General features: G+C 45.3%; 2 protein-coding genes across 2 annotated transcripts in view; both read right to left on the bottom strand.

Moving 5' to 3' along the window:
• Nucleotides 1-20,947: 20,947 nt before the first annotated feature.
• trim47 (tripartite motif containing 47) lies at nucleotides 20,948-30,423 on the bottom strand (the record flags this gene model as incomplete). The annotated part of the gene is made up of 8 exons (XM_080549561.1): nucleotides 20,948-21,477; nucleotides 23,089-23,204; nucleotides 23,363-23,385; nucleotides 26,539-26,763; nucleotides 27,880-27,975; nucleotides 28,225-28,270; nucleotides 28,623-28,849; nucleotides 30,235-30,423. 8 exons carry the CDS (start codon nucleotides 30,421-30,423, stop codon nucleotides 20,948-20,950), a joined length of 1,452 nt encoding a protein of 483 aa, XP_080405687.1.
• Nucleotides 30,424-59,645: 29,222 nt separating this feature from the next.
• LOC308174483 (FRAS1-related extracellular matrix protein 2-like) overlaps nucleotides 59,646-69,357 on the bottom strand; it is a gene marked incomplete at both ends in the record, with an annotated part of 51,521 nt that continues 41,809 nt past the window's right edge. Inside the window, 9 exons of the mRNA XM_080549560.1 lie at nucleotides 59,646-60,194; nucleotides 61,107-61,253; nucleotides 62,020-62,207; nucleotides 63,473-63,599; nucleotides 63,796-63,930; nucleotides 64,269-64,396; nucleotides 64,612-64,737; nucleotides 65,862-66,054; nucleotides 69,013-69,344. Coding sequence (XP_080405686.1) covers nucleotides 59,646-60,194; nucleotides 61,107-61,253; nucleotides 62,020-62,207; nucleotides 63,473-63,599; nucleotides 63,796-63,930; nucleotides 64,269-64,396; nucleotides 64,612-64,737; nucleotides 65,862-66,054; nucleotides 69,013-69,344 — 1,925 coding nt within the window. The remainder of the gene's footprint in view (nucleotides 60,195-61,106; nucleotides 61,254-62,019; nucleotides 62,208-63,472; nucleotides 63,600-63,795; nucleotides 63,931-64,268; nucleotides 64,397-64,611; nucleotides 64,738-65,861; nucleotides 66,055-69,012; nucleotides 69,345-69,357) is intronic.

The raw sequence follows: 69,357 nt of genomic DNA, 5'->3' as shown, positions 1-69,357 counted from the left end.
CTCCCTGGCTCTTCTCAGCTTGTTCCGGGCTGGGGGTTGGGGGTTGGCGGGTAGGGGACTGGGCCTGTAGCTGGGGGCCTGGAGTTGGGGGGGGGTGGCCCGGAACAGGGGGTTTGGGGTCGCTGAGTTGGAACCTGGGGTTGGTGCTGGGGTGACGTGGTGGTTCCCGCCGGTCTCTGCTCCTGGGTCTGGAAGCCTGGGTAGGTGTCAGAGCTGGATATGACATGTGCCTGAAAAGATACAGGAGTGAGAGAAGGGAGGTGTGCATGGTTTGTGTAGTGTGCATTTTGGTGTCAGGCGGGTGATCAGTACTTCCCTGTGACCCAGTGGTGTTGGTCATCCTGGTGCTGGTGGTGTTGGCAGAGACGGCTGGTTCGGCTGTGGGTTGTGTGTGGTGATATTCTGGTGAGGGTAGGAAGTGGGTCAGTGCTGTGTACATGTGTAGGTGGTGGAAGGTGCAGTAAACTTCCCTGTTGGTGTTGTGCGCTGCTCCTCTCCTGGTCCTTGTGATGGTGATACTGCTGACCAGGGCTTGTGCTGGAACGGTGGTGAAGGTGATAGTGCAGGAACTGGTGGTGTAGTGAGGTAGGCCCGGGGTGGGGGGGGGTTGGTCGATGCGGCGCGGCATGGGGGGGGGTTTAGAGGATGACGTCCTTCCATCTCTCCACCCCCCACACCGCTCTTGCTTGATCCGGGTTATTTTTAAAGTCAACAATAGCATGGTCCCTGAGGCAGAGGGTGATTCTCCTCCTCAGGGTTGTCAGGTGGACGCTCTGTTTCTGATAGACCCTGATGTTCCTCGTCTCCCAGAGTACCTGCTTGACGGCGCTGATGATCCTCCACTCTTGTTGTAGTTGGGGGGTTGTGCACCCCCCGGGAGGACCATACAGGATGTTCTCGCCCGTCAAGCGGGGCAGGGTCAGCAGGCTGTTTAGGGAGACAGAGGGAACAAACAGGGCCCAGACCCGCCTGGCCACGGGGCACTCACAGAACAGGTGGTTAATGTGTTCTGTGTCCGTGCATCCGTGGGGGCATTTCTCAGTCGTTGCGATGTGCCGCCTATGCAAGAATTCCCTAGTGGGGAGACAACCATGAGCAGCCATCCAGGCAATGTCTTTTTGTTTATTGTTAGTACATTTATGATTAATGTTTTTCCATACCTGTTTGGAGTCCACGGCTGTGCTGGCCTTGGGGTGAGTAATGGTTTCCTTCGACCTTATGAAGGTCATAATGTCTTTGTATTTCCATGAGGCCAGCCCAGCCGCGGACAATCCTGTCTTGAAGGCAAAGTCCCTCCATATCTTGTAGACAGGAGGGGGGTCCCAGCTGTAGGGCACAGTGTGATTTATTGATGCGGTCACCCTGAGTGTCCGGAGGATGGGTGTGGCATAGTATATTTCAAAGAACCTGGCTTTCCTATCTTTGTTGTTGATGTTGTTGATGAGGTTGGAGAGTCCCTGTGCCCTAATGATGTTTAGGATGTCTGGGACCCCTTTCCCCCCATTCTCCACTGTTTTGTACAGGGTGGTGCGTTTTAGTTTTTCCATCTGGCTCCCCCAGACAAAGGTAAACATGATCCTTTCGATGGTTTTGGATACTGCTCTGTCTGGGGGAAACACCCTGCCCAGGTAAAGGAGAATGGGAAGAACAATAGCCTTCAGGACCAGGATCTTGCCTGTCATTGTGAGAGGCCGTGCACTCCACTCACAGATCTTCTTTTGGACCTGGCGGATGGTCTCCTTCCAGCTGCCGGAGGCTCCTCCATCTTTCTGGTAGGTGATCCCCAGCAGCTTAATGTTTTCCGTCTTTACAGGGAAGGAGGTTGCCAGGTTCTCCTGCCAGTGCTGCGACAGAAACAGCTCACACTTACCCCTATTGATCAGGGCGCCCGTGGCTGCACAGTAGTCCTCCACCACTTTCGTTGCTGTGGAAATGGAGCGACTATCCGTGCCGACGATGGTAATGTCGTCCATGTACGCCACCACCTTGAGCCTCTCCCCCCGGGCCCCTGGTAGAGGGTAGCCCATGATGTTGGGGGAGCTCCTGATCTTCCGTAGGAACGGCTCCAGGTAGATGACGTACAGTAGAGGGGCCAAGGGGCATCCCTGCCGTACTCCAGCTTTGATGGGGAAGGGGTCTGTCAACTGGTTGTTGATCCGAACTCTGCTCGTGATGTTGTTGTAGCAGAGTTCGGTCCAGTTGAGCAGGTGCTGGGGGCCAAAGTAAAAGGAGGATAATGGGAAGTTGAGGCTAATACAACATCTGGGCGGGTGTGGCTCAGGAGGTAGAGCCAGCGTCTAATGATTGTAAGGTCTGCGGTTCGATCTCCGGCTGGCCATGTGTCAAAGTGTCCGTGGGCAAGACAGTGAACCCCCAAATTGCTCCCGATGTGCGGGACGGTGCCTTGCACGGTAGCTTGCCGCCATTGGTGTGTGAATGTGTCTGTGAATATGTGTGTGAATGGCTGAATGAGAGGCCAATTTGTGAAGCGCTTTGGAATAAGGGGCAATATATAATATGATATAAGTGCAGTCATTTACATCAGCAAAGGTAATACGTGTTGACATAGAAACCCCATATGACAGGATGGAATCTGAATAAATAAATATCCCTGATCTAAATTGATTAACTGTACTATTTTAAGGACTGCAACAGGAGTAATCATCTGAAGCATAATTGAATGGAAATGCCAAGGGAGAAAGATGGTGTGTGTTTTGTGTTTTGTTATTTTACATGAAGCCTATACGTAGATATGTATATTTCAATGAAAAGCTTCTTATTGGGGGACGGTCTAGCATGTGTCACCAACAGGCGGCCCGCGGGCCGAATGCGGCCCGCCAAAGCTTACCATTGGGCCCGTGGAATATTTATGTTTTTAAAATATTAATGAATTCCGAAAATATGAGGACGGAAATACCGTTTAGAACATATAGGGCGCGTTCGTAAATTCGTCGATGCGCACACTGGATTCAACGTCGTCATGGAACCAAGTAATTTGATTGGACTAGAGGCAGTCACGTGGACGCTCTGACTCTCTCAGAGCGAATTTACGAACGCGGCCATAGCTGATTTGCATATTAGGGTCGCAAAGAATTTTGGGTCCAATTTATGTGAGTTTGGTGGGTCATACCGTGACTGGGTTGTACAGGGGAAAGTATGGGGTTGTTCCAAGTTCTAGGAGTCAGTAAATTTGGGCGGTGCCTGGGTCAAAAGTTGCATCCTTTTGGTCCGATGCAGCCGATCAATTAGCCGCTGACGTGTCAGTGACTGACTGGGTAGTGGCATTGTGCTGCTTCTCAGTCTCGTCTCTGCCAGGAGATGTCGGTCTGCCAATTCATAGCTTTCAGTCACGTGGTTTCTACCCTAGCAACCACCAACCTGACGGGCAAAAAGTATCATAGCAACATGGCGAGTGGACGCAAACGGTTAATAAAATACAAAGGTTCCATCTCACAAAACATAATGGAATGTCAAAACTTTGACGCTCAATATCTCTGAACTACCCTAAACGGAGATAGAACCTTATCATTCTAAACGGAGATAGAACCTTATCATTCTAAACGGAGATAGAACCTTCTCATTCTAAACGGAGATAGAACCTTATAATTCTAAACAGAGATAGAACCTTATCATTCTAAACGGAGATAGAACCTTATCATTCTAAACGGAGATAGAACCTTCTCATTCTAAACTCACGAGTTATCTTCAGTTGATGGATTTGACTTAGGGGGCATTCATTTGAAGTAACGTAATGAACATAACAACAACAGGTTAATGCAGCCAACCAGCCAGCCAAGCAAAGACCATGACTATGCCCAGTTTATGCATTATACACTCTAATATAATTGTTAGATTGCCAGGGTATTCGCTACAGGTTGTTGTATACATATACGTTTAATACGAAACTCGATCAACCGGGCGTTCGGGAGTTCTACCGCTGCTGGACGGAACTCCCGCTGACAGCGGGTCGAGGGGATATTTCTACCCGGGAATTCGCTCATTGCTGTGTCCACGGTGATAGGAGTGGAGGATCGACTCCATTCAAAAACTTTTCGATTCCCTGGTTTCTCCTCTTTCCGAACACGTTGGAATTTTTACCGTAACCCCCGGAGAATCAAAGTTATTAAGCCGCAAAGGGTGCCTCCTTGACCGGCTTTGACCGTGAATAACACCGGCTATGGAGGTGCTACAAACACAGTTTTAATTTCTCTAAATTCACCATCAGTATACGGTCATTTTGAGCCCTTACACACCGCGCTGACACCCCGAGAACATATACTTTTAATACGAAACTCGATCAACCGGGCGTTCGGGAGTTCTACCGCTAATTCGCTCCTTGCTGTGTCCACTGTGATAAGAGTGGAGGATCGACTCCATTCAACAACTTTTGGATTCCCTGGCTCCTCCTCTTTCCGGACACGTTGGAATTATTTTCCTAACCCACGGGAAATCAAAGTTATTAACCCGCAAAAAGTGGGTTTTGCCCGTGGGTTTTGCCCGCAAAAAGTGCCTTTTGCCCGTCAGGTGGGCGTTTCCACTATGCTGTGACGTCACATGAAAGCTATGAATAGAGAGAATTTACCAGACTGACCCCTGAAGTCAGACACACACTTGATAGCCCCGCCCATGCTTATGACTCCGTGGGGGGTCCGTCGGATTCTGGATCCAATTGATGTGAGTTTGGTGGGTCATACCGTGACTGGGTTGTACAGGGAGAAGTATGGGTAGATCCAAGTTCTAGTGGTCACCCAGCATGGGCAGTGCTATTGAGTGTGTGACTGAACATTTTTGGCAAACCACAATGAGATGACTAGAGGAAGTCTGAACTGCAGATTCTTCCTCTAGAACATCAGAATGATACGACCATTCTCCTTGCCAGAGAGGCAGCCCAACTCTTGACCATGGCACTGCCCATGCTTATGCATTACTTGTAATAAGAGCAGAGCTCCCCTATGGGGCGGAGCTCCACGATATAGAACGATAGTTATGGAGATATACTCCAGTTCTATGATAGGGCTTACACACCGGTAGTTCCGAACGCCGCTCGGGGTCCGTCGTATCGTAGTGCAATTGTTTAAGACGTGATTGGATAATAGTCCATAGTCAGTCACACCACCTGACGTGGGAGGTTCAAGGAAGAAAGGGGAGGCGACATTGACCGAGAGTGACAGAGATCTCCTGCATACCAAGTAGCCATGTGTTACTAGGTGCCGTCTATGGCTTAATCACTGGTACAAACAATAACAAACTTAGCGCCCTCACGGGACCAAATCTGGCTCCTACACATGTTATTGAACTGATTTTCCTGCTTGGAAATACAGCTTATTTGATCAAAAGTATACTTGTGCTTTGTCTTTTCCTAAATGCCATGTCTTTTCCTAAATGCCATTTATTTACATTTATCATTTCTATCTTTATTAAGGCCCTTATGACTATTGGGAGGCTGAAGGCTGACCACGGCTCCAGGCTGCCCTCAGGGGAAGGACCGATGGCTGGGATAAACGCAGAGGACACATTTCAGGAGTTGCTGGATCCTCCCATAGGTCTTGGTGATCCTCTCCTTATCCGGGCTGGTTGGAATGCCACCAGGTACTCTCAACCACAAGAGTTTCACAAGTGTGTACATCACCCTGTTGTGCTCTGCGCTGATGTTTTGCTGAGCAGGAGCGTGCCGCTTGGCCATCTTCACCCTCTGTATCACAGCAGCCTCAGCAAGGTCATCCCTTTTTGTGCGACAGTACAATGTGTTGCCCCAGTGGGTTCTGTACAGCTGGTTGAACTTCTGTGGTGTTTTGTCATGTTCATCCAGACTGTTCCACGCAGCGATGATCCTGTCCCGCTCATCCGACGTGACGCTCAACATGCCTGTTCTGAGGCTGATGTCCACCAGCAGGGAGCAGAACCGTTCCACCTTTTGGAACCCTGGGAGTGGGTTCTGACTGCAGGTGTCCTCCTGTTGTAAAATACAATAATGCCATGAGTAAGTCAAAATACATTAATCCAACACAAAAATACCAGATCAGGCATGTGACTGGCAAAGGATAAAAATGCAGGAAAAAAATAGAAAATGCAAAGACAGCTGAGTATATTTGCCTACATATTTGTCCCATATCCCCCCCCCACCTGGCTTTTTGATCGAGCAAGCTAAGATTGGGATGTAATAAATCAACTTTTTCTTTCTACAGGAAGGTAGGCTACTAGGATTCGCATGGACTCCTTTCTACAGGCAGGCAAGTATGACATGTACATACAGTATGAAGGGAGTTGTGGTTATATCCATTTTTCCAACAGGTAACTTGAAGTAAGTATAAGGTCAGAAAAGCAGAAAAATCCCATCCCTGCAGATGCAAGCAAATTGCATGCCATAGAACGTAATGTAGAACTTACATATAATGTAATGTAAATACTTACTAAGGCCGGAGGGTGCACAGCACTCGTCTCGTCTGCGGTGAGCACGATGTGAGGTAGGACGGCAGCCACCACGTCACCTGCCTCTGCATCACTTTCGTACTCCTCGTCCTCTGGGTCAGACTGACCAGGCTGCAGCACCTCCTCTTCTGCATCGGGACCGTCCTTATGAAGGTCGTCCAATGTGAAGGGTCCAGATTCCCCTGTGCTCTGGCTGAACAGGTATTCCAGCCCGAGCAACTCTTTGGACTTCACATTGGCAGCAGGTGCAGAGAAGTTTTCCTCCACTGTCTCCCCAAACAGCTGCTGGCAGCGGGCGTTCAGACGATCCGTCAGCGGTGCAGAGTACGACCGGTGATGGCGGCCCTTCCCACCGTACACTGAGTCTGACCTTCTGTCCGAGTTCCACCGTGCAATTCCGCTGATCAGGTAAACCTGATAGGGACGTGCTGCACAGTGGGGACCTGAAAATGACAATGAAATATATTGATAGTGTAAAAGCTGGAAATATTGGAAGTATTATAGAATGCGTAGTACTTTCTATATTCTCTATAGCATGTATATTTTAGTGTTAGTTTTATGTTGTCATACACATTAGCTTGATTTAATGTTGGACAATGTAATTCATCAATTTAATATGTTTGATTGTTGATGTCTGTTCCACTCTAGTCTGGGATTGGTTAGTAAGGCCTGGGGGAGTTTTGAGGGAGAGCGCACGGAGGGCGATGGCAGAGTAGGAGCGAGAGAGAGATGGCGGTTATGGTTCTCTGCCCTGGATTTCACTAAAGTTATGAGAATGAACCCAGTAGTTTCCTTCGTGATTATTTTACACCCACAAGTATTACAAAAGCATAGGTCTACTTTATATTGATAGCAAAGTGTATATACAATAATGTATATGTACGCCAATAACATGACCACAAGATGTCTCACTTTTAGATGTTGTCTCGGATCACTGCACTTGCTTTTAAGATAACTTCCCCCTGCTGTAATGTATAGATATTTTTGATACTTGTGTATTGCACTCATGTTTTATATTGTATATATCGTGTTTTGTATCATATATACTGTGTTGTGTTCTGTGTACAGACTTGCCTCTGTTGTGCCAATTGGCCATATCATCGTTGTAAATCAGAATTGGTTCTCAACTGACCCATCTAAATAAATAAATAAATAAATAAACCTTTAAATAAAGGTTAAATAAAAAAAATAAAAAAAATGTCTTCAGAATCAGCTTGAGTATATAGTAATATACTGTATAGGTTGTTGTAAAGGTAAATATATTTACTAAACTGTACCTGGAATCATGTACGGTAGAAATGTATGGAATCCCTCCAGGCTGGTGCTGCCTCGTACGCCTTTGTAGTAGGGTACATCTACACCATTGGTGGTGGTAGTGTGAGACACCCTGTACATGACCATGCCTGGGGGGTCCTGGAGACATTCCAGATGCCGCTGCTGTGTTGCCCACATCAGGTCTATGGCTTCTGTGAATAAAACATAAATACAACATTTATGAGATGGACGGTAAATGTGTAGTAACAGCACATGATATATAACTTCCAAAATTGAAATAGTATTCATGCATTTTTTTACCCGGTGACTTGAACAAGCTGACTCCACTCTCGTCGAGCCCAGCAGGACCTTTCAGCTCTTGGACGGCAGCGTGGACGAGGTTGAAGGTCTCCTGAGCTCCCAGGGTAACTCTCCGCACATGGTGCTTGAGCTGCTCTTTGGAGATGTAGAGTCGGATCACCGGCTGGTCCGAGAGAGACGCCAGAGCCGCAGGGTTCTTTGCCCTCGCTGCCTTGATCAGCAGGTCCAGATCTGCCCGGTTGTAGGCCAGCACTGCACCTGCCAGGGCGGACTTGAACGCATGATATTTGCTGTGGCTCTCTGTGCGAAGAGCTGCATCAAATCGATGGTTCCAGTGATAGATGTCCAGACGCACCACCATGCCTCTATCCACCCAGGACCGGAACAAGTTCTCCAGAGCTGTCGGGCCATGCTCACGGCAACACCCACGATCCACGTACAGGATCGTCGGCACGGGCTGATTGGCCTCCTCGAAGCGGTCCATCACCCCCTGACACATAGGCTTGAGCATCACAGCGGACTCTTCGCAGGTAAGGACAAAGGTGACCAGCTGAGAGTGCTCATTTCCTATGCTGGTGAACCACTCGGCCGTGGCTTTGCCCTCACCAGACAGCTTCTTCACCACCTGGAAAATGTTCACAACATATGAATACATGTTTCATACAAAATAAATGTTTAAAAAAACAAACACACTTTTTGTTGTACTAGCCTTCTTGGTAGAGTCCATCTTAAGCACAGTGCCAAAGGTGGAAAGAATCTGTCTCCTGTAGTCCTCTACGTGTTCAGCTTCTTCCAACAGGAAGGCGTGGCGCAGCAGACGAGCAGAGGGCAGCTCTCTCGGCGGAGGTGGAGCCTGGAAAGTGTGGCCTAACGCCGGGACTATACGGCCGGGTTGCACCAGAGTGGTCAGGAGTGTGGTGTACAGATCCTTCCTGTGGAGGTACTCCTCATGGTGATTTTCCTGGATCTGTCGCCACAACTTCACCATGGTGTTTCCCTCCGTACGGTCTCGCAGAAGACGCACCACATTCCTGTCCACACCGCGCCTGTAATGTTATAATCAAAATATTATAATCGATACACAAACATTAGCTGGTGCTACTGCATTAGGGCATGTTAACAGGGGCGGATGTAGGATTTGACATGGTCCCGGGCTAAGCCCAGAGGATTCAGGGTTTGTGCCCGCAGATCTTTTAGGTTCTGACTACTTACCTGCTGGTCAGGATAGCTGGAAACATGGCTTGGTGAGCCCCACTGAGTTGGGACAGGATGGCGTTATCCCACGCCAGCCAACGACCCATCGGGCCACCTTCACCCCTCCTTGCTGCCTTGAGACATGGTCCACAGCACAGGACCTCAGTCACCATGTGGTACCAGCCAGACACATCACAGATGTGACGTACCTGTGATATCAAAACAAATTTAGTATGTTGTTTAAATTAAGTTCAACAGACAGCAGTGTATTAGTGTATATAATGGTGTACATATGTATTTTATTCACATAATAGGAATATTACCCTGCTGTGGTAGCCGGACTTGTAGAGGTACCCCTTCTGCCCTTCTTTGCCCGCACATGCGTCACCGCGAGGACACGTCAGTGAGCACTTCCACACACCAACAGGCCGCCACGTGAAGAGGCGACTCCGGAAGAACAGGTGCGGGTTCGGCACACCACCTGCAACAAAGCCTGGAGCTTCCGGAGGGTAGAACCACATCCTGTCAGACTTCTGCACCCGTCGCCTCTTCAACAGTCCGGTGTGGTCCTTGTACACCTGGATAGGCGTAAACAGCCCCCTATCGGCGTCCTCTTTCACCCACGAGAGGTCAGCCGGCGGGATCCCACCAGGACTTTGCCACGCCCGCACCCAGCCCTCAAGCTCAACCTGAAACATGTCAAAACATATAGCGAGTAGAAACATAAGTTCATTTAGTTGTGAATATCTTCTCATTCGATGTTAAGTTTGTGAATATTACTTACAGGGGAGTCGCTCAGAGATGAGGTGGGCAGCGACTTCTCCGATGGCGCAGTGAAGGGCCGAGGAAGTGCCGAGGACGAATATGACTTGGCCAAGGATGTGGTGGAGGGCGTCGAGGTCACGGTGGAGGGAGTCGAGGTCACGGTGGAGGGAGTCGAGGTCACGGTGATCACGGTGGAGGGAGTCGAGGTCACGGTGGTCACGGTGGAGGGAGTCGAGGTCACGGTGGAGGGAGTCAAGGACCGCTGTGACCTGGCTGAGGTCGTGGAAGGCATACTTGGAAAGCCAGCAAACAGCTGTGAGAATGGCAGAGGGGATGGCACAGTGGACGGAGAAGTGGACGGCACAGGGGACTCCTTCGGCCTGACCAGTCCTTTCCAATGACAAAAAAAGTTTAGTTTAAAACCATATTCATCAATTGTGAGATGAACATGATGTATCCTAGTGTCTGCATTTACCTTCATCAGGCAGGGAGTCCAGGGACACGGCCAGTATGGCATCGTCATCCAGCCATGTGGGATCTGACTGGGAGGAGCTGAGTTGCTAGAGATAACAAAAACATTGTAAACGTCTGGACTTATTCTACTAACTTATCTGACATACAGCACATTATCACTCATGTCACTGAAATACTGTTGTGTGTGCTTCAACGGACAACTTACTTGGTCCTTCTTCTCATAAATATATCTCCTAAACCTCTTCACCGGGACTGTACGGATGTGCGTTGGAGGGGTATGTAGCCACCTCTGTACAGAGCTGTACGCTTGACAGATGGTGGCTGCCTTCTCCTGGCGAAAATCCCCTGGCCTAGCCTTCTGGGCTGGGTACTGCCGGTACAGCTCCCACATCTCCAGGAAGGTGGTGTTCTGGAACCCTGTCTGGCCGTAGATGCACCTATCAATGTGGGCCTCGAGGGTATTGGCCACCTGTGGAAAGGTCTCTGCATAGTCTGCTAGATAGTCCTTTATCCACCTTAAATTGATGTCTGCCTTCCTGGCCGGGTTTGCCTCCTCTTCCCTGTGCTTGTCAAGAACACTGTAATTGGAGTTGAATAATGCATGAGCTCTGACATTAATTATTGCTTTGTTGTTGTTGTTGTTGTTGTTGCCTTTTATCAAATGTGTTGATGGATGATGAACAAGCATGTATCTACAGGTCATGTTCTATTGGCATCTCATTAGACTGATAGTAAAACATTAATTAATACTCTAAATCAAATATGTACTTACTACTTGATGTAGCCCACATCATTCTGGACAAGCCAGTGGAATGTGGAGTGGTGATACTGGCCAAATGGCACCACCAACTTCCCCAGACACTGTTGCCGTGTGCGTGCAAGAATCCCATCAGCCCGGAGAAGTCGCTCAGCATGGGAAAGGGCTGTGGCCTGCATCAGCAGCTGCTGGGGAGGTGTTGGGAAGCTCTTCCTCCGGTCCCTGTAGAGCCGGGACTCGCCTGAAGATGCAAAGATGGCCTGTTGGCGGCTCTTAGGAGCATCAGGGTTCACCACCCGGATCACTGGCGTTGCCATACTGTCAGACCTGCAAAATTAAAACTAGTGAACAAGGTGACAAGATCTGAAATTCAAAACTGGATTCCCCTTCCCCTGTGATTTTAATACACAAATGAAGCCTTGGGAGTGTTTTCAAATTAGAATTTCAGTGTGTGAATAGCTTCAGACTCAGCACTATACAGCGCTGTTGAAGCATTTTAATCAGAATTTTTATCAGAATTGTAATAATGGATTAATTATTGGGGGAAAATATTTATAAACAATACTGGGATTTCAACAAATGACTCCCTTACTACAGGCTGTGTCTGGAGGACACAAAGGTCCACACCAAGCTGTGGTCTAAACAATGGTCTATCACCTTTACTGAAGTTGGTGACCTGAGTGTGAAAATGGGGCAGTCACCTTTGATGTCACTCTGGCCTAAAGTCAGGGGGCAGGTCACAGATCAAAGGAGCCATTTTATAACACAGTCACTAGCCCTACAATCAGGAGACATTCCTTCATAGCATACATACAGTCCATGTGTGTGTTTTAAGTTAAATATACTACACAGCCAAGATCTGGTTTATTTTATTTCAGTGTAGTAAGATCTGGTTTATTCTATTTCAGTGTAGTCAGATCTGGTTTAGTTTATTTCAGTGTAGTCAGATCTGGTTTATTTTATTTCAGTGTAGTCAGATCTGGTTTAGTTTATTTCAGTGTAGTACCTGTACTAGTACTGTATACTAACACCTCTAGCTCCACTTTATCCTGTGTGGGGGGGGATATACACACACAAACACACAGAGCAATGTCTCAGAGAACACACACAGAGAAACCCCAAATTTCGTTGTTTGGTACCTGTACTATATCAATGACAATAAAGACCATTCATTCATTCAATGGACTAATGTCTAATGCACTAATGAATGAATGAATAAAGGATTAATTGATTGGAGAGGCAGAGGGATAGGATAGGGCTTTCACACCGGCAAAGAACCATGCCGAATACACGGTGCTGTAAGCTTTTCGTTCCTCCACGTTACGGAGGAGAGGCGCGTGCAGAGGCCGATGAGAGTGTACTCTTTTCGGATAGACATTTATGCATGCTCTCGGGGTTCGAAACATGACTTCCCGAGGTGCCAGCGGGGTGGTTGATGGCTCAAAATGACCGTATAGCGATGCTGGAGTGAGCCTGGAGTGAGTCTTGTGTTTACCACCTTCCTAACCGGTGTTATTAACGGACAAAGACGGTGCCCGGTGCACACTCTTTGCGGGTTAATAACGTCGCCTTACCGTGGCTTACGGTAAAAATTCAAACGTGTCCCGAGAGGGGAGAGGACAGGGAATCTAGAACCATTTGAATAGTGTCGATACGACACTTCTATCACGAACGGCACACACAAACCTCACATTGATGACTTAAGCTTAGATTCTGTTATATCTTCCTGATGGAAGTATTCTGCAGAGTGCTCCGCAAGAACTAGCTAACTAACGCACTAACTAGCTGCTATACACATCACACAAGCATGCTTCGTGAAGGACATTGCTTCATTTACACAGAAATACTTTGACTTATTAAAATATTTGTTTTTGCTTACTCACTCGTTTTGAAGAACGTCTGCTCGCTCTGTGCAGAATTTGAACTTTGAATACCTGACGAGTGATTGCTCTGGCTCCGCCCATCAAAAAAAGGCGGAACTGTCAAAAGGCGGAACTTCAAACCGGTATCTGATTGGGGAGTCTATAGTCGGCTCTGCCATCTGATTGGCGTAGTGACTATGGACTTTGCAATCACAAGGCGTAGTGACTGTGGACTGACTATGGACTTTGCACCACGGTAGACTCGGACGAGTTCCTCAAATGTGGGAATCTCGATTGCATAATTTCTGGTAGTAGGGGACTGCCTCCGCGCTCTCCCCTGATAACTTGTTCAAAACAAATCATTCATCTGAGCAGTCATACGTCATCATCTCCCAGTCATCAGAATGACCACGCCCCCTTATGCGTGGTAGAAGTGATCGCAGTTTGACTGGCGGTCATTGGAAGTGTGTGGTCTCTGCTACTTTAATCCGATCAAATAAGAAAACACTATTGCTTTTTAGATATTAGGATCTCAAATCCGATGGCCAGTCAGGCAAACAAAGTTCTACACTCAATATTCTCAACAATGTCCACACTAAGATCTTTTAATTGTCCATACAGCAAACCTATTTTCTCCAACAATAGTGAATACATGTCTATCTTATGCTTATTTTTGATTTCATTCATTAATAAGGTTAGGGTCAGTTTGAGGTTTTTCCCTAGTTTGGCTGTCAATGGGATGCTGGTCAGAAGGTGCCTTTGGTATCACCCTCATGAAATGCTATCATTGGCAGACAGTTTAGTAAAGGCCGGTTTCACAGACAAGGCTTAAGCCTGGTCCTGGACAATTTTTGGGGAGATGCTTTTTAGTCTAGGATTAGTTTTAATCCTTGTCTGTGAAACCGGCCCAATAACGATAATACATGACCCATTTAAGCCACAGCTGTTAAAGTCCCCCGAAAAAAAATTCAGAATAAAAGTATGATTTTTTTACATTTCAGAATAAAAGTCAGAAAAAAATTATTTCAGAATAAAAGTCCCCCCCAAAATATTTCAGAATAAAAGTCCCCCTTCAAAATACTTCTGAATAGTTATGACAGTGACCGCACCGTGGTTTTGAAGCTTATGCAGTAGAGTCGGGTCCCCACCTCCGACTTGACCAACTCATATGAACTACATGAGCAAGGGTGACACCATGATCAAGCAGGTGGTTCACCAATGGCGAGGCTCAGCCGTTGCACATTCGGCTGTTCTGACCTGTTCGAGAATTCCTTTAAAGTGGGAATCTCGCTTGCATAATTTTTGGTAGTGGGGGATTGCGTTCGTGCTCTCCCCTGATAACTTGTTCAAAACAAATCATTCATCTGTGCAGTCATACGTCATCATCTCCCAGTCATCAGAATGACCACGCCCCCTTATGCGTGGTAGAAGTGATCGCAGTTTGACTGGCGGTCATTGGAAGTGTGTGGTCTCTGCTACTTTAATCCGATCAAATAAGAAAACACTATTGCTTTTTAGATATTAGGATCTCAAATCCGATGGCCAGTCAGGCAAACAAAGTTCTACACTCAATATTCTCAACAATGTCCACACTAAGATCTTTTAGTTTTTTTCTATTTTCTCCAACAATATACATGTCTATCTTATGCTTATTTTTGATTTCATTCATTAATAAGGTTAGGGTCAGTTTGAGGTTTTTCCCTAGTTTAGCTGTCAATGGGATGCTGGTCAGAAGGTGCCTTTGGTATCACCCTCATGAAATGCCGACACGATTCTATTTTTATTTCTCCTGACACGTTGAGCACTGTGCTTTTTTTGTTGGTGAACTACCGTAATAAGCCTCAAAAAGTGCAACTTCTCTGCTTTCAGAAACTGTTTGAATTTTTTAGATTGGGCATATAGTTCATGAATTACGGTAGTTTGAAGGAACGCTGTAGAATCCGCTGTAGACAGCTCCGGTTTCGGAGCAAGACGCGAATCTATCGGCAATCTATCAAATACATGCTCACATCAAGTCATCCGTTCACTGCTCTCCATCAAAAATGGCACATCCATCAATAATATTACACAATAACAACTGCTCTGATTAGATTGCTTCAACGGGGGGAAAGCGAGACGAACTCGCGAGTATCATGCTTCCATTGAACGGAAAGTCCTATCTAGGCTGACTGATGCGGGGCTCATACAATCGCCGCATTTGTTATGGATATGAGTGCTCCGGTGTCTTGCTGGTAGTCAAATATATTTATTTATATATACAGCATATGTGCCTGTTACCTGCCGCTTTCAGTTCTAGTAGTTTAGATCTCGCAACCAGGGAAACGCCGACATGTGTTAAAGGGAGCAAGACGTGAATCTACCAGCATTTGACTGCCGCTGGACTGAGGAACAGGACATCGCCATAATAGCGATTTTTTTGTTATGCTTGTTGTAAATGAAAGTTCTGTGATGCATTGAAATGACATTACACTAAGATAATACGATGGTTAGCATAATTATTCTAATCTTTATTAATAAGTTATTACAGAAACAGTAAGTGACATTTTCCGAGAGCGAAATCTGTTGTGGTATTTAAAGATGGCGGTTAGAGAAGAAATCTATGAACATGGGATGACGATTTCCATTGACCAATCAACGGTGTGCAGCGTCACACACGCAGCCTGGCAAAAACGTACCTTTCCCCAACTTTCGCTACCCATCCCGAACAAGAACTATTTTACCGTGCCGTGCCGTGCTGACCCGAGCCGACAAATGGAAAAGCGCCAAAGAACAGGGCCAGCCTGGGCTGACCCGGGCTGGCCCTGTAGTGGAAAAGCGCCAAATGAGTATAGAACAGCCCCGCTCCCCCTGTGTTCGATGGTGGCATTGCAGCCTGGTGTCTCACGGTCCTCTCAAACACACACGAACGGCATTAAGCGCGTAATTTTATATTACTTGACTAAAATACGTGGCCTTCCAGTCTCCCATCATACAGTGCGGTATAAATCAGTCATTTCTATAATATAGAGAATTATTATTTGAATGCATGTCTGATATCACAAGCGGCAGGCACATTTCTTTACCTCAAATAATTGTACAACGAAGATGGTTTAACTTTAGACACATACAGAACATTTTATTATCTTACATACAAATAATCATGCCGTTCGTGTGTGTTTGAGAGGACCGTGAGACACCAGGCTGCAATGCCGCCATCGAACACAGGGGGAGCGGGGTGTTCTAGACTCATTGACGGTGTTTTTATTTGGTTCCTAGAAATTCAACACCAATACCCACACATCCACATGTCCACTCCCATTGGGCTGAACACTGAGTTGTGATAGAATGGGAGAGAGAGAAAGAGACAACTTGCTTCCTTTATTCTACCATTCATTGGTTTGTGAAGCATTTTTACATTCTGTACAAACTCTCATTAAATTAAATGTTTTAATAAATACATTTTGCCCAGTCACCATGCTGTGATAACAAACATGTTTCCGCTGAGTAGTCAATCATGATTTATTTTGAAGACTTTATCAGGGGAGAGTGCAAACGCAGTCCCCCACTAACATAATTTATGCAATCGAGATTCCCACATTTGGGGAATTTGCAGGTAAGAGAGAAAGAGTTGAATTTTAAACATAGTCCCCCCCATTTCAGGGCACCAAAAGTAATGAGACATGACAGGTGTTTTGGGTGCTTCATGTGTTCGTTACATCCTTTTTGCAGGCATAAGAGAGCTGTCAATTGATTCTAGATTGCTTAGATATTGTTGTGTATTAATCATAAATAACTGAAATTTCATAAAATAAACATTAAAGGAATAGATCTGGGTGATAAAACATGTAACTTTACTAATGGATGTTATCAGCATGGACTTAGTCAAGCCGTTTGCCAACACCATTGAAGGGGAGGTGTCATCATACAAGGTAGCCAGCAGCATTCCACTGGCATGGTGGAAAAGGAATGACATGATAAGCAGTGTCACTGTGACTGAGAACAGCAGAAGCTTATGGGGAATCATCACTAAATTGTGCCACGTGGTTGAAATGAGATTGGATCAAATAAATGCTGGAGGTGTGGTCCTCACATGGAAATGTACTCATACCTTGACAACAACCAATCAGTGATCTGAGGCCCTGTGACAACCAATACGCCTCCTCTGAAACTGTATATAATTCTGATGTATGAATGTATCAATTTAGCAGCTTTACTGCAGAACCAACTCCAGGTTTTTGTTATGATAAATAAAAACCTGTATCCACCTGACACCCTGGTCTCCTGAGAATGAATGTCTACCACATCAATAGTAATTTAGTAATGGTGTTGAATGGTGTTGAATCCATCTATCCGACCAACCAATCTTTACCTTTATCTGCTACCATATCAACCTATCTCACTTTCTTTCAACTACCCAGTAAATCTATCTATCTATTGTGCAAGCCATTGTTAAACTTTTCCCACTAAGTTATTCTGGATGTTGTAGTATATTTACTTTAAAGAATTTGGTTGAAATAGATCACGAGTAAAACTTATGAGTTTAGACCAGGGGTCTTCAACCTTTTTCAGCCCAAGGACCCCTTGGACGAAAGACAACCAGAACAGGGACCCCCACATGTAATAAACATTTTTAAGTGTGTTCCTCTCCTGTAGCGGCGCATAAAGAAGCGAAGAGGCGAGTTTGTAGGGCACTCTTCTTAATAACATTTACAGCCTTTACAACAGTGTCCATAACATCGGCAAACTCAGCACTCATTTTCTTTAGCGGCGAGGGATTCTCTGTGCAGCATGCAGTGAGTCCACATCACTTTGGGGGCGACTTTTCTGACAAGCACCATCAGTCCAGCACCATCAGTCCACTCTTTTGCCCAGTCATAGCGCGCGCACCGTCGGTACACACCGCGACACACTTTGCCCAACTTAAGTCATTTTCACCGAAAAAGTCATCAATCACTTTGAAAATTTCAGCACTTGTTGTGCGTTCAGGAAGCTTCTTACAAAACAAGAACTCTTCACACATTTCGTCTTGGTCAACAAAGCGCACAAATGCCAAGAGCTGTGCGTCTTTGGACATGTCCACTGATTCATCCAATTGGAGTGCAAATGCCTCCGCCGTTTGTAATTTCTCAATTAACTGCACCCTCACATTCGATGCCATTTCACCAATTCGCCGAGCAATTGTTGTGTCTGACAAAGGGATAGTCTTCAACTTTTCTGCATATCCATCATTCCCAAACATGGTCTTGCACATATTAGTGGCCGGCCGCAGGCAATATCAAATCTTCTGCAATTGTGTATGTTTTTTTTACACTGGGCAACGCGAAGAGCAACTTGATATGAGGCTTTCAAAGCAAGCTCACCGACTTTCGCAGATTTTCTTATCATTGTCTGTTGGCCTTGGAGAGAGTGCAGACGAGCCTGAAAGTAGTCCAGTGCTCTATCTTGTAAGTGGCCATGATTCGTCTCCAAGTGTCGTTGCAGCTTTGATGGCTTCATGCTTTCGTTTGAGAGCGTCGCCGCACAAACAACACACACCGGCAATTCCACTCCTTCGGTTTCTTTGAAAGTAAATCCAAACTTTAGGTACACTTCTGAATATTTTCGGGACTTTTCTCTTTTGCGTTTATCTGCCCCTGGGGCAGGCGCTGCTGGGGCCGAGGTGGAAGGAGTAGCCGTTGGATCTCGAGCTCGAGGTCTCATTACTGTTACAAATGTATCCATCCTGCTTCACTAATTAATAGTAGTAATTAACATTAAGTATGACCTTGCTATAACGGCTAACGTTCGATTCTGCTCCATGGGAATAATTTATTTTGTAAATAGTTTTTTGTCAAAAGTAGCTTATTATTGCCTATTGATGCTTGTAGTTTACTCAATATAACTTTTGTTATATTTGTTAATTGTCACAAATTATTTTGGTGAAAATTGTAAATTATTCTGAAAAAAATTGGCGGACCCCCTGCAGTACCTCTGCGGACCCCCGGTTGAAGACCACTGGTTTAGACTATTTTATTCAATCAGTCATTCAGGTCAAAGGGCAGGGGGCCGGTCACAGAAAGGGAGGCCATCTTGAAATGAACATGTGAGGACAATGCTTTGACCATGTGCTTCTAAGACAAAGGAATAAAACCCCTCTAGGAATGCCATTCACTCTTTTTGGAAACCATCAATTGTGAATACAACATTTATAGATAATACTGTAAGTACACTTAAAATATAAGTGTAGTACTTTGTGATGTGAAGTACATCTAAGGAGGTCCATCTGAAAAAACAGTGAACCAGTTAACAGTTGGTTATGAAAAATCATCAATGGTAGTATTCTATACAAATAAAGTGCTGGCGTAGGCATTATTCTTGTACATTATCAAACTCTTATTGATACTATTTGCTGTCTCTCTTAATAGATGGAAGTGTTGCAGTGTATGCATGAGCCATTTGACTGATTTTCTCCATTGTTTTCTACAGGAATAGTTCTGTGAGACCCTTTTTATCATTTTGTTTCTTTGGAAATAAGCTTTCTTCTCACCAAATGCGACAGAATCCATTAAGACAAGAGGTCTTCCTTCCTCAGGTTGTGTCAATATAGTCATCCATACAGCTGACATACTATGTAGTCTTGTAAACAACAGTCTTTACTGGGGCACAGAATGAATGAATGAATTAATGAACACATGGCATATATTATTTGGCATTCAGACTGTTTGGAATGTGTTATTTTTGGCATACGTTTGCATATCCACCCACATACATACCCTGCAGGGCAAGTAGGAAAAAACCTTAACGTTGAACCCTGGCTGTAGGATCTGCTTACCTCTCCAAATGCTACTGATGCTGATGCAAAAACAACAAATATTTCCAGTTACATTTTATTGTCGAAATGCAAAGAGTACAAGGATGTTGCATATTGATATTGCATTTGTAATAGAGCATGAATTAGCACAAACAAGAACAAGAACACAATAAAAACTGTGTCAATCTCTCCAGTAGACTACTATAGGCTTCATATAAAACAACCAATAATGATTAGTTAAAAGGAAATAAAATGCAACATTCAAAAGGCACACCATTAAGAAATATACTTATATTCATAAAGTAAATTGATAGAAGAATGTTTTATACATTTGAAAAGGAGTATTTGTGACCTTGAACATAAAGCCTATGGAACACTTTGGCCGGGTTAACCACTGGAACACGTCATCCAACGGCGGTCAAGACGACCTTGAGGAGTATTTGTGACCTTGAACATAAAGCCTATGGAACACTTTGGCCGGGTTAACCACTGGAACACGTCATCCAACGGCGGTCAAGACGACCTTGCTAACATGGACCCAAGAGGAACCAGAGAACTGTGACCTCATACAATGGGTGTGCGCATCTACGAATTGGTAACATTGTTAGGATATCTAAGTGAGGTGAAGATTAGTTGATCTGTGCTGCTTCACCTGGTCAACTCAGATACCTGTGAACAGATACATGTATGTAACAAAATATGTGACAATGCCAAAACAACAAGATGTGACATCTAAAATGGAAAAAAAGCGATGTGGGTCGAACTTCAGTGAGGTTTCATTTCAAATCTAGTAGAGGGTCTCTACTATTACAGCCTGGCCACATTGGATGTTTTCTGTTGAAAACGTTCCAGAATCTCCAAGTTTGACCAAAACACTTTCGCCACACTGCAATCCACCCAACTCCAGAACACCCCCAGGGCTCTACCAGAAAGCCAACAGCTCATACTCCTAGAGAGGAGTGCGTCTGGAACGCCTGGTTAATAAATCTCACAACATCGGTCAATCTGGAGAAACTAATTCCGGAAAACTCTAGTCTGTCTCAAGGATTTGGCTTTATTCTTCTAACACCAGTCCCACGTACACAGTCACACACTCTCCAAGCACCCCCCCCCCCCCCCCCCTCAGTAGTAATGACACATCTGCAGTCGGCCTCCGGGGTCGTTCCTCCCTGGGCTAAAGAAAGGGGAGACGGGCTCGTGGAAGTAGGCGTCGAACACGTACATCCTCGTCATGGTGACGGCGTCGTAGAAAGACACCCGGCCGTAATCGTAGTCCAGGTACACCCCGACCCGGGGAGAATTCCAGCAGTTGGCCACGGGGATCCTGGCGTCCTCCTCGTTGGCGTACAGCCGGCCCTGCAGACACAGGCTCCAGTAGCCCGACGAGGGGCTCAGATTCACAAAGCCCTTCCTGTTGCTGTACTCTGAGGTGACTCCCAGGTACCACACCCCCTTGTCCCTCACGTCCACCTCCCAGTAATGCTGGCCGCACGAGAACTTGGCTGTGGCCAGAACCCCGCAGAAGCGGGTGAAGCGCTGGGGGTGGTCCGGTTCCTGGTTCCGGGTCCGGCCCTCCTCCACTTGGGTGTTGAATTCAGAGATGGCCAGGTTGGGGTGGGCTGTGTCTGGGTCCAGAGTCAGGTTCTGGGGCACTAGGGAGAGAGAGAGAGAGAGAGAGAGAGAGAGAGGGGGAGAGGTTTGTTAAAGGAGTAGGTCTAACTCACCAACTCACTGTTTGTGAGTGTGTGTGTGTGTGTGTCATAGTAAACTCAGTTTGTAAGTGTGTGAGTCATAGTAAACTCACTGTTTGTGAGTGTAATAGTAAACTCACTGTTTGTGAATGTGTGTGTGTGTGTGTGTGTGTCATAGTAAACTCACTGTTTGTGAGTGTGTCTGTCATAGTAAAGTCACTGTTTGTGAGTGTCATAGTAAACTCACTGTTTGTGAGTGTGTAGGCCAATGCACACGGCATGCGATTTTGTCGCACGACAACATTCGATTCTCAATTCTTTGAATTATTTCAATTGGTGTGAATGGAGAATCGAATGTTGTCGTGCGATAATATCGCATGCCGTGTGCATTGTCTCATTCAAAACAATGGAATCGAATTCGGCGGTGCGCCAAAATCGGGGCCGTGTGCATTGGCCTTGTGTGTGTGCGTCATAGTAAAGTCACTGTTTGTGAGTGTAATAGTAAACTCACTGTTTGAGAGTGTGTGTGTGTGTGTGTGTCATAGTAAACTCACTGTTTGTAAGTGTGTTTGTGTGTGAGTGTGTGTCACAGTAAACTCACTGTTTGTGAGTGTGTTTGTGTGTGAGTGTGTGTCATAGTAAACTCACTGTTTGTGAGTGTGTTTGTGTGTGAGTGTGTGTCACAGTAAACTCACTGTTTGTGTGTGAGTGTGTGTCACAGTAAACTCACTGTTTGTGTGTGAGTGTGTTTGTGTGTGAGTGTGTTTGTGTGTGAGTGTGTGTCACAGTAAACTCACTGTTTGTGTGTGAGTGTGTGTCATAGTAAACTCACTGTTTGTGTGTGTGTTTGTGTGTGAGTGTGTCATAGTAAACTCACTGTTTGTGAGTGTGTTTGTGTCATAGTAAACTCACTGTTTGTGAGTGTGTGTGTGTGTGTGTGTGTGTGTGTGTGTGTGTGTGTGAGTGTGTGTGTCATAGTAAACTCACTGTTTGTGTGTGTGTGTGTGTGTGTCATAGTAAACTCACTGTTTGTGTGTGTGTTTGTGTGTGAGTGTGTGTCACAGTAAACTCACTGTTTGTGAGTGTGTTTGTGTGTGAGTGTGTGTCATAGTAAACTCACTGTTTGTGAGTGTGTTTGTGTCAGTAAACTCACTGTTTGTGAGTGTGTGTGTGTGTGTGTGTGTGCGTGTGTGTGTGTGTGTGTGTGAGTGTGTGTGTCATAGTAAACTCACTGTTTGTGTGTGTGTGTGTGTCATAGTAAACTCACTGTTTGTGTGTGAGTGTGTGTCATAGTAAACTCACTGTTTGTGAGTGTGTTTGTGTGTGAGTGTGTGTCATAGTAAACTCACTGTTTGTGAGTGTGTTTGTGTGTGAGTGTGTGTCATAGTAAACTCACTGTTTGTGTGTGAGTGTGTGTCATAGTAAACTCACTGTTTGTGAGTGTGTTTGTGTGTGAGTGTGTGTCATAGTAAACTCACTGTTTGTGAGTGTGTTTGTGTGTGAGTGTGTGTCATAGTAAACTCACTGTTTGTGAGTGTGTTTGTGTGTGAGTGTGTGTCATAGTAAACTCACCGATGCGCAGATGGTGCATCATCTTCTTCCACATGATGAGCTGGAAGGGGCCTGAGAAGTCAGTCCAGTCAGGAGGGCATTTACACACCTCAAGGAGAGGGTTGACCTGGAGAGGACTGGAGGGGAGGGAGGGATGGCACCATCAGTACAGCCCACATACTTAAATGTGTACTTATTTATTTTAAAAAACAGTATGTGAATGAATTCCTCAAGTAGTTTTGCATTCTAATTCATTCCTGGAGGCGCAAGAACATGACAGAACAAAATAACTTACTTGGTGTATGTCTGAGTGACGCTCTGTGGGGAGAAAAAAAACAGAGCTGTGAATATGTGAACCCTTTTAAAAATGTTTTACAAAGAATTGGATCATTTATGTAGTTTGATATGAGACCAAGAATGACCGTGTATATTAATCCTTATGTGACGAATTACGTTCAAAATGTGTGTGTGATAGGGTTGGGCGGTATACAATTGTTCACACCTTTATGCTGTCCTCACATTTTCACAGGGCATTACCACCTTGAATAAAACAATAACATCACGGTGGGGCTGGTGTGAGCAGTCTTTGCTCCATATATTTAAACTACCGTATTTTCCGCACTATAAGGCGCACCGGATTATAAGGCGCACCTTCAATGAATGGCCTATTTTATTTTATTTTTTTTAAATTTGTTTTTCAGATTTTATCCCCTTTTCACCCAATTTGGTAGCCAATTTAACCCAACTTAGCATCCAATTATCCCCTGCCTATTGCGAAGGATCCGCCGCCCGACCCCGTGGCCGGCAGTCCCAGAGGAGGCCGCCAGGCAGACTAGGCTGACTGGCTCCTCGAGCCCAGTACCGTTACTCCAGCACCAGACGGGGGCGGTGTTGCGCGACGGATCCTAGTCCAGAAATACTCCTATACCCCCCCTCGGAAGCGGCCGGCCAATATGCCGCTTCCCGTGTGCCTCGGCCATATCTGGATCTGGCGAGCCGGGATACGAACCCCGGCCCCGGTGGGCAGCATGCACTAGCGGCCAGTGCTTAGACCGCTACACCACCGCGGGGCTGAATGGCCTATTTTAGAACTGTTTTCATATACAGGGCGCACCGGATTATAAGGCGCACCGGATTATAAGGCGCATAGAATAGATACTGCAGTCAAACGTTTGACTGGGGTTGCGTTACGCCCAAGCTCCACCTACTGCGTTGCGTCACCTCTCCATCGGTGTTGTGTCAACTTCCCGTTGTCCAAGCTCCACCTGAGCGTTGTCACCATCAACGTTCTACCTGCTCCACTGTCAAAAATATATATTTTTCCACCTCAAGTATCAGCCGTTCGTCATCCATTTTTGCAACAAGCGTCAAGGACCTGCGGTGATTCACAGCTGACTCGCGTGAATAGCAATTCGCAATAGCTGCAACCACGAGATATAGAGTAGTTAGCTACAAGCATTTTGAATGGTCTAATCTACCGGCCCTCCTACCCCGAAACGCTGCCGTGTATGTAGCAGCAGCAGTGCCATTTCTTTTCAGGACCAAGTCATTACCGCTAACAATTTGTATTTCATTTGTTTCCCCCTCTAACCTTAGGTGGAAGAGCTCAGATGCAACATCCCAACAGTGACATGGCTGAAGGCGAAATATGTTGGAATTGTAAAAAATATTCTATGTGACTAGGGGTACAACGGTTCTCGGTTTTTTTACGGACGGTACGGTTTGCGTTCCACGGCTCAATTCACTAGTGAACCGTGACGGTTTTCGGTTTATGATGCGATTTGGCTGCGTTCGTAAATTAGCTCTGAGAGCGCCGCAACAGTTTGAGGAAGCCCCGGATTCCTACAAGTCTGCGGTGTGGGGTCATTTCGCTTTTCCCGTTGAATACGACAATAAGGGGGGGGGAAACAGTGGACAGAAATATTACTGTCTGCAAGCTCTGCTTAAAGCGTGTGCCATATGCAAATGGTTGCACCTCTAACATGTACCAGCATATTCGCCGCTACCGCTACCACTCAACGATAACACTGACTGGGAGCAGGAAAGCCAGTCAGGTAGCGTCAGTGAGCAGACAGCAGTCTCTCTCTGATGCGTTCGGACAGACGTACACTACCACTTCAGAGAAACACAAACAAATAACCAATGCAGTGGGGATGTTCATTGCAAAGGATTTGCAGCCCTTTTCGGTGGTTGGAGATTTGGGTTTTCGAAATCTGATAAAAACTCTCGAGCCCCGTTACAGTGTCCCCTCCCGTACATCATTCAAGACGATTTGGCAAAAACACAGAGCTTTGCACTGACTACGGAGGGTTGGACCTCCCGGGCAACGGAGAGTTACCTCACTGTCACGGTCGACTACATGTCACCGGATTGGGAGATGAAGAGCGCAGTACTGCAAACTCGTCCACTATACGAAAGCCATACCAGCGCGCACCTGGCAGAGGAACTAACAAATGCAGTGACTGAGTGGAAGTTGGAGAGGCCAAACATAACAATTCCCGTAACAACAGACAACGCAGCAAATATCGTAAATGCGATCCATGAAGCTGGTGGACTGGGGCCACAGATCGGCTGCTTTGCGCACGTCGTAAATCTCGCCGCCAAGAAGGCAGTGGCAATAACCCCGGTGTCCCGCCTCCTGGGTAAGATCAGACATGCAGTCACTTTCTTCCACAAAAGCACCACAGCCCACCATATTCTGACAATTAAACAAGATATGTTAGACTTACCAAAACACAAATTAATCCACGATGTCGCAACTCGTTGGAATACAACACATGACATGTTGGAACGCTACGTGGAAAGTGTTACTTTTGTAGTGTGAATTTGTTTTCCTCCTGTTTGTATACGGGCTACCAGCTGTCAAGGCTAACGTGCACTTTTACTTTCGAAAGTGTTTATTTATTTTTGGACATTTGAAAGTGTTTTTTGTTTATATACAATTATATATACATTATATACATAACATATACATGTGTATGTTAAAGTTCCATATTATGTATAAGCAAAATAAAGTAAAGTAACAGTTTGTAAATAAATAGTAGCGTTTGTTTCTGAACCGAACCGTACCGAAAACCGTGACCCAAAATACCGAACCGTACCGAACCGTGGGCCAACTGAACCGTTGCACCCCCTATATGTGACCCTCACGTTTCGCCTAGTAGAAACATATAAATTCAACACAACAGAGACTACAGAACACCAGACGCTTGGGAAAGGGAAAAGGGAGGACTAGGACCTGTGGCCTCCAAGGTCAAATTCCCTTCCGAGTTGACGTATTTGCTAAGCTGCTCGCCTGAAACATCATTTCGTTGTAACATTGAATAACGTACCCTCTCCGAAAGACCTCAACCTTCAGCTCTCTTTATTTCATCTCATTGCAAACCTGAAAACGATCGTGTTGCTACGGAAGAAACGACACAACTATCTAACACATTATTGTAGCTATTTCCTTGTGCGTGTGGTACTGACCTCAAAGCTGGTCGTCCCGCTGATGTGGTTCTGTATCTCAGCAATGACCTTGTCCACAGCTGTGGCCTCCGTCTCCACGGCCTTGATGTGCTCATCGATGACGGCCATGGTGGCCACCTCCTCAGCATCCAGACTCTCCAGTAGCTCGTCCTTCTCGTCCAGCAGGAACTGGATCAGAACTCCCACGTCCTCCTCGATCTTCTCCTTCAGCCTCTGCTTTTTCATCTGCGGAAAACACGACAGGATAGGACAATATGGTTGTGAGACTGGATGTGTTGTTTTATTACTACTGTACCTGTTCCAACTTATCACACAACATCTTCAAACGACTGGATATGTTAGGAGATATTGTCCTCGTCAGGTGACCGGAGATGGAACTGATGACTCGGAGAGAAGGTTGAATCGTAATCGTTGATTTCTGCAGATCTGCGTTCCGTTCTGTACAGGTGTTTACAAGGCAGCGTGCTTCATGAGGTGGCTGCGACACAAGAGGCCGAGCCTGTCTGCGGCAGTTGGAGGCCGTGCGAAGTATTGGGGTAGTGGTGGTCCAGTGGATAGTGAGTTGGACTTGTGATCGGAAGGTTGTGAGTTCAAATCCCGCCTGAAGCCACACCACTACTAGTGTGCCCTTGAGTAAGGCACTTAGCCCTCAGTTACTCCAGGGGGAATGTCCCTGTAATTCGTAATTGTAAGTCGCTTTGGATTAAAAGCGTCTGCTAAATGGCAAAATGTATTAATTAGTATTGAATGAAGTTGTCTCCCTTTATACTAGTTCACAGAGAGCGAATTAGATCCGTCTGTCGTAACTTACAATATTGACATTGGTTCCATATTTTAATTCTTCTTCTTCTTCTTCTTATGTTGCCTGTTTGCACCAACTACCACAGCAAATTCCTTGTATGTGAAAACCTACTTGGCGAATAAAGTCATTCTGATTCTGATTGTCTATTCACCAAATGGAGGGCGCACCAATCGTGTACGTTCTAACTTTGCTGACCATTACTCTTGACCAAATGTCACTAGGCTTCTCCTATATCCTAGACTCATAGTCTGGCTCTGTTACTTGACCTAATCTATATATGGTATGTGCCAGCTCCTAATTCCTGTACTGTAGCAATGACAATAAAGTCCATTCATTCATAACGGTGTAACATGTCTTGTTTACTCCTTGGTGACTAAAAGTGGGCACACTTAAAAGTATGTTATCTGTCCTGAATATGTATTAATTAGGATTACAACACTTCCTGATAGACACCCAAAAATGCTGCATATCAGAATACAAATACAAACAACACATATGCTAATAAAGGCTAACTGCTCTGGTCCATTCCCATTGTGTACCTTGGTGTCATCTTTGGTCTGCTCGTCCATAGCTTTCAGCCTGGTGCACACACACTTTTGCCACTCCATAGCTTTCAGCCTCAGCTTCAGCTCCAACTGAAAACAACACATATATTTGAGCATTAATAGAACACACATGGATCCCGAAAGCCCCTGGTTAGACAGATCTGTCTGACCTAATGCCTGCTGTGGGACAGCACTGACCAAAGCCCCTGTGTTCAAACAGTCAAGGAAAGCAACCCCTATACCATATCCCCCCAAAAATCCCACTCAGATCTAAAAGCAAAGTAACAGCTCACATTTTCAGACGAGGAACATGACAACAATGAAACAAAAATAACTCACCTTCATGTCCTCCAGGAACTCTGGCACTGGTGCTACATCGTGGTGTCTGAGAGAACAGGACAAAGGTGACCGATTGTTTCCATTAGGGATTTAAGAGATGTACTAGCCTATACCGCAGAGTATCAGTCCTGCACAGCAAATCCAGCATGCGACTTACCTAATCAAGATCACAAATGACGCAATTCAACACTACCCACATTGTTATGAAACGCCTAGGTAACTTCCAATGAACTTTAGAAGTGTTAAAAACAAGTCGATCACAACAACATTATGGAAGCGTTTCTCTGCAAATCAAACTTTAGACTCAGAGCAATACATTTTTCAGCTCCACTGCAAGGACAGAAAAACAGTAGCTCTGTGCAATTGTCTCCAAGGGTCAAGCAAACACAGAGACATACCTGTGTGCTCTGGACTCTCTGCATACCACACAGATGGCTTTGTGGTCTGTATGGCAGTACAGTTTCAGCTCTTCCCCGTGGCGGTCACATTTGCCATCCATTTTGACAGGCTTTGGTGCTGCCACAGGCTGCTTCGGAGGCTTCAGAGTCAGACAATCCATCCCAATCAGTTTATCCACCAGGTTTTTCACCAGGTAGTTCTTGGTGAAACTCACCTTGCTGAAATTCTGTGAAGAATCAGTCAGTCAGTTAGACACCATTTTAACTCATCATCCAACTAGATTCACACACATTATTACAATAACGATGCTATAGCAAACCATTCGGATGCATCATGCATGTCGTGTTCACTTCGTGAGCTTAGAATGATAAGGTTCTATCTCCGTTTAGAATGATAAGGTTCTATCTCCGTTTAGAATGAGAAGGTTCTATCTCCGTTTAGAATGATAAGGTTCTATCTCCGTTTAGAATGATAAGGTTCTATCTCCGTTTAGAATGAGAAGGTTCTATCTCCGTTTAGAATGAGAAGGTTCTATCTCCGTTTAGAATGATAAGGTTCTATCTCCGTTTAGAATGATAAGGTTCTATCTCCGTTTAGAATGATAAGGTTCTATCTCCGTTTAGGGCAGTTCAGAGATATTGAGCGTCAAAGTTTTTACATTCCATTATGTTTTGTGAGATGGAACCTTTGTATTTTATGAATTACTAACTCAAAAATGTCAACATTAACACCACACAGGCATTAATAAACACCTAATGGATCAGATTATGTAAAAAACTCAATTTTGACCAAAAATGGAGATAGAACCTTATAATTCTAATGTCACGACTTGACGAGCAATGGTGGCTTCACATGGGGCATACCTACTAACTGTACACCTCCCAAATCACACGTTTCTGCAGCACTTCACGCTTGCTAACTAAATGAACAATTTCATTACATTAGCAAGTAAAATGCAGCACTGCCTAGTAACACCTGCGATCTGGCCAAATGGTTTTAACATTCATGGAGACAAACTGTTGTTTAGACTATCTAGCTATTGCTACTATATCGTGACGATAGAATTATAAGGTTCTATCTCCATTTTTGTCAAAATTGAGTTTTTTTTACATACCCTGATCCATTAGGTGCTTATTAATGCCTGTGTGGTGTTATTTTTTAATATGTTGACATTTTTGAGTTAGTAATTAATCAAATACAAAGGTTCCATCTCACAGAACATAATGGAATGTAAAAACTTTGGCGCTCAATATCTCTGAACTGCCCTAAACGGAGATAGAACCTTATCATTCTAAACGGAGATAGAACCTTATCATTCTAAACGGAGATAGAACCTTATCATTCTAAACGGAGATAGAACCTTATCATTCTAAACGGAGATAGAACCTTATCATTCTAAACGGAGATAGAACATTATCATTCTAAGCTCACGACTTCACACGCTTGCTAACTAAATGAACAATTTCATTAGCAAGTAAAATGCAGCACTGCCTAGTTAACACCTGCGATCTGGCCAAATGGTTTTAACATTCATGGAGTTAATTAATTGTTTTGACTATCTAGCTAATGTAGCTATTGCTACTATCCACCATCCAATACACAACAACACACCATGCGGCACTCGGGGCACTGATAACCGATGTCCTCTCTTCCGTTCTCCTCCCAGTGCATAAGAATGCAAAAGCGGCAGAAATTGTGTCCACATTTTAGAATGACAGGGTCGTCAAAAAAGTCGAGGCAGATCGCACAGATCAACTCCTTCTGCAACTCTCCACAGCCCAGGGAACCACCAGCCGCCATTATTTTTCAAAGACTGACGTTTTCAGTGAAGCCAGAGGATTTGATCGTGGTCCAAAAATGGTACATCACATTTCCGGGTGATAGATTTGATGCGCGCAGTTGGATATACTTGACTAAACCTTAAAAATAAAAGCGCTCACTTCCGGTTCACTTCCGGTTCAAGCCTAACATATTTGTCACATCTGGATTTATTCAAACGGCCAGTAGGCTATGAGCGTTATGTATGTAGGCCTAGTGTGAACATTTCAAACCTGCAAACTGCGACACTTTAAATGAATGTGCAATAACACTATGTGCAATATGACAACCCTCGGGTACATAAGGTTCAGAGATAGGAAATGTTAGGATATTTATAGCATAGCATAGAGTACAGCACAGTGTTTTATTTGTATAGTATAGTATAGTGGATAGTGTATATAGCCTTTATTTATGTAAACCAGCTCTTTTCCCTTCTTGTTTTTAGTTTTTTTTTCCTAGCACCAGGGGAGCCCCCCCCTCCCAAATTTCGTTGTATGGTACCTGTACTATATCAATGACAATAAAGACAATAAATTCATTCATTCATTCATTCAAGTGTATTGTATAGTTTCTAGCGTTTGATTCGTCTTTCTCCACATACCTATTGGTCTTTTCTTATGGGAGGAATAAAATCAGCCTATCATATGCCATGGCCCATGACATATTTTGGGTTTCAAATCAACAAAGAGTAACATTTTCTTGCAGGGTGTGAAGTCACCTGTAAATGTGAGGCTTCAAAGAGTTTGGGAAAGTAGTTGCACTGCTGCAGCTCTAGTTTTCCAAACACCCCTGTCTGAAAGAGACTGGATCCGAGACTGGCTGGTACGGATGGAGGTTTCTCAAAGAAACGGCGTGTATGTAGCCTACTGTCTTTAAGCAATTCATTCATGTATTTAGCCTACTGTCTTTAAGCAATTCATTCATGTATTTAGCCTACTGTCTTTAAGCAATTCATTCATGTATTTAGCCTACTGTCTTTAAGCAATTCATTCGAAAGCAAACAGGCGCGCAATACTGGGCCCAGTGCGCACATCCCTTGTCCGCTCTTTTTACGCACTGACATTTTTCACCCAAACTTGCACTTGCGTCGTATGCAATTCTTAAGTAGACATTCTTAGTTTATAAAGACATGAAAATAAAATAGCTAACGGATGTTATTGGATACTATAGCCTATTCAATATCGGGACGTAACGTCTCTCTACAATATATTATTTTCCATTTCGCAAGCCACAGTAGGGACGGCGTTTTTAAAGCCCATTATGTCTGAATGTGTGGGAACAACATCATTTGTATAAGACATAGGCTACTTTTAAAAGCAATTTTGCGAAGACTTCTTTTACTGTAGCTAAATGTGTCGCATATAAGTTATGAAGTGGTTACTAAGAGTTACGAAGAATCCGAATCTGTTACGGCTGGGCCGTCACACACGCCCTCTCCCGCCCCCACAGCTCGAGCACCCGCCCCCACAACTCGAGCACAGCGTGCTCTCCGCCGCAGGTGAAGCTCGTTCCCGGTGATTGGAGGGTTATCCAGCCACAGTCAAACCAACACACCTGTCTCCACTCCCAATTAACCCTCTGGCTACATCTACCCTGGACTCCCTTCATTCATCGTCAGTTCTTCCCTAAGAATGACCTGGCAAGTATCCTCTGTGATTAGTTATGAACTTTGCTCTTGTGCCTATTCTTGTGATTCGTTGATATCTGATGTACTGGCCTACTGTGGAGACTTACCCTGCTTTCCTGTTCCTCCACAGCCTATGCCAACCACTACCACCATCCCGCCAGGTTGAAACCCCCAGCCCGCCAGGCTGAAACCTCCGGACTCATCATCTGTGTTTCCACCCACCTGCACTGTAAATAAATACCCTACGGGGCTAACACTGTATTCTGCCTCCGGTGTCGTGTCCTTGAGCTCCCTCGCCCCCGTGTCATAACAGAAGAACTGACCATGCAATTGGGCTCAGACGACACGAAGGACCGGGCACCATCTCCCACCCCTGGATCCGGTCCGACGGCTATCCAGATCCTCGCTGAACACACTCACCTCCTCCAGGCGGCCGCTACAGCGTGCCAGGCCCTGAACACTCGCATGACAACCCAGGAGGCTAACCAGGAGCACCGCGCCACCCAGATGCAGCACCTCATCACTACGACCCAAGCGCTTACAGCACAGGTGGCCGCGCTCGCAGCCTTTGCCCCCCCCCCTGCTCTCCCTGACCCTGCCCAGCTACCGGCACCACCTACTGGACAGCCACGGGAGCCCCACCTAGCCAGCCCCCGCCCCTTCGACGGAGCCTTCGCCCAGTTCTGTTGGGAATTTGTATTAAAATCACTAGAAGTGATAAATCATGTACTATGTGCTCATTTAAATAATATGTGAATGCGGTCAGTTGAGAACAATAGGAAGGTCACGCAAAGCCAAAAGAGAGGTTCTGTTTTTGAGCGACAAGAAGAAGACAAGCTCCTGACTAAAAGAACGTTTTATGATTCAAACTGCCTATAAATTACTTATTTTTACCTATGTGCTAACAACCATTGTATACCTGCTGTTATGATATTCTATTTTTCTGTACTGATTTTATACTTTCATAACTAATGATTAATGATAAGTCTATTCTTCTATACTATACTTTAACTTGTAAATCGAATCCTAACTCATATTACTGTGCAACTTCAAATGTTTTCACAAGCTACTGATAAGAACTCAACTCACAGCTCTGCTCACAAAGTATGATATCACCATGGGAACGAGACGCTAGCAGGACACTCAAGCTGATAACATACATACACTCTCGCACCCACATACCAGAAGAATTGAAGGCCAACGCTAACGAGAAGACCTTCTGCAGCTGCAACGGATTTGTGCTGACACTTGGAAAACTACCAGATAGAGGGGGGGGCATCACCCAGCCCAAAATGTTTGATGAATGGTATAAAGACTATGTACCAGGGCTAAACGGGGGTCTGGTCTGGTGGAGCTCTTGCAGTTAACTTGTTGACGGCTAGCTGAGACGGGCCTGCAGAGGTGAAACTAGATGAGACCACTTTTCCATGGAAATGAACTAATTATTGCTTGCTGATGTGCTTGAATAAATATTATCTTAATGAACAGTTCAGTAGTGGTGCCTAATATTTGATTGGATCATATCATCTTAAGAAGTGATATCAAGGACGTCTCGTTGAGATTAAACGAACTCGCTTGTAAAGTGACGACTCAATTAAATCGATACTGGAGAAGTTGATCACCTTACAAAATTGGTGACCCCGACGTGATCTTCAACGGGATGCAAGGAGGAGTGGGCGAGGCTGGGTTCGGACTAAGCACTTCCACGGTACCAACACAAAAGAGGTGAGCAGAGCCATTTAATGAAATCTGCTTAGGTAGACAATAGTATTCTAGCTGGAAGTGCTGGGTCCTGGAATCGTCAAACCCATTCTGATCTGTGTCTTTGAAGATCCGTCAAAAGTAAGGATAATCATTAATTAAATTGACATTCTATACATTATTGAACACCACTGTCTGATATTTAAGCACATCTTGTATTAACGTGTAATAAGACCCGCCGAGGTCTAAAAGAAGGGACAGTAGCTAAGTCCTGGAAATAAAGAGGGGTAACCAGTCCCCAGGATAGACCCGCCGAGGTCTAAGGTAAGGAAAGACACGACAGTCCTGGATATTAAGAGGTAACCAGCCCCCAGTTTAGACCCGACGAGGTCTAATGAAAGGACGGTGTCCCGAAGGTTGAAATACCTTGCAAACCAAGTGAGAAGTGAGGTCATTGCGAGTAGGGTAGCGTCTACGGCAGGACTGCAGTCCGGTAGAGGTCCTAGTATTAGCGTGCCTCCTCTCACAGCGGGCGCTAAAACAATTGTGACGTTAGGATTGTAAGGTTCTATCATCGTTTTAGTCAAAATTGAGTTTTTTGCATAATCTGATCCATTGAGTGGTTTATTAATGTGTGGTGGTATTTTTAAATTGTTGACATCTTGAGTGGGTAATTCATAAAATACAAAGGTTCCATCTCACAAAACATAATGGAATGCAAAAACGTTGACGCTCAATATCTCTGAACTACCCTAAGCGGAGATATAACCTTATAATTCTAAACTCACGCAATATGTTACGTAATATTGTGTGTAAATAATAGTGTTAGAATTGTTATTATTACTATTAAAAGGGATAGTTGAGTGAAGCGCCCTGGAGCAACTGGTCTAGGCTGAGTGCTCCCTGGCTTGGTATCACTCAAATATCACTTGCAAACTTTATAAAATATGTTATGCCTCGTTCAAGGTGTTTAAAGAAGTGTTGTGCTGCGGGTGTGACCCACCATTGAAGCGCAGACAGCAGGAAAAAAAGCTCACTAGGAGTGTCTGTCTATACGTGGTGATTTATGTCTCGTCTGTGATGTGTGTAACAAACACAACCCGTTAAAACAGTACTTAAATGTACACATATCCGATGCCTCCCTGTCCATTCCGAGAGAGTAGGCATGTATTGACTTCACGGACATGGGAGTGATTGATAGATTTTCAAGGTGGCCTGAAGCATATCCGTGTAAACGGGAGGATGCCGCATCTGTAATAAAGTGCCTCTTAAAGGAATTCATACCACGGTTTAGTTTCCCTACAATAATACACTTTGATAATGGGTCACATATAAAATAAAATAAAAGTCCATATGGCTGCAATTGAGACAGCAATGGGGATTAAGCATCGATTTGGTTCAGTCTACCACCCCCAGTAGTCACAGGGTTAGGGTTAGGTTGAGAGGGATAACCAATCTATTAAAAGAAAGCTTGCCGACATGATACAGAGACAGAGGGAGGGGGCTTGAACCCCCTCTCCATGAAAATGAATATGTCAAAACTCTAACTAAATCTCAATCGAGTTTTCTCTTCACAGGAACTGAATGCTGCGGAGAGAGCAGACAACGGCAAAACAGACTCCTATTTTAGACCCAGGCGACGTGGTGGACAAGACCGTGGGAGGTATATTGACCACCTCACACGCTGTCAGAGTCGAAGGTAAACCGGGTACAGGGTGGCCTCTCTTGTCACACTGTACCAAAGCAGACCCACCACATGTATAACATTTTCAAATTCCTGGCGACACTGTCAGCATGCACTAAGCCTCAAATAATGTGGAAAGTAACACAACAAGTGGACTATTAATCCATGATATTAGCGATCACCTGCCTGTCTTTTCATTTTATGAATGTAATTATAGAAAGAAGAGGGAGTTAAAGGAAATGACATACAAGACAGTAGAACTGAGGAATCCATATCTGCTTTTAGAAATGAGTTATTAAAATGGAATTAGAAGAGTATATATGAAGAATCAGATGTGGACAAAGCGTATGGGTTATTCCTAGAAACATTTAAAGTTCTATATGACAAAAACTGCCCACTAAAACAATGTAGCAATAAGAATAAATATTCTGAAAATCTGTGGATGTCCAGGGGCATTCAAAATGCATACAAGAAAAAGTATACTCTATAAAGTGTATGTATAAAGCATAGAACAAAGGAGGCAGGGGTTACATATAATAAATACAAAAAACAAACTAATTAGTATTATGAGAATATGTAAGAAAGATTATTATACCAGATTATTAGATGAGAATAAAAAATAATGTTAAAGAAACAAAGTAGAACATTTTACAGACAATGACGGGAAAATTAGCCTTATAAATTAGGTGGTGGATGGATTTAAAAAAAAAAAAAAAAAAAAAAAACATATATATATATATACAGTATATATATGTTGTTGATATGGGGCCAAAACTAGTTAAAGAAATAAACGGCACTGGAAAGAGATTTGCTGAGGAGGACTGTGGAGAGAGAATCACTGACTCAATATCGATGGGAACTATAGGAAAACATAAAAATACTTTACTGATATACTATTGAGTGGTAAACAAATGTATGAACAAAACTTCAACAGATAAACACCTCTTCACCAATTACAGACCGGTATCCTTATTATAACAGTTAGAGTTAGGGTTAGGGTTAGAGAAACTATATGATGAAAGACTGGCCAATTTCATTGAAAAACATCAACTACTAATGGATAGTCAGTATGGTTTTAGAACAGCTAGATCTACTGCCATGGCATTAATGGAGCTAGTAGAAGCAAATAATAACTTGTACAGAGAGAAAGAAATATGCATTGGGCATATTCATTGACCTTAAAAAAGCATTCGACACAATAGATCATGAGATTCTACTTAAAATAAAAAAAAAGGACAGGTATGGTGTCAGAGGGGTCGCACTTGAATGGCTTAAAAGCTATATTAGTAATAGACAGCAATTTGTTCAAATAGGCCAGAACAAATCAAGGTGCTTAAATATTACCTGTGGTGCCCACAGGGGTCGAATTGGTTGTCTTGGCAGATGACAGAAATATGTTATGTTATGGGGAAGATCTGCAGCAGCTTTTAAAGGTGGCAAAGAAGGAATTGTACAAATTAAAATGCTGGGTTGAGACAAACAAGCTATCATTAAATCTGAATAAAGCCAAATTCATGCAATTTGGAAATTGCAATATAAATACAGAGCTCCATCTGGAAATTGAAAATGTCAAAATCAATAGAGTATATGAAATCAAGTTTTTGGGTGTTTTAAATAGACCACAAACTCTGCTGGAAACCACATATAAAATATCTGTGCTCAAAGATTGCGAAAAGTTTGGGAGTTCTGGGTAAAATTAAATACATCTTAAATCAGAAATCACTATACACTCTATATTGTATACTCATTGTACCCTATCTGTCATATTGTGTTGAAGTTTGGGGAAATACAAACCAACCTAGAAAAGATATGCACATTGCAAAAAAGAGCTATAAGAATTGTACTTCATGCTGGGTATAGAGGTCATACCAATTATTAATAAAATAAAATAAAAGTCAAACTCTGAAATGTTGAGAATTGGTTAAATTCAGAGCTGCACGATTCATGTTTAAAGTAACACAAAATAAGGTCCCTGGCAACTTACAAAAATTGTTTTGTTCATGAGCAGAGATGGGGGGTTGTAGTCTAGGAGGGAAATTGAATGAAGAACAGCCTGTTGTCTGTGCAGCGCTCAGGGGCAGGTGCATCTCAGTTTGTGGGGTGTCCATTTTGAATGGCCTTGATGTAACAATGAAAACAAGTAATACTATTGAGTGGTTTGGAGGGATATAGGTTGGAGGAGCTTGAGAATGACGTGAACTGGTATTTTTGTGGACATTTGGTTCCTGGTTAGCTATAGTGGATAGCCATATTATTATAGATATTGATAGATAATCTATTGCGTAAAGGTATGATATTGTGGGGAAGGGGCAGGACCAGGTGGCTTTTGTTTCTTTCTGTCTTTTATCGAACAGGGCAATTGCCGACTGTTGCTTCCATGTCGAGGAAGATATATTTTATTTCAATTTATATCTTATTTTATTTGTATTTGTATTTATTTTTGGGGGTTTGTTTTTGTTGTTGAAGATTTGTGTGTTTTTGTGGTTGAAATGTTCGAGATAAATGGAGAAGCAAATCAAATTAAAATGTTTGGTACAACTGGGTTATAGCCACAATTATTTATACAATTTATTAATTAATTATTAAATTAACTGGGTTAACTACACAATATCCACCATTTATAAGGTAACATGTTTAGTCTGCTTGAAACAACCGTACGGTACACTGTTTCTCCCCCTACAAGCCTGATAATTGTTCAAATTCTCCAGTAGAGATGGGACGAGGGGGAGAACATGCTGCCCCGGTATAAATAGAACTAAAGGCCCCATGATATATGAGGGACATCACCCTTTACACTTAGAAAAAGCCTACGACTGCCTTAACAGGACGGGAAAGGGGGGCGACGTGGGACGCCTTAATGCTACGCACTTCTGCAATATGTTCATGAGTGCATGGTCAAGACAGGGAAACATTTGTGAACAGGACTTTACTTGCGCATATTGGCGGGGGGGTTCAAGGATACCAAACAAGGGCTGTGTTTAGGCCTCTGTTTTTATACTTGTTAATCATCTTATTTTTTGTGATTTTTTTAGTCCTTTTGGTGTGCTGCACATTTTCATTTCCTTTTCGGCGGTGTTCCATGGGTAGGCTCCTTTAAATGTTATACATCTATGTTTTGCATTTGTTTTGATCTTTGTTTTCATAAATATACATATTCCTCTGAGTTCGTAATTAGTCTGTCTAACTTGGAACAGCCTCTGGATAAAGTCTGGAAGCATCTTATATATATTTTTTTTACTTTGTAGAATTACTTGTGCCATTTTGAAGTCCACCAATTCTTTAAATTTGAGATCATAGGGGTTTATGAATAATTTGTTAGTTGGGTCTTGATAGGCAGCTCTGTTTATTTACGGTAATAGCATTCTACTTACTATTTTACTCCCAATTTCATTGGTAAAAATGTTATCTATTAAAGGAGCACTGTTAATTGTTATTCTAGTCGGTTTTAAGATTGTAGGAAATACACATATACTGTACATTGTGTCCATGATGTCTGTAACATTTTTTTTTGTGTTCATTTGGGTTCAACAAATCTATATTTAAGTCCCCTCATACAAAGACCGTCTTTCTGTCATTTAGTTTATCATACATATCAACCATCATATCTTTGAATGTGTCAAGACAGGATCCTGGAGTTCTATATACAAAGTGTATTATTATGGTCTTAGAGTTCTCCTTATTTTATTTCTACAGTGACACAATCCATAATGTTTTCTATTGTTATTGACATATGTTTTACTATTTTACAGTCACAGTCATTTTTTACATACAAGGCAACTCCTCCTCCTTTCTTGTTTGTTCTGTTGGAGGTAAATAGTTCATAGTCCTCAAGTTCCACATCGGCTTCTTTTTCTTTACTGAGCCATGTCTCCGATACAGCAATGATGCTGAACTTGGTGAACTGTCTCAAATAGTCCTTAGTTTTCTTAAAGTTTCTATAAAGACTTCTACTGTTGAAGTGTATTGTTGATAAAATACCATCCAATATTATATTACTTTTGAATTGTTCCTCTGTGTAATAGTCACAGTTGCAGACGGTTATTATTGTTGTAGAAGTGGTTCGATGTTATTATTGTTGTAGAAGTGGTCGATGTTGTTCTCAATGTCATACATTTTGTGCTCTGTAAAGTCAAAAGTTTTCAAAGTTCAACTCTTCATAGTTTTTAGGTGCAGGTGGATTATAATCCACACAGTCCAGTGATCCCATTTCTCGAAACTCATAATCATTTATATCGTTTAGTGGAAATGAATAATCCTTGTCTGTTCAAGTATTTCCACTCAGATTTGAGTCAATTGTCTGTTCAGGTATTTCACAGTCATTATTTGTTCTCTCACCATAATCCCTTTGGAGGTTTCAGGAGATCCATTGGGCCTAATCATCACTTTACAGTTTCTTGTCCAAATGCCTTGCAATTTGTTTTGCTTCCTTAGAATGCGTGACTGCCAGGCAATTTGAGTAAACCTGTAGCAGACATGTTTGGAAAGGTGGGGGCTCACCCCATAGATATCTGCTTTTAGATTAGAGGCACCGCTGAAGGGACGCTCGAAAGCCGACACAGACGAAGAAAAAGGAAATTATGCTGCAGATGCAGCCGCTAAATCAGGAGGGGGTGGCTGTGATGCAGGAGGTAGTAGAGCCGCCATCTAATGATCGCAAGGTTGGCAGATCGGCGGTTCGAGCCCCGGCAGGCCACATGTCAGAGTGTCCTTGGGCAAGACACTGAACCCCGAATTGCTCCCAGGGCCGGCGCCTTGTATGGCAGCTTGCCACCATTGGTGTGTGAATGTGTGTGTTGGTGAATGAGAAGCCATTGAAGCGCTTTTGGATAAAGGCGGTATGTAAGCGCAATCCATTGATATGTCCCCAGAGAACATCAGCTGGTCTCAATCCAGCTAGACAAACCTAAATGCTCTGTACAGACTATAGATGACATACAGGGGGCCGCCTCCCCCCAAGAAAGGTCAGTGTGGGTAACAAGGGGGGTGACGCAAAGCTGGTTGTGGAGAGAGCATTACGGAAGAATAGTGGCCCGTGCAGGTCTAATGAATGTTACTGGTGCTGAGGCACATGGTAATGAGAAATTTGGAAGATGGTGATGAGGATGTTGGTGATGAGGATGTTTACAAGAGGTGTATGCAAACGCTTGAGTTAGCACTGTTATTGGTGACTGTTTTGTTAAATTAAAAAATCTGCCTATGTCTATGCTCTCTGCCCTCCTCATCTCTGCCACAGTGCTGATCCTGTTTGGCTGCTGCATTGTCCCTTGCATTAGAGGCCTGGCACAGCGACTGATTACTACGGCCCTAACCAAGGTTGATGCTGGAACACAGATGCACTTACAAATGCTTATTGCTGAGCAGCAGCAGTCACTGTTGGAGGGTGAGGAGATTATGGATCATGATACAGGAGTTGAAGATATGTTGTAATTATGGAGTTTTGTGAAGGAATGGTGTAAATAAAGGCATTTGCGGTCTACGACCCATCTCACCTTTCTGGCTACAAATTCTCTGTAATGGTCATAATTTTGTTTTAATGACCAAAGGGGGGATTTGTTGGGAATTTGTATTAAAATCACTAGAAGTGATAAATCATGTACTATGTGCTCATTTAAATAATATGTGAATGCGGTCAGTTGAGAACAATAGGAAGGTCACGCAAAGCCAAAAGAGAGGTTCTGTTTTTGAGCGACAAGAAGAAGACAAGCTCCTGACTAAAAGAACGTTTTATGATTCAAACTGCCTATAAATTACTTATTTTTACCTATGTGCTAACAACCATTGTATACCTGCTGTTATGATATTCTATTTTTCTGTACTGATTTTATACTTTCATAACTAATGATTAATGATAAGTCTATTCTTCTATACTATACTTTAACTTGTAAATCGAATCCTAACTCATATTACTGTGCAACTTCAAATGTTTTCACAAGCTACTGATAAGAACTCAACTCACAGCTCTGCTCACAAAGTATGATATCACCATGGGAACGAGACGCTAGCAGGACACTCAAGCTGATAACATACATACACTCTCGCACCCACATACCAGAAGAATTGAAGGCCAACGCTAACGAGAAGACCTTCTGCAGCTGCAACGGATTTGTGCTGACACTTGGAAAACTACCAGATAGAGGGGGGGGCATCACCCAGCCCAAAATGTTTGATGAATGGTATAAAGACTATGTACCAGGGCTAAACGGGGGTCTGGTCTGGTGGAGCTCTTGCAGTTAACTTGTTGACGGCTAGCTGAGACGGGCCTGCAGAGGTGAAACTAGATGAGACCACTTTTCCATGGAAATGAACTAATTATTGCTTGCTGATGTGCTTGAATAAATATTATCTTAATGAACAGTTCAGTAGTGGTGCCTAATATTTGATTGGATCATATCATCTTAAGAAGTGATATCAAGGACGTCTCGTTGAGATTAAACGAACTCGCTTGTAAAGTGACGACTCAATTAAATCGATACTGGAGAAGTTGATCACCTTACAGTTCCGAGGCTTCATCCTCCAGTGCGAGTTGGTGTTCTCGCATCAGCCCAGCCAGTTCTGGTCGCCGGCAGCCCGGGTGGCGTTCATCACCAACCTCACCACCGGCGACGCCCTGAATTGGGTCCAGGCCACCCTCTGCGCCCGCCCTGACCTGTTCGGTGACTACGCTACCTTCCTCACGGAGTTCAAGAGGGTTTTCGACCACCCCACTGCAGGACAGGAGGTCGGGGCGCGACTGATGTCACTCCACCAGGGGAACCGGACCGCGGCGGCCTACTCTACCGAGTTTCGCACCCTGGCAGCCGGAAGCGGATGGAATGACAGGGCACTGCGATCTGCTTTCCGCCAGGGGCTGAGTGAGTCCATCAAGGACGAGCTCGTCCGGGACAGACCCGCCGCCCTGGACGAACTAGTGGCCCTAGCCATCGACGTTGACGAGCGCTCCCGGGAGCGTCGGAGAGAGAGAGGGCGCTACCAGACCAGCCCGCCACGCCCCCAGGACCCTATCGTCACAGCCAACCCCTCCTCCGCACGGGAGTCGACCTACACCCCATGCACTGGCGAGGAGCCGATGCAGCTTGGTCGAGCCCGCCTCACCACGGCGGAGAAGGAGAGGAGAAGGGCCCAGGGCCTGTGCCTCTATTGTGGAGAGAAGGGACACCTCCGTGACACCTGCCCGTCCCTATCAAAAGGGCAGGCTCACCCGAAGGGGGAATCCGGGTGAGCCGTGTCTCTCAATCCCCACCTACCACCAGCCCAGCCAGGTTCTCTGTCACCCTCTCCTGGCAGGGGCAGAACCTCACGGTCGAGGCCATTATTGACTCGGGAGCAGACGAGAACTTTATGGACGCCCAGCTGGCCCGCTCAGCTGCCGTTCCCCTCGTTGCCCTCGAGACCCCCCTCTCCGTCTCAGCCCTAGACGGACACAGCCTGGGGCCTCTCACCCACCGCTCTACACCCCTCTCCTTGACCGTCTCTGGGAACCATGTGGAGGAGATCCGGTTTTACATCCTCAAGACCCCCCAGTCCCCGCTCATCCTGGGACGACCGTGGCTCGAGCTCCACATTCCCCATGTCAGCTATGGTGAGGGACGTATCCTGAGCTGGAGTACCGCATGCTACGCCCGGTGCCTCCGTGCCGCCCATACCCCCACATCGCCTCTGCGACCGCCTCCGGCTCCCCCTGACCTCTCCTCCATCCCAGAGGTCTACCACGACCTCGGAGAGGCCTTCAGCAAGGAGCGTGCTCGCACCCTGCCGCCTCACCGGCCCTACGACTGTGCCGTCGAGCTCCGCCCTGGCAACAAACTTCCGGTCAGTCGCCTCTACAACCTTGCCCCCCCGGAGAAGGCAGCCATGGACACCTACATCTCCGACTGTCTGGCTGAGGGGCTCATCCGTCCATCACACTCCCCGGTGGCAGCGGGGTTTTTCTTCGTTAAGAAGAAGGATGGAACCCTCAGGCCATGCATTGACTACCGTGAGCTCAATGCCATCACCGTCCGGAACACCTATCCTCTCCCCCTCATGAGCTCCAACTTTGAGCCCCTCCTTGGGGCCACCATCTTCACTAAGCTGGACCTCCGGAACGCCTACCATCTGGTCCGGATTCGTGAGGGTGACGAGTGGAAGACGGCGTTCAAGACCCCCCGTGGCCACTATGAGTACCTTGTCATGCCCTTTGGTCTCACTAACGCCCCCTCCGTCTTTCAGGCCCTCATGAACGACGTCCTCAGGGACATGCTGGACATCTTTGTCGTCCTCTACCTGGATGACATCCTAGTATTCTCCAGGAACCCTGAGGAGCATGTCCAACATGTCCGCCTAGTCCTCCAGCGCCTACTGGAGAATCGCCTTTTTATTAAGGCTGAGAAGTGCTCGTTCCACACTCACTCTGTGGAATTCCTGGGGCTCATCGTGGAGGGTGGGTTGACTCGCCCTGACCCCAAGAAGACTCGGGCCGTCGTCGAGTGGGGCCAACCTACCACCCGGAAACAGCTGCAGTCATTCCTCGGCTTTGCCAACTTCTACCGGCGATTCATCCGGGACTTCAGCCGGGTAGCCGCCCCCCTCACTGCCCTCACCTCCCCCCTGCGCCAGTTCACGTGGACACCAGCAGCCAGCGCTGCCTTCAGTGACCTGAAGAGGCTCTTCACCTCGGCGCCGGTCCTAATCAACCCAGACCCCTCTAGGCCCTTCATTGTGGAAGTGGACGCCTCAGACACGGGCGTCGGTGGCGTGCTCTCTCAACGATCGGAGGACCAGACCGTGCACCCCTGCGCCTTCTACTCCCGCCGTTATACCTCCGCCGAGGCCAACTACGACATCGGGAACCGCGAGCTGCTGGCGGTGGTGGAGGCGTTCCACGAGTGGCGGCACTGGCTGGAGGGCGCAGAGCACCCCTTGACCGTCTGGTCGGACCACAAGAACCTAACCTACATCAAGTCGGCCAGGCGGTTGAACTCCCGTCAGGCACGCTGGGCCCTGTTCCTCGGGCGGTTTAACTTCCACCTCACGTTCCGTCCGGGCTCCCTGAACGCCAAGGCTGACTCCCTTTCTCGGCTCCATGCCGCAGAGGAGGAACCCACCACTCCTGACACCATCGTTCCATCCTCCCGGGTCGTTGGAGTGGTCACCCTGGAGATCGAGGCGGTGGTCAGAGCTGCACAGCGCACCCAGCCAGATCCCCGACCGGGGTCCCCCGGCCGTCTCTTCGTCCCGGACGCCGTCAGGACCAAGGTGATGCAGTGGGGCCACGCCAGCCGCTTCGCCTGCCATCCTGGGGCCCTACGCACACTGTCCTTCCTGCGCCGGCGGTTCTGGTGGTCCACCATGGCCGCGAACGTCAGGGAGTTCGTCTCGGCCTGCCCTACCTGCGCTCGCAGCAAGGCATCCCACCGGCCGCCTTCAGGACTGCTGCGGCCTCTACCCGTGCCCGGTCGACCGTGGTCCCACCTCGCCATGGACTTCGTGACCGGCCTTCCCCCGTCCCTAGGCAACACGGTCATCCTCACCATCGTGGACCGCTTCTCCAAGTCCGTGCGGTTGGTAGCTCTGGCAAAGCTACCGACCTCGGCGGAGACGGCGGAGCTACTCACCACCCACGTCTTCCGGCTTTACGGGCTTCCCCAGGATGTGGTTTCCGACCGTGGCCCCCAGTTCACATCCAAGGTGTGGCAGGCCTTCTGTTCTGGGATTGGGGCCACGACCAGCCTCTCCTCCGGCTACCATCCCCAGACCAATGGGCAGGCGGAGAGAGCCAACCAGAGCCTGGAGTCGGCACTCCGCTGCATGTCCTCCCTCCATCCATCCTCCTGGAGCAAGGACCTACCCTGGGTGGAGTACTCCCTGAACGCCATGGTGAATGAAGCCACCGGCCGGTCCCCCTTCGAGTGCTCCTTGGGGTACCAGCCACCCCTGCTTTCTACCCAGGAGGGCGAAGCGTCGGTACCATCGGTCCAGGCACACCTCCTTCGCTGTCGTCGGGTCTGGACCTCCGTACGCTCGGCCTTGCTTCGGGCCACCGCCCGAACTACCCGAAGCGCCAACCGTCGTCGCACTCCAGCTCCGGTGTACCAGGTGGGCCAGAGGGTCTGGCTCTCCACGGCGGATCTCCCCCTCAATGTCCCCTCCCGGAAGTTGGCGTCGAGGTACATCGGCCCCTACGCCATCGACCGGGTCATCAACCCCGCTGCCATCCGGCTGGTCCTCCCTCACTCCCTCCGTCGGATCCACCCGGTGTTCCACGTCTCCCGGGTTAAGCCCCATGTCGCCAGCGACCTGATGCCACCAGCCCCTGCACCGCCCCCTCCTCAGTTGGTGGATGGCCACCCCCAGTGGGCGGTAAGGAGGCTCCTCAGGGCTCGTCGCTGTGGCCGGGGTTTCCAGTACCTGGTGGACTGGGAAGGATATGGCCCAGAGGAACGGAGCTGGATTCCCCGGTCCCAGATCATGTCCCCAGTCCTCCTCAGGGACTTCTATCGGGCCCACCCGGAGGCTCCGGGCCGGTCGCCAGGAGGCTCCCCCTCGGGGGGGGGTCCTGTTACGGCTGGGCCGTCACACACGCCCTCTCCCGCCCCCACAGCTCGAGCACCCGCCCCCACAACTCGAGCACAGCGTGCTCTCCGCCGCAGGTGAAGCTCGTTCCCGGTGATTGGAGGGTTATCCAGCCACAGTCAAACCAACACACCTGTCTCCACTCCCAATTAACCCTCTGGCTACATCTACCCTGGACTCCCTTCATTCATCGTCAGTTCTTCCCTAAGAATGACCTGGCAAGTATCCTCTGTGATTAGTTATGAACTTTGCTCTTGTGCCTATTCTTGTGATTCGTTGATATCTGATGTACTGGCCTACCGTGGAGACTTACCCTGCTTTCCTGTTCCTCCACAGCCCATGCCAACCACTACCGCCATCCCGCCAGGTTGAAACCCCCAGCCCGCCAGGCTGAAACCTCCGGACTCATCATCTGTGTTTCCACCCACCTGCACTGTAAATAAATACCCTACGGGGCTAACACTGTATTCTGCCTCCGGTGTCGTGTCCTTGAGCTCCCTCGCCCCCGTGTCATAACAGAATCCATCTCTTTGATACAGCATCACAATGACAGCATCATCATACAGACGCATTCTTATAACTTCTGGAGAACTCCATCATTTAGTTCTTCTTTGCTTGCGATCAAGACAGTCACACAGTGATAACCTTATATTTTGGAATATTAATTACGGACGAAAATGGACTACCATTACTTTCCAGGTGAGAAAACAAAATTATAATTGAAATTGTAGTTTTAAAATGCAGTCTTGTATTGAAAATGTAAACCTTGGTGCATGGGGATATCATTGAAATATAGGTGAAATTGGCTCAAATCACCATATACAGTTTTTCTTGTTACCAAGCAATTCAAGAAACAAATACTGTTATATATCTAATTAATTGGTGTAGGATTTATTATTAATGGCTTTTGAAAGACTTTATGTAGTTTTTAAGAGTTCTGAGAGGGGGAAAGGATATGTTTGTTGTCAAATATCTTTGTCTTGAGAGACAAAAATCAGTTGTTTCGATTATGTTTCTTTCAGACTTTTCGATGGGAGAGGAGTACGGACACCTGCTTCCTTCTGGTGAGCACCTCAAACCAGCGTCAGTAGTTGACATCAGCCTGGTTGACATCAGCCTGCTCACACCAGCAGCAGTCCGTGAGCTACTGGGTGAGAAATACTTGTATGCTCCAGCAGCCTGCAACAGCTCTCTGCTCAGGTTGGATGAAGGATGCTCCCCATCCTCAGCCCCCATTCTGGCCACCAGCCTCCAATCCGGAGCCTCAGATGTGGCAGGCCTTGACAGCATGGTGTGGGAGCCCATGTTTAAAATGAACTCAGCTACTCTTCAACTCCTGCTGGAGATAGAACAGGAACAAGAGCAGAGCGGTTCTGTTACCAGCCTGGTCCACCCTGGTGAGGACCTCAATCCTATCATTTAAATTGTAGTTTTAAAATGCAGTCTTGTATTGAAAATGTAAACCTTGGTGCATGGGGATATCATTGAAATATAGGTGAAATTGGCTCAAATCACATACTGTTTTTCTTGTTACCAAGCAATTCAAGAAACAAATACTGTTATACATCTAATTCATTGGTGTAATGTTTATTATTAATGGCTTTTAAAATACTTTATGTCGTTTTTAAGATTTCTGAGAGGGGGAAAGGATATGTTTGTTGTCAAATATCTTTGTCTTCAGAGACAAAAATCTGTTGTATTTACCCTATGTTTCGATTATGTTTCTTTCAGACTTTTCAGAAGAGAGGGTGAATCAACTCCTCCTAGCGATGGGAGAGGAGTATGAACACCTGCTTCCTTCTGGTGAGCACCTCAAACCAGCGTCAGTAGTTGACATCAGCCTGGTTGACATCAGCCTGCTCACACCAGCAGCAGTCAGTGGAACCAGCCTGCTCCCCCAGGCCAAATCCATGTCCCAGTCCTTCCGTGAGCTACTGGGTGAGAAATACTTATATGCTCCAGCAGCCTGCAACAGCTCTCTGATCAGGTTGGATGAAGGATGCTCCCCATCCTCAGCCCCCATTCTGGGCACCAGCCTCCAATCCGGAGCCTCAGATGTGGCAGGCCTTGACAGCATGGTGTGGGAGCCCATGTTTAAAATGAACTCAGCTACTCTTCAACTCCTGCTGGAGATAGAACAGGAACAAGAGCAGAGCGGTTCTGTTACCAGCCTGTTCCAGGACCCTGGTGAGGACCTCAAGCCTTCTGCAGTGGTTGACGCCAGCCTGCTTCTGTCTAGTGAGGAGGGCATGCCTTCTGTAGCCAGCCTGCTTCTGTCTGGTGAGGAGGTCAAGCCTTCTGTAGCCAGCCTGCTTCTGTCTGGTGAGGAGATCATGCCTTCTGTAGCCAGCCTGCTTCTGTCTGGGGAGGAGGTCATGCCTTCTGAAGCCAGCCTTCTTCAGCCTGGCCCAGACCTGAAGCCAGCAGTGACTGACACCAGCCTGGTCAACTCAAACCAGGACCTCAAGCCTGACAAACCTGTAAGCAGTGCTCCTACTGTTCCTCACTGGTTCACTGTTGTACTGTTATTCTCATTATAGATCTTTATTATCTTTATTAATACGTTATCCATTTATTTTACAACCAGTCACTGGAATGTCCAATTCATAGCTGTTCTGTAAAGGTTTTTTCTGCATTGTCTTTCTAAGGTCATGGCCACCCTAAAGCCTACAATGATAGACAATAGCCTTCTCCAGGCAAGTGAGGATATCAAGTCCAATGCATTCCTCAGCCTGCTTCAGCCTAACCAGGACATCGAGCCTGCTGTAGTGATTGACAGCCTGGTCAAGTCTACTAAGGTGAAAGGGAAGAAGAAAGGATGTGGATGGTTCTGTGTTACAAGGGGGGTCAGCGAAGAGGTCGAAGAGCGTCAGTGCTCCAGCCCTGGACTAATTATCTGATGATTGTTGTCACCTGTGAGTGTTTGTCTGTGTATATAGGTGTGTCCCATTTCCTTGTTCCCTTGTCAGTCGATCACTTGTGTTACCCCGTTTGGAATGCTTCAGTATCCTGTGTACGTATTACCACCTCACGTATCCGTTACTCGGAACGTGATTGAGCCTTGACTTTGTTTGAAACCTTGTACCTCCTTTGGAGCCCTTTGCTCAAACTTTAGTTTCCGTGTACTTTATTATTGACCTCAGTTCCTTAGTTTGTTGCATACGTGCTGAGCCCTACTGCTCCCCTTTTTGTTGTTCCGTCTGAAAGTCTATGTTTGTACCTGCGAACTATACGTCTCAGTAAAGAGAGTCTTTATTTTATTATATCTCCGTGTCTTTGTTTACTACACCGCACCTGGACCCGACACTATTGTATACATACAGAACCTTAGAGAAACGTAACAGTTCTGTGGCCTTTGGAGAGTCATTAGAAGGGGTCGAGGAAAAGACAAACCTGTAAGCAGTTTTTTGTTTTGTTCATGTTGTTTGTTATTGTCTTGTAACACTGTTATACAGACTGTTATTGTCTGTTACACTGTTGTACTGTTTAATATCATCTTGTTTTGTCATGTAGTGATACATTTCAGTGATACATGACAAAACAATGTCATTTGTCAAATTAAAAGACAGCAAAGACAGCTTCTCCTCAGAAGAGAGTATTAGAAAAACAGATGGCGAGCACAACATAGTTAGTGTCTAAAGAAATTGCAACTGCTGCAATTTGGCAGCATTTTGGGTTCCGACAATGACAAGGGAGAGCCAGCAAATCTTGACACGGCTGTGTGCAAGTTTTGTGATTTGATCACAAATCAATCCATGTGATTTTTAATCCCGCGGTAATACTGTATACCGCAGTTAAACCTGGGGAAGGTTTAACGGTGTCAAAAATGTGATACCGTCCAACCCTAGTCAAGGCATCCATTACTTCAACTGATCAGAGCTCCATATTTCCCTCACCTTCAGCCTTTGTTTTTACCTGGGTATAGTTGTATGTCTTGCTCTATTACTGTGGTGTCCAAGATCTTAGACAAACTATGTATGTTTCTCCCATGTGTAGGCCACCCTGGCAGACTACGCTCCAACCGTCTCTCCCATGATCCCGGCATTAGTGTTCGACTGTGTCAAGGAGATTGAACAGAGGGGGATGCACGAGGTCAGTCGTCATTTTAACCAGTCATCAAATGGTTAATAGGAACATAGATGGGCTTTACAAATGTCAGCACATTTGACATATCTGACTAACATTGTCAATGCATCGTTGTTGCATAGATATTATAGCTCTTTTCCCCTTACTGTCATCTGGCATTCCCTTTCATACAGAATCAACTTTATTTCAATGTGTATCAGTGCATTCAGTGTATTCACTAAATCACACTCTTCTTTTTTTTTTCTCTTTCATCCCCTCGTCCCCAGATGGGTCTGTACCGTGTTTCGGTCTCCGAGCGTACGGTGAAGAAGCTGGAGAAGTTCCTGAGGACAAAGACAGTGCCGCCCCTCTGCAAGGTGGAGGAAATCAACTCCATCACAGGTCTCCTCAAACACTTCCTGAGGAAACTGCCAGAGCCACTGCTCACCTTCCGCCTCAACCGCACCTTCATGGAGGCAGCAGGTTGGTCCATACCATAGTAGTTACCGCCTAAGCACATGTGCATGCATGTTCCATTGCTAACATTTTCATTTCATTTTTCTAACCGTTTGGTAGTGCTTCGTGGAAGCGTGCAGAACATATCATGGCCTTGTTCTATCGTTACTGCATGCAAGTTAAATTAATTCCACTCCTTGCCCACAGAAATCAAAGATGATGACATTAGCCTTGCAATGATATACCAGACCATCAGTGAGCTGCCTCAACCCAACAGAGACACTCTGGCCTTTTTGATGATCCACCTTAAGAGGTCAGCATTTTCCCTCATGGTCACTCCATGTTCTGCTTTTAGGAACAAAGTTGTTTTTTATCTTATTCTGAAATGCTTAAACTCACAGCTGAAACTTCTGCTCCTTACAGGGTGGCCCAGTGTGTAGTTAACACAAAGATGGATGTCACCAACCTCGCCTGTGTGTTCGGGCCCACCTTGGTTGGCCATGCCGTCTCAGATCCCGATCCAATGACTATTTTGCAAGACACCAATAGGCAGCCACGGGTATGGATGAAGTCATATCTTATCATATAGATATTAGACATGTGCCAGACATGGGTAAAATGCATGCCAAAGAGTTGAGTTCCGGTTGGAATAGTAAAAAAAGTGCAATTGTTCAGCTAAATCAAGCAGACGTAGTATTTGACATGATTTTGATCCAGGTCTGAAATATTTGCCGTCAGCTGAATTTAAGGCATTGTACTTCTGCTAAAGAAGTTGACCTGTCCTACCCGCTGTACATACCTTATGTTTTGTTGTATTGTTCTTCCCATGATGGATGTATGTTTATCTTGTAGATAGTACTAGTTATTTGTCTGTATTATCTTGTAGATAGTACTAGTTTTTTTGTCTGTCTTACATGTAACGATGAATTGAGAATCAAGGACCCCAATTGAAATAAGCCAGTGGCTTTCTTGGGTTTTTATCCTGTTAGTTGACCTTGTATGTAATATGTACTTTCATGTACCTACTTCTGCAAATCTTCTAATAAAGTTTTCAATCAATCAATCAACCTTCTACCTTTTAACAGATGTTTATTATGGATCACACCCAGGCACGCGGGAAGGTATTTTGACTGGGGGTGCTGAGGTGCTGTCTATATACGCTACAGGGAAAAAAATTGCCAGGGAAAAAATTATAACGATTTCTCTCCCTCCCTCCCTCCCTCTCGCTGATTGCTCGTTCGCTCACACGCACACAGTGGCATAACGACGGGCCCCAATGCACGGGCAATAATAGTTAAGCACGCACGCACCCACACACTACAAAGACGTAACGTTAAATATGTTACCAACAATGTGTTGGAATTTACAGTAATTTCCACTCAGCTCAGTGTCCCACAATGTCCACAAACATGATGTTGACCATTATTACAGACAGCACTCCATGTCGATTGTTATTGCCTCTTAACGGAAGCCCTTCGCTGCCGAAGAATCGGATGGATCTGAATATCAGTTCTAATACGTTTCTGGCCGTCTGTTGCTCTTTCTCAACAACGTCCGACAGTAGAGCATTAATGGGAGTGTTGTTAAGCGAAGCAAGCAACTGCATCAGCATCTTCTTCCAACTCCACTTCAATTGTTCTGGCTGATTTAGCATTTTTGCTAAAGAACTCAGAGATTCCCTAGCAAGATATGACCAACATTAAAACTAACAAACACATTTTTACATTTATTACAAAAAACACTTATTTTTATTCCCAAAAGCAACAATAGTTATTATATTGTTTTAAATTATTGTTTGAATAATATTTTTATTTGTTAAATTCAGGCAGGAGGAGCTCCTTCTGCCTGCCGCTAGGGGGTGCTGCAGCACCCCCCTTCCCGCGTCCCTACACCCATACAACACTCTATGCATATACTGTAGAGATGTATATTACTTATTATTATTATTATTATTATTATTATTATTATTATTATTATACATTATTTTCTCCTCACAGTGGTCTATATTCAAGTTCTGATTGAGACATTGTTATTGATGTTCATAGGTGATGGAGCGCTTGCTGTCTCTCTCTGTGGAGTATTGGAGGCAGTTCAGTTTTTATTGATTTTATTATTATTATTTTATATAATCATTATTATTATATTATTATATAATTATTAATATTATTATTATTCATTTGATTATTATTATTATATTATATAATCATTATTATTATATTATTATATCATTATTAATATTATTATTATTTTTATTTTTATTATTATTTTATTATGATTATGATTATTATTATGTGCAAAAATAAATAAATGAAATGAAATGAAAGCCCAAGTCTCTTATTGTTTACCTATAATTGGAATAAGTAATTGGAATCTTTCCTATGACTTCAAGCATAACTTCTTCTTTAACAATAACTTAACAGTATTGAGTTTGGGTATTGTTTGCTCAGCAGCCACGTCTCATCACCTTGGAGTTAGTCAACAGTGAGTGAGTACGCTGGTCCACACTTGCATTGGTATACTTGATCTGTCTATGACACTACTGCGCTCTATAGGGGTTTTGATGAATGGTTCAATAGTTATGCATCATATGCATGTTGAACAGACTGCCTTGACCAAGTCAAATCAAATCAAATCCAAATCAAATCAAATCAAAGTGTCTTTATGACATACACAATATTCTGTTCCAGAACCTGTACCGGTACGACGGTAACCGCTAGACCAGGGCATGGCTGAGGTCCCTGATGATCTCCCCAGCCTTCCTCTTGCACCTCTCGGAGTAGATGTACTGTACGGCTGGGAGTTCACAGCCTGTGATGAACTGGGCCGTTTTCACAACCCTCTGCAGAGCCTAATAGATACAGTCGAGGCCGGTGCAGCTGCTGTACTAGGTGGTGATACAGCCGGTCAGTAGGCTATACTCTCTATGGTGCACCTGTAAAAGTTTGTGAGGATCTGAGGGGGTTCCATGCCGAATTTCCTCAGCCATGCTTCTGCAGATACAATCACTGTATGGGTGTGGTGGTGTGACCGTGTTTAGTTCTGTGATCTGGACACAGAGGAAGATGAAGCTGCTGACTCTCTCCACTGCAGCCCCACCCATGTGCCCCCCCGCTTCCTCCTGAACTCCACCATCAGCTCCTTAGTTTCGCTGACGTAGAGGGAGATTATTATCCTGGCCCCAGTCTGCCAGGACTCTTAACATCATCCCTGTAGGCTGACTCATCGTTGTTAGTGATCAGACCAACCCCAGTGGTGTCATCAGCAATCTTGATGATGGAGTTTGAGCTATTTCTTTTAATTTAACCTTTATTTATACAGGTAAAAACACATTGAGCCCCAAGGGCTCATTTTCAAGTGTGACCTGTTCACAGGCATACAACAACAACATCCACCACAAACATACAAAACCTGGCGTACATAAACTAAAACAGTCTAAGATAGTCTAAAACTAAACTAAAACTACAAAACCTAAAACTAGACAGCTAAAGAGCTAGGGACAGGGGGGGGTCAACTCAATTGCAAGAACAAATCATAGACTCGCACTGTAGCCTATGTCTCTCAGCAAGAGCTTGAAACTGGAAAGAGGGATCAGATGAGACAGTTTCAGACTCGGCTGTAAAGAATTCCAAGAGGGAGGGGCTGCGAATGAGAACGCCCTCTTGCCTTTCATGGTCCGCACCAGTTAGGGAGGTGTTAAGACCCAGCTCCCTGAGCTTGGTGATGAGCTTGGAGGGGACTATGGTGTTGAATGCTGAACTGTAGTGAATGAAACAGCATTCTCACCTAGGTATCTTTCCTGTCCAGTTGGGATAGGGCGGGGTGTAGGCCAGGGCGAAAGCAATTCCGTCATCTGTGGATCTGTTAAGGCGGTGTGCAAATTAAAATGGCTCCAGTGTGTCAGGTAGTGAGGAATTGATGTGGGACTTACTAACCTCTCAAAGCCATTCATGATGACAGATGTGAGTGCAGCAGGGCGGTAGTCATTAAGGCAGGTTACCTCAGTCTTTAATGAGCTCCTTCTTCTTCGATCTTATCTGCCCTGTGCCAAACTCTCCGGGTCTCACAATAACGTTAAGGAGTAAAACTGTTCTCTTATCGATGCTGGACACCTGCATATGACTTCACACTCACAGACAGAGACTGGGTTCTGTTATCAAAAGTTACCCCATCAGAACCCCAAATATATGCTTGTTTTACTCCATTGTTTGTAAACAATATGATTGTAAACAAACACTGTATAGCTTCAAAAACATAATTTTGAACTTGTGGATTATACGTTTTTGCACCCATAGTTCACCTATCTATGAATTTGAGAGTGGGCACGTTTCTCCAACCCCATCTCTCACCTGTTTACTAAAACAAGGGTGGAAAAGAATCCCATACATGTACTAATATATTGCTATTTATTATCGATGATATATTGTTGTATCAGAAACCCCCAAAATGTTACTGGTACAGTAGATGTCGTCACACATACTGTATGTTGATAAAGGTCATGGTTTATGTCCTTTGTGATTGCCACAATGCAAACATTTTGACAAAAAAGTACAGTGTTGAAATCACACACCATTCCCCAACACAATATTTATTCATAAATACATATGTATGTACATACAAATCAGTTCATAAAAAGACATACATTGAATATCAAGTCCTTGGTGGTTAAAATGATCATTACACTTGTAGTAAGATTAAACCAGCAATACTCACATCAGACCCGGGCATAAAGTTGTGTTTCACCATAGATTACATTGCATAGCTTGGGTGTTAACATAATGAGAGAATTTGGTCGCTATTAAAAAAAGTGCATTGTGTTATAATTAAGGTGTATCATAGAAACAAGTCCATGTGGTCTGGCACCTGGTTAGGAGAAGTGAATTCAAACCTCAATAATCATCCTATTACAATGGTAGCCAACACAGAGTAGTCTATGTGGCAACTTTCACCTCCTCATGGTTGGTCAGTAATGGGTTTTCTGAAAGATGGCGGATAAATATATCTCAGTTCCAGGCAAGGGCGTAGGTTTGCATATGGACGGTAGAGACATGCCCCTACCAATATTTGAACGAACTCATTCGTATTATCTTTGAAAGTCATTATTAGATCATTCCAATGTTGTGTCGCTACCAAAGTTGAGACCAAACCTACGCCCTCGGTTCCAGGACGAAAACATAATCCTCCTGGGTAACCACAAGAACTCACAAATACCTCCTGGAATGAGCAGGTTGGTTTTTGCTACATATTTTGTGAAAGACATGAGCCAAAATGATATGTTGATATAACTAGACTGTGTAACTAGACTGGACCACGGTGCAGTAAACATCAATAAACAGTTTTGTTTTCTGAGATTATTGGTTGGGTCTCTTTGTACTGTATGTACACACTCACTGTGTCATCCATTTCATTTATCTAGCGACATACTCACATTCCCTCACACCACATCGTACCAATCATACAAATGATATAAAACAGATAAATCCAATATAAGAACATACATAATGTAGGAAAAGAGTGACAAAATAATTGTATGTAGATACAAGTGGGCACAACCGTCCTCCATTGTGTAACAGACCTAAAGTACTGAAAGTACAAGAAAAAGACGAATCTCTTCGTGTAGCCTACAGTTCTACAAATCCTGTGATGAACAAAATACTGTATCAAGTGTTACAGCAAAGAGTCTCCACATTCAGACTTCAGACATGTCATGACTGAGATGTGTGCCTTCCACATAATTCATCCAGTGTTCACTTCACAGTTTCTATATGATATCCAGTGTATTTTCAATAACATGACAATAAAAGGGAGAGCAGGCAGTGAAACAACGGAGAACTGCAACAACATAGAACTCTGCAAGCAGCTCTTATGACAGTAGTGTACCATAAACAATAGTGTGTAGTGCCGGAGGAAAAAGGAAAGACGTAGGCAACGTAATGATAACTGTTTAATCAAAATAACAACTTGTACACTCCGTACAGGACCAGGAAATCGATCACCAAAAACTCTTGTATCCAAACAGGAAGTTGCAACGTTAATAATCCTCCCCTCTGCCCCTAGTGCCAGAACTGGTTCCCTCCCACTACACAACCAACAGTAAGAGGAGAACATGAACCCATAATGTAGTCACTACACCAGCCCCCCCAGTGTTCACCTCAATATTGGAAATCCTCCGAAGCACACGTCCACCGCCCTAGTGCCATAAGAGCGGATAGGTGTGCCGTCCGCGCCTGCCAACTGCGGACCACGCTCCTCCTTCGCCACATCCGATCTCTCTGCCGGAATGATGCTCCACTGGGCACCTGTGTCACAAAGAAAACTGCGACCAGAGGCGGTGTCTTGTATGAAGAGCAGCCTGTTGGTGACGCCAGCGCTCAGGGCCACTACTGAGTGCCGGCCCCGCCGTTTCCCGTCGGTCCGAAGGTGCAGGGTGAGCGGCACCGTTTGGCCTTGGCGCCAAAAGTGGCGTGGTAGAAACAATGGCCCGCAGCGTTACCCTGCTGGCCAGAAGGTCTGGCGTCATCCTTCGCTCTCCTGCGACGGTCGGGTGGCGGGGCGGCCGCGGGAGCGAGCAGGTCGGGGGACCGTTGAGGCATGGCCAAGACGAACCGGTCCGCCTCCCTGGCCAGGGCGCGGGGCTCCATGATGGCGGTGTTGGCCAGTGCCATCCTAACTTGAGCTGGCAATGTGCGCATGAACAGCTCTGTGAAGAGGATCATGGGGTCTTCTGTACCGAGCAGGTTTAGCATCCTCTCCATGCGCGCAGAAGGCCTCTCGTCACCCAAGTCCGACATGGCAAATAGGCGACGCACCCTCTCCGCAGTGGACAGTTCAAATGTCTCTAGAAGCAGGGCCTTGAGGCGCTCATATTTGTTCGTCGTCGGGGGAGCAGACAAAAAACCTACCACTCGAGCTGCGGTGGAGCTGCCCAACATTGCCACAGCATGGTTGTACCGGTCGTCGTCGTCATCGATGTCACTTTTGTTAAAATGTGCCTCTACAATAGCAAACCATGCAGCAGGCGTTGAGTCCCAGAATTCTGGTAGCTTGAGAGTGGGAGTGTGCGCACCACGCGTTACCCTGACAGGGGATGGTGATGGCTGCCGCTGGTTTGAACGTCTTCCTCTCCCGGACATTTTGCAGGATTGCAATGTTCGCTCGCTGGTTTTTGTACACAATCACGTTAACAAAAATCCACGTCGGGGGTCACCAGTGTAGTGCCGGAGGAAAAAGGAAAGACGTAGGCAACGTAATGATAACTGTTTAATCAAAATAACAACTTGTACACTCCGTACAGGACCAGGAAATCGATCACCAAAAACTCTTGTATCCAAACAGGAAGTTGCAACGTTAATAATCCTCCCCTCTGCCCCTAGTGCCAGAACTGGTTCCCTCCCACTACACAACCAACAGTAAGAGGAGAACATGAACCCATAATGTAGTCACTACAAGTGTCAATATTTTCCAATATACAGTAAATATTTCACCAATAGTCCTTAAAAACAATACAGTAAAAATGTATATCCCCAACCCAGCAGCAACAGAAAAATGACTAAAAACGAACTTTGGATCACTTAAAAAAAAACATTCCTTATCCTTTTGCACACAACAAACATACATTTCGGGGACTACGAAGTGATTATAATAACAGGCTGAGGTATCAAACTCCAGTCCTCGAAGCCCACAGTTTCTGCCATTTGATTGGGCTAGGGAGTGCACACACCTGGTGTCGCAGGGGGTGACCCAGACATAAAAGGAGAAAACAAAAAGCAGCAGAACGCTGTGGGGCTCTGGAGGAGTTGAGTTGGAGACCCCTCGTGAGCTTAGAATGATAAGGTTCTATCTCCGTTTAGGGCAGTTCAGAGATATTGAGCGTCAACGTTTTTACATTATATTATGTTTTGTGAGATGGAACTTTAGTATTTTATGAATTACTAACTAAAACATTTCAACATTTTAAAAATAACACCACACAGGCATTAATAAACACCTAATGGATCAGATTATGTAAAAAAATCAATTTGGACAAAAATGGAGATAGAACCTTATAATTCCAACGTCACGCCCTGGATAAGAGTTGACATGATCAGTGAGGAAACAGTATGACATAGCGGTCGCTGGTAACACACATGCCTTCATTTTGTGATTGTTGAATAATGCTAGTTTTTCAAGTAAGAATCAACTGTCAAGATAGTGTGACGCACCAGGTATGTAGAAGGATGTAAGCACATTTACATTATAGCTTTTACACATTGATTTACATGGTGAGTCATGTTTACCCAGCGATTGCAATGCACTGGCATTGTTAATGGTAAAGTTTATGGTAGTAAAAAAAAATGGGATTGGAACCTCGTTGCGTAGAGGGGATCAAGACCTTATTAAGGCAGTGGAACATACATTGCGTTTTAGGGGATTGGAACCTCGTTGCGCTGAGGGGATTGGATGTCTTATTACGTTGTTAAATGTTTATCTATATGTATATATTCTTGTCATTTTTATACTTATATATTTATACTTTTATACTATTATACTTTTTTAATGCTATATGTAAAGCACTTTGAATTGCCCCTGTTGTATGAAATGTGCTATACAAATAAACTTGCCTTGCCTTCGTATGCACTAGCTCTTCATCTCCACCATCGTGCAAAGTGGATCCTCCTTTCTACTCACTACCTCCCTGGTGAAGCCTGAATAATGAGACTACAGTAGCTCTGGGTGATGGACACTCTCTGTACTGGAACAGACTCCCCCATTAGTCTGGAAAGAATTGATTCAGGCACTTGCAACAACAAAGGAAACGTCAAACCATGACAAAAGTACACGATTTTGAAACCCAAAATTTGTGGCAGAGGGGTTGGTAAATGTTGGAACATATGGAATACAAGGACATCATTTGTACTGCCGTAGGTGTTTTGATTCTGAGAGCTTACTCAAATCTTTCAAATCATCAAATCTTTTCCAACACCCCTAGTAACTGTGCAGCCACAACCTTTGGTGTTTTCAAAGTACTTTACTAGCAGTGTACAAAAACATAATGCAAAAAACATTACAAACACCCAAATATACCCTATCCATCCCTCTGTCCGTCAATCTTTCCATCTGTCCATCTGTGCATCCGTCCGTCTCTCAGACCTCTGAGCTGTCGCTGCAGTCGGCCAACTTCGCCACGACGATGGGCTCCATACTGGCAGACCCCCTCACCACCTCTGTCTTCCCCATCCTCCCCCTGTCCTCCCCTCCCTTCTGTCTGGACCTCACCGCCAGGAAAAGGATAGCGAGGAGGAGGAAGGTGAGCAGCGTCCCCACCAGCGCCCCCACCACCGTCACCACCCCTTCCTCTCCTTCGCCCCCGCTCAGCTCGCTCGGTTCCAGCCTGTCCGCGTACAGCTCGCCCTCCCCCACCGCCCGCCGCTTGGTACGGTCCAGAGTGATGTGCATGATGTTCGTGCCGCGGTTGTTGTCGGCTCCGATGTCCTCCGCCACCTCGGGGGCTTCCGCGCCACCTGACCTCCGGGCCCGACGGCCTTTTCCCTCCGCCGGGGTCAGGGCGAGGTCGTTGCCCACGGAGACCATGGAGTGGTATTCCAGGCTCCTCTTCCCGATGCCTCTGTTGGCGCTGTCCTTGGAGCGGACCGTGTAGATGGTGTGCATGTACCACTCACGCCCTGCCGCCACCTGAGGGAAACACATAACTAAGTTATCCCCTGAAATCGTTAGCCTCATAGCATCATTGCTTAAAGCCTGGTACACACATAAAGATAATCTGGCCGATTTTGACTTCCGACCAAGGACAGCAAACGGCCGATTATCGGATGGCTCTAAAGATTATCCTACAAGATTATCCTGTGGTGTGAGGTGTGTTAAGAGTCAATTTCTCCCGACAATCCGCTCTGAAAATGGTCGGCGCCGACGATCGTAAATATTAAACGTGTTCAATATTTACGACCAGAAAACCCTCTTGTATGTGGGCGACTCCCGAGTCCGATTGTGACGTGGAATGGAATGTAGCCAATCAAGAAGACTGACGCGTCTTCTTCTTTTCGTTCTTTTCGTTCTTCGGCAATTTATTTGTCACACATGGCTGCCTAGTACAGGTACTACTACCCTGATCTTTATTTATGTGGTGTGCTGTATTGGGAATATCGTAGCGCACCACACACAATACGATCAAAACTGTTCAATCCATGATTTTTTATCTCTCTCAGATAAAAAATCTGTTACGATTTTTGCCTATGCCATTCCAAAATCACTATCTGCCCAAGTCATCTCTTTGCCGTAGGCATTTTTGACACCACATACAAAGATGGCTCGGCTGACCACAAGTGAAGCATGACTCAGGCAATTATGCTATGAGGCTAACGAAATTATACTATCGACTCACTTACTACAGACAAAATCAATTTTGTTCAAATACAGTATTACGAAACGATACACACATTGTACGGACCCTGATCTTCTGATTGTGGATATACAGTATGTAAAATCAAGAGCCGACATTGTTCTAGTTAACCCTAGTAACCCTAGTAACCATAACCCCAGCTTCAGTATGCAGTGGAGTGGGAAGGTCAGAGACATGGCGGCCGGTACCTGGAACATGGCTGTGGAGTCCACTCTGAAGCCGTCTGACCCAGGCTGCCTGACCAGAGACAGAGCCGAGGGGTCGTCTACCGCCAGCAGAGCGTTGAAGCCCACATCACCAAACACACGGGCCTGGGTCTCCGGCTGGGCCTTGTCCTGGAGACGGGAGACGGGGGAGGCGAGGGGAGGGAAGGAAGGGAAGAGAAGGTGGGATGTCCAGTTACTTCTTGCTGCCCCCAAGTGACAATGACACACTCACTCTAGATTTGAATAGCATTCTAATGTTGATTTTAACAGTGAGGTCATTTCCTTTGATATTCAAATGACAAATGACCCATTCATTAAAATGTGTATCATTTCAATAATTTCAAGCCAAAACAAAGGCATCTTTAAAACAAAAGTGAAGTCATATTTATGGGGAGAACTAATGGCTCATCCTTAAGAAAGGGAGGGTGATTCCGAGTTGTTTTGTTTCACTTTATGTTTCCATGTTGTGTGTTTTTATGCTGTTTTTATGCTGTGTTCTTATGCTGTTTTTATTCTGTTTGCATGCTGTTTTATGCTGTGTGATGTTTTGTTTTATTTCATTTCAGGTTTCCATCGAGGACCACTTTGGAAATAAGTGTTTTAAATAATGCTTTTAAGTGCTATCCTCTGGACATTACTTAGTGTCATGATGCTTGAATGATTCTATGTAAATTCCTATTTTTTGTGATCAAATGTTTCTTTATTTTCTTTTAAAACACACATAATAACAAAACAAGACAACAAGGCCACATCCTGCAACCAACGCCCCCAACAACCCAGACAACCGATTCTATGTAAATTCCTAATAAAAATCAATCAATCAATCAATCAATCAATGTGCAGGAGTCTGTACTGTACTGCCCTGTTCTATAGATAAGAAGCCTGAAGTACTCACGATAATCTTGAACCTGTAGAGCAGAGAAGGAGAGTCTGCCAAGCAGCCAAACTCAAACTTGGTGGGGTTGTACTTCGGCACATATCCATCCGCGCCGGTGCACAGGTACACCTTCTCAATGTTACAGAAGAAAGAGTCCCCGAGATTCTGCACAGGGTCCACCATCACACGACCATAGATTGTATCACCTAGAGAGAAGAGGGGACAGATGGCAGGTGTTAGTATGAGTAAGCAATACGAATCATGTATCATGAGCAATGAATGCAATGAACGCTACACAGAAGGGGCTTAACAACAATAATGAACAAAACACCTATTGGTTCGAAGCACCCTAATTGAGACGAAGGACTTTTTTGGTGAACTTGAAACACTGTCCATTTAGACTGAACAAACTAAAACACATATTGAAAAAAACGGATTAAGAGTTTGAGAGTTAAGCTTTTTTTGTTCAGAATTAAGTCCTGCTTGATAATAGGACCAAGCTCCGGACCTGGGGTGATAGGGCCTTTATAGCCGCAGCCCCGTCCCTCTGGAACGCCCTCCCCAACCACATCAGACAGGCCAACACCCTGCCAACATTTAAACAGGCCCTTAAAACCCACCTCTTCAAGCTTGCCTTCACCAGTTAACCCTCTCCCCCTCCCCATCCCATGTGTCCCCAGCACTACCTTAATTAGGCCCCTATACTTTCTTTTATTTCTTTTTTGTGTCTTTTATTATTACTACTCAATCTTTTCAGTTTGTAAAGCGTCTTTGAGTGTCTAGAAAAGCGCTATATAAGTCTAATGTATTATTATTATTATTATTATTATTATTATTATTATTATTATTATTATAATAGGAGGAGGCTTGTCTAGACAGCGCTTCTCAAACCCATTATCACTCTCATCTCCAGGGAGAGTTTCCCCATCCATCAGAGCCTCTCACTGCTTTTAATTTATTTATAAAGCACTTATTTTAAAACTCCCATTTTACTTCACATCATTGCTTTTAGGGCAGACATGCTTTCTTGAGTACCAGACCAGGTCAAGCTCAGCAAACCCATAACGTTCCACATGTTTCGTCTGAGCTCCGTAAATCGGCATTTCAGTTTTGTTACCTGAACACTTGGTATAACCTTCCAAACATACGCAAACAAAATGATCTTGTGACTATCAGTCTGTTTAAGACCTTGATAAGGGATCTGTCATCTGAGGAGTGTACGTGTTGATTTATTCTATTGTGTACGTTGTGTGGAATTGTTGGTAATGTACAGTAGGGTAATGTATTGCAATTTAATGTAATGTATTATTTGTAGTAGGCTAATGTAATGCAATTCCAATTTAATGTAATATATTTTAATGTAAGCAGGGCTCCCTGGAAAAAGACAAATACATTATTTGATAATAATAACACGTTTTGTAGGTGATATCTCCTTCCCTGTCTATAGGGGGCGCTGTCAATGGAGACCTACCCTCAGAGAAGGCCACGTCGCTCTCTTGACCGAAGCCCATGGAGCCGTCAGACAGCCACAGGCTCCTCTTGGTCAGAAGGAACATCTGAGTGTTCAGACTGAATTCCACCGCAACAGGGTCACTCACCTAGAGAGGGAGGGATGGAGGGAGAGAGGGATGGATGGATGAAGGGAGGGATGAATGGACGGAGGGAGGGAAAGATAAAGAGAGTGATTTTTTATCATGATCCAGTTCGTTTTCAGTAGATCAGGAAACCTCTCACTTCCATACTCTAATACTGTCATAATCAATATATTGAGTGTTTATGTTATATGGATGGTACCTGCTGGAAGCGTATGTCCAGGTCAAAGGTGACTGGCTCCCTGGGGTTACACACGGGTGGAACGGTGTATTCCATGTTCTGAGCTGTGGTACAGGGGATCAGCTTTACTGTGTAAGTGCCAGAGTAGTCCCTCACCTAGAGAGAGAGAGATGGAGGGGGGAGAAGGGGGGAGAAGGGAGGTGAGAACAAGATCTATTAGAAACCAGGAGGTGGTTCTGATGGTTTTGCAGGTCTGTTTGTCCTCACACAAGAATAGCAGGGTTCCTACAAGTCCAATTTAAGACCTTTTTTAGACCTCTTTGGATAGAATTGTAGACCTATTTGCGACACCATATGATAGCGTTTTGTCATCCTTGAGGTGATGAAATTAGGGTTACTGCCATACAGACAAAAAAGGAAGCGAATTGTCATTTTTTTCTGAGTTGTGTGGCCAAGTAGGTGGGTGGAGACTGGAGGTCAGAGGTCATACTCACAGCAAAGTCGGAGGTGAAGGTCCACTGCTGGACAGGCTGGTTGTAGGTGGGCTCACTCCTCACCAGGCTCATGTTGAAGGTCAGACCAGGGTGGTCCGCACACATCACCATGGACGACAGAGAGGCCGCTGGGTAAAAGCGACACGGATATGTACAGTTCATTTCCTGATAACTGTTTCTCTTTTTTTCTCTTTATCGAATTTCCAAACAACTGTTGAAAACACATCGACTACTTTTAAGAACGTATTTGACTAATTACTGTATTATGTCGGAATAGTGATTATAACAAAAAAAAGGACAGGTGTTATAATGGATATGAGAGATATCGGGGCGTGTGTCTCACCAGCTCTGCCCACCCTATGCCCAGAGTGGGCCTCCACAAACAGCCCCCTGAAGCGGGCCTGGGTGCGGAAGTTGACCACCAGACGACCCTGCTCGTTGATACGCATGCTGGTCGGGTACAGGGCACCTGGAAGGTCAACAAGTTCTGGTAAGGTCATACCTGTACATGAAACTAGACCTACATCCATACACATGGGCCCAATCCTATTACACCCCTTAACCTTACAATGTAGCCCTAACCCTCTGTATTGGGCACCCAGGCGTAAGGGTAGGGTGTCTTGTTGGGATAAAGGGGTAGGGTGAAGTAGTAGGGCTACAGAGGCACCTTCCAAACCGAGTGTTATGTGAAATCTCCCAGAATGCCTTGCGAATCATTGGCAACATAGTGGCAAACGTACAAGCAACAAAATGATTATGAAATATTTTTTTTCCCTAATAAAGATTTAAGAATTATGATAACCATCGCACTATCTTCGTTTAATATCATTTCAATGTATTATGGATCTTTTCTTTATAACAAGCATAACAAAAAATCGCTAGTATGCTGATGTCTCTGGCTAGATAGCTAACGTTACAACGTTGTTTAAAGGCTGATTTGTGCAGGACAGTCCCGCATGTTGACATATTTCCATGTCACATTTCCCTTTGATGGCATATGATGCTCGAAATGTAACTAAAGTCCAGCAGCGAAGTTGCTGCACTCGTTACTGTTTGTCTAATATCAGTGCAGACTGGCAGTAGGAGCACGGGTTGCTCGCCTACAGAACACCGCTATTCTGTCATGAAGTGGCCCGGTAATGAAGCATTGTTCTTTTTTATTTGATGACTTGTTTAATCGATTGATAGCTTGAAACTTCTATGTTGTGAAAGAATCGTGAGCGTCCATGCTTTTCTATGGTACTACTGATGACGTATCAAGGTTGTCCCATTTCATAGGGGAAGATTTCAATCACTACCCCTTGTAACTCTGTCCCGAGGGGTAGGGAGGTAAAAATAAGAAATGGGATTGGGCCATGCTCTATTACCCCTGTCTCTCTCTCTCTCATTCCCATTTCCATTCTCTCTCTCCTCCTCTCTCTCTCATCTCCATCTCTCTCTCCCCATCTCCATCTCTCTCTCTGCATCTTCTTCTCTCTCCATCTCTCTGTCTCTCGAAATCCCCCTCTCAATCTCTCTCACTACCCCCCCTCCCCCTCTCCCTCCATTTCCCTCTCACTACCCCCTCCCCCTCCCTCTCTCTCTCATTCTTACCCTGTAGTTCAGCCTGAGGGGGACTGCCGATGCCGTCCTTCCACAGGATGGCGGTGTCATACACGAAGGTGAGGCGGAGCTCAGACTGCAGGTCAAAATGCTGCCAGCCCCCCGCGCCCACCGGGGAGTGGAACACGTACGACACGTGCAGGGGAACACGCAGCGTCACATACGACTGGACCAGGTTCAGCACCTGTTCAGCCAATCAGAAGAGAGGGAAGGGGGGGGGGGGGTTCAATGGATTAAAGGGGAGGAATTACACAACCAAAATAAACACGGTTAGCTGTATAAAAACATGAGGAACAAAACGTGTTGTGCTAGCTGTTAACAATTGCAATTTCAGCTACAGCTGTGATGAAAAAGAAGCATCCGTACACTCGAAACAGTGCAAAAACAAGCAATGTTTTTTTTTTATTGTGCAAGCTACAGCTGTGGTAAGTCAGAAGATCTGATAGATATTCAGGTTCATGAAAAATAACAAATGAGTTTGAGCGGCCTCTTTTCAGCTCCCGTAGCCTCACACCGGAACAAGCCGTATCAGTATGTATGGCCACTAGGTGTCACTGTTCCTCCATACAGTATTCTCAACTACCCCTCACTGTACCTGGAAGTTGGCCAAGATCCAGTTTGTGGAAAGGAGCCACGGTTTTTCAACACAGATTAGCAGTGTCATTCATTCCGTCATTTTGCATATCCAATTATTGTCACAGAATAGCGCCACAAAATTACCTAATGAGGAAGACACAGAAAAGGAGTCTGGCAGAAGCCAATTATTCTGAATAAGTGAATCGGAATCCTCATCTTTCTACTGCCTGTTCCTAACCTCTTCTTGGAAGAATATATCCGTGTCTTTCATATGTGAGTATCTGACATTAATGTTCAATGAAGCATTTCAATTCCAGAGTTATATGGAGCTTATTAAGGGGACAGAATGTTATCAGTACAAATACTTGCTCAACCATGCCACATACATAACTATCCACACACTGGGTGAGAGACAGGTAGCTAGAAATACTTAGAGAGTAGACTCTCTCTCTACTCTTAGAGAGTCTACCAGAGTCTTCTACAGAGAGAGTCTACTAGAGAGAGTCTACTAGAGAGAGTCTATTACAGAGAGAGTCTACTAGAGTCTACTAGAGAGAGTCTATTACAGAGAGAGTCTATTACAGAGAGAGTCTATTACAGAGATAGTCTATTACAGAGAGAGTCTATTACAGAGAGAGTCTACCAGAGAGCCTATTACAGAGAGAGTCTATTCGAGAGAGTCTACTAGAGAGTCTATTACAGAGAGAGTCTACTAGAGAGTCTATTACAGAGAGAGTCTATTACAGAGAGAGTCTATTACAGAGAGAGTCTACCAGAGAGTCTATTACAGAGAGAGTCTACTAGAGAGTCTATTACAGAGAGAGTCTATTACAGAGAGAGTCTATTACAGAGAGAGTCTACCAGAGAGTCTATTACAGAGAGAGTCTATTCGAGAGAGTCTACCAGAGAGTCTATTACAGAGAGAGTCTACTAGAGAGTCTATTACAGAGAGAGTCTACCAGAGAGTCTATTACAGAGAGAGTCTGCCAGAGAGCCTATTACAGAGAGAGTCTATTCAAGAGAGTCTACAAGAAACAGTCTACCAGAGAGAGGCCCCCTTATTGACAGTGATCTGCCTTAATGAACAGAAACCAGCAGTCTTGACATGGAGGGGGTTACTATAGCGATCATTAGCCTGACTGCGCTGAGCGTCAGCGTGAGCTGTGACAGAGGGGAGATGAAGAGACGAGGTTTATGACGGGACCCCCTTCCGTCCCCAAGCACGTGCACACACACACACACACACACACACACACACGCGCACGCACACACTACCCCTGCCCTGTCTGCTCAGTAACAATAGGCCCACAGATCAAAGGCTGAGAGAACACAATAGAGCAGCAGGAGAGGAGCAGGGGAGCGGGGCTCTGTCGCTTCTACCACAATAACAATAACAACAACCAGGAGAATACTAATGGCGTAGGCTCTGTGTGTGTGTGTGTGTGTGTGTGTGTGTGTGTGTGTGTGTGTGCGTGTGTGTGTGCGTGTACGTGTGTGTGTGTGTGTGCGTGTGTGTGTGTGTGCGTGTGTGCGTGTGTGTGTGTGTGTGTGTGTGCGCGTGTGCGTGCGTGCGCGCGCGCAATGGATAAAGGAACGGCCACTTTCACTTTCTAGACTTTCTAGAGAGTTCCGGCTAATTAAAAACGTCTTCAATATTGGGCCCGGGCGTCATGTCAACCGGGTTGGATTGGCTTTGAATATGCAGGCCTGTTTAAAACGACGGTGTGTGTGTGTGTGTGTGTGTGTGTGTGTGTGTGTGTGTGTGTGTGTGTGTGTGTGTGTGTCGTGTGTCGTGTGTGTGCACGTGCAAGACTGAAGGATCCAACACAAACAAACAGTGACAACGTCCACACAATACGATCATATCCAAAGTCATTACAGCTAATGCTGCCACTGGCTAATGACGACTCATGCTGCTAACAACAATAACAACACTGCTGTGAGGTCTCTAATAAGACACACGGCACACCAAACATGCCAGTCAAAGCTATAGGGACAGACCCACAGAATTGGACGGTTTTCTTCTTTAATATAACATATTGGCAGCTGGATATACAATAAATACAACTCTGGCTATAGGCCTACAGTACATACAAAAGCACCCAAAACAATAATGTGAGGAAATTCTGTTTCTAACAGAAGTGCTATGGTGTCCTGATGATGTCCGGTGATGACTGACTGGTGGTGGGTGGCTAGCTAGCTAGTAATTGTTGTTTTTGTTGTTTTACGGGGGCTGAGTCATGTCAGAGACATTCTGGGATGAAGAGCTGGCAAAGATACATACACACACGCACGCACGCACGCGCACACTGGGATTAAGAGCAGGCAAACAGAGGAGGTGCCACTCTGTCTGTCTGTGTGACACCAACACTGTGGGGGAGCAGTAAAACTACTGAACACACACAGACACACACACACACACACAGGTGGACATAATACAGACACAAAGGCTCACAATGGCAGACAGACATGCAAACACTTACATACACACCCACACACACCCCCCCCCCCCCCTCCCCCAAACACACACAAACACACACAAACACACACACATTCCTCCTCTCACCTGTCCGTCTGTCCCGATGGTGCCCCCGCAGTCTGTCAGCAGTTCAGACATGTCGTAGTAGCTGGTGAACTCCCACAGACAGGCCTCGAGGTTGAGGTTCCTGTAGAACCGCAGGGTGCTGTTCCCCCTCAGCGGGGCGCTGTACTGGTAGGGCGAGGTGTCACCCATGCTCTCGGCGTTACGCGTCGCCGGGGTGATGAACCCGTGACCCGTGGACACCTCGGTGTAGTCTAGGAGGTTGGAGCAGCGGTGGTTTCCGACGCGAGTCCCGTCAGGACTAAGGGTCAGGTCGAAGTTGGACAGAGGACGAGTGGAGATCACTGGCAACATACCTGCAAGAAGGAG

This window comes from Nansenia antarctica, assembly GCF_963989245.1.
Source record: "Nansenia antarctica genome assembly, chromosome: 20".
NCBI classification, from domain to species: domain Eukaryota; kingdom Metazoa; phylum Chordata; class Actinopteri; order Argentiniformes; family Microstomatidae; genus Nansenia; species Nansenia antarctica.
Note: the sequence above shows the minus strand (reverse complement) of the source record. Positions and strands in the feature narration are given on the sequence as shown.